A 71,735-nucleotide genomic window follows, 5' to 3' on the forward strand; every position below is an offset into this window, starting at 1 on the left:
CCTCTTGTCTGCTGGGGACATGTTGGAATATCAGACCCCTGGAGCTTTTTTGAGGCCCCTCTGCCATACTGCTTTCTGTTCCCGCATTCAGGATAACAAACACGACTCTGCTTGGCTTTCAACACCCTTTACAGACCTGCTCCAGCTCATGCCTTCCGCCTGTCTCCCTCCCTCTTTGCCACATACAGCAGGACGTCATTACCCAGGCCTTTCCACACCTCTGGCCTCTGCATATGCTGGTTTCTGCTTAGAAATCCTCCCATACTCCTCTCTCCTCGTGTGAACTCCTATTCAACCTTTAAAACCCACTTCAATGTTGCATGCTTTGCGAAGGCTTTCCTGCCCAGGTGCCAGCAGAGGACTGCTCCCTTGTTCTACTCTCTGAACACAACTCAGGAACTGTGCCTATCCGAGCACAACTATTTTTTTTTGCATATTTGTGTTCTGGACATTGTGTCAAAGCCAAAGACAAAATTTGCCATATCTACCAGTGGCACTAGGAGCTCAGCACCCACGGCTAACAAGGGACCAGTTAGGAGTTGTGCTTTGAAGGCTTGCCTGTGGGGCTGGGGTGAGCGGAGGGTTGGTCTGACACTGTCAACAATAGTAAGTGAAAAGCCCAAGTGAGGGATGGGGAAATGCCAGGACCTGACAGAGAACAGGCTGGAAAGGTGAGTGCCCTCCGCTGTGCCCTGACACGCCCCCTTGTGGGGAGAGAGAGCCATGCCGTGGCTCAGGTGGGAGGCCACCACAGGGTCAGGCCTGGGAGGAAGAACCAGCACCTCTGGGTCACGGAAGACTTGAAGTCAGCCGTGGGGAATAGGCTAGGGAGAGGAAGGGAATATGCCAGCCGAGAAAACCCAGCCCACACTGGACTGCAGTTGCCCACGCCGAGCAGGGGAAAGGAGGGAAGGACGCTAAACCCACAAGACCGTGGGCACTGAGCTTCGCCTGCATGGACTCATTTAATCCTTGTCGTGAAGTGCCTCCCAGAGGAGGAAGCTGAGGCTCAGAGAGGGTGAGCCGGCTGCCAAGTTCTCATCGCAACGTAGCTGAGGGAGAATGGAACCTCACACTTGGCCCCAGGCCATGCCCAAGTACCTCTGTATGCCAGTGCTCTGTACCAGTGTTGGGGGTGGGGAGACAGTGGGATCATCCTGGTCTGCAGAGGTCTTGGACCTTTGCCCTCCTATGACATGGCTAGAAGGAGGGGCACAGGGAAAACTCAGAGGATTTGGAGTCAGATGAGGATTTTTATTTCTTCTTCAGATTTGTATCACTGTACGTGGAGTGGGTTGGGGGTGGAGAATTCCCTCTCTTTAGAAAAATCAACCTGTTCGGCTTCAGAACCCATCCAGACAGTTCGTGCAGACAAGAGGGCTGGGTCTTCCAGCCCCCTCCGAGAAGCTCCCTGCTCCTTGCTGTCTGTCCCTGACCCACTCCAGGGGCCACCTTCCTGCTGGAGCAATGGCCCTTGCTTGACTGTGTGGATTCTTCAACCAGAGGCCCCTATAGCCGCAGGCAGAGGAAGGTGCCTGGGAGAAGTGAACCGTTTCCAAAGGGCCATTCTTCCTTTCCTGTCGCCTGGAATGCCTTTTACAACCTTTTGTGTCCCTTTTGTGTTCCTTATGACTTCACAAAACTATAATCTCAATTCTCAATGCAATTCTGAGCAATAATGGACTCGTACTAATCCAGGAATTGACTTAAGCCTCATGAATTTCCCACTGTGGGCTTGGAACATACACACACACAACTGATGGCTGTCTGTCAACCTGTTCTCTGGGCCTCCAGAAAAAGTTCGCCTCCAGACCTTTGCGCATACTGCTCTAGGGTCTTTCTGGACACTTCTTTTCCTTGCTCTCCCATTCAGTCTTCTAGACTCAACCCAGGTATCCCCTCCTCCCCAAGCCTCGCAAAATCTCCTGCACTGGACCAGGAATTTCTCATAGTGTCCACACTGGCTGGAGAGCTTCTCATGATCCTCCACACTGGACCAGGAATTTCCCACAATCCCCACACTGTAGTAGGAGCTTCCTATGATCTCCCATACTGGATAGAGAGCCTTCTATGACTCCCCAGCCCCATGCTGAATGGATGGCCTCCCATGGACTCTCCTGTCACACTTGCCACTGACACAAGCTTTTCCTTTTTTTTTTTTTTTTTTTTAACGTCACTATGGAAATCACTGTGCTCCTTCAGGGAAGGTCTGTATCTTATTCTATGTTTTCTTAGTGCCTCGCATCTAATAGCGCTCAGTACATTTTGGCTGAATAAATGAACCAGTGTTAAGCGGTTTCAGGGCCCAGGTTAATGATCAAACCTATAAAGCCCTCCCGGATGCTTCCTCCCCCCCCTCCCCCATGGAAAAAACAACAGGGAATGGCTTTTATTTTCTATGTTCCTACAGCACAGGGATGTGGGTTCTCACTGCAGCTCTGATATTCATTTAACTGTGAAACTTTGAGCAAATCATCTTACTTCTGTAAGCCTTAGTTTCCTCATCTAAAAAAATGGGGATCTTTTTTTTTTTAACAGACCTAGGGAAAATATTTTTTTTAGCATAATTTATTGTCAAATTGGCTAACATACAACATGTAAAGTGTGCTCTTAGCTTTTGGAGTAGATTCCTGTGGTTCATTGCTTCCATACAACACCCAGTGCTCATCCCAACAAGTGCCCTCCTCAATGCCCATCACCCATTTTCTCCTCTCCCCCTCTCCCCTATCCACCCTCAGTTTGTTCTCTGTATTTAAGAGCCTCTTATCGTTTGCCTCCCTCTCTGTTAACTATTTTCTCCCCTTCCCTTCCCCCATGGTCTTCTGTTAAGTTTCTCAAGTTCCACATATGAGTGAAAATATATGATATCTGTCTCTGACTGACTTATTTCACTCAGCATAATACCTTCCAGTTCCATCCACATTGCTGCAAATGGCATGATTTCATTCTTATTGCCAAGTAGTATTCCATTGTATATATAAACCACATCTTCTTATCCATTCATCAGTTGATGGACATTTGGGCTCTTTCCATAATTTGGCTATTGTTGAAAGCACTGCTGTAAACATTGGGGTACATGTGCCCCTATGAATCAGCACTCCTGTATCCTTTGGATAAATTCCTAGTAGTGCTATTGCTGGGCCATAGGGTAATTCCATTTTTAATTTTTTGAGGAACCTCCACACTTTTCCAGAGTGGCTGCACCAGTTTGCATTCCCACCAACAGTGCAAGAGGGTTCCCGTTTCTCCACATCCTCACCAACATCTGTTGTTGCCTGAGTTGTTCATTTTTGCCACTCTTCACCGGTGTGAGGTGGTATCTCATTGTAGTTTTGATGTGTGTTTCCCTGATGATGAGTGACGTTGAGCATGTTTTCATGTGTCTGTTGGCCATCTGTATGTCTTCTTTGGAAAAGTGTCTATTCATGTCTTCTGCCCATTTCTTCACTGCATTATTTGTTTTTTGGGTGTTCGAGTTTGGTAAGTTCCTTATAGATTTTGGGAACTAACCCTTTATCTGATAACGTCATTTGCAAATATCTTTTCCCATTCCATTGGCTGCCTTTTAGTTTCGTTGGTTGTCTCTTTGCAGTGCAGAAGTTTTTTTATCTTGATGAGGTCCCAGTAGTTCATTTTTGCTTTTAATTCCCTTGTCTTTGGGGATGTGTCGAGCAAGAAATTGCCACGGCCGAGGTCAAAGAGGTTGTTGCCTGCTTTCTCCTCTAGGGTTTTGATGGTTTCCTGTCTCACATTTAGGTCTTTCATCCAAAAAATGGGGATCTTTATACTTGCTCTTCCACAATCCTATAAGCAAGACCTTACCATGTATGATAGCAACTAGTGTCTGGCGTGCAGTTGTTGCTTACTGAAAGCATATCCATGTATATAGCCGACCACACTGTCACTGTCTGTTTACCATGCCTCCCCTTAGAGCAGAATTCTTCATGGCTCTGCCCCTGCTCCAGACCAGGCTAGAGCTTGTTGATGGTTTTGGTGACCTTTCTGTTCCCACAGATCTGCTGGGTAGTTAATATTCATTGAGTCTCTAAGACAAAGCCCAGCACTAGGCACCTCCATGGGCCAGCAGAGAAAATGATTAATGAGGCAGGACCCAAGACCTCCAAAAGGATCACCATCTGGGAAGGAGGCTCAGGCAAGTTCTCCGAGATGACAAGGGCCATTGGCATCTGCCCATGAAGAGCCAACTGCAAGATTCCAAAGGAAACTTGGGACTTAGGATGTGGAAGGGGCTCTTCCCCAGGGCTGTCCACAGGCTATGGAGGTAGGAACAGTTTCTTAAGGCCCGGGTCTTAGGGAGGGAACAGAGAGGGAAGGGTGGGTGCTGGAAGAGAGGAGTCCTTGGGCAGGAAGAGGCTCCTACCTCTCCAAGAACGGACTCTTGATTGGCTCCCACTTATAAGCTATAGATGGTCAGAACCCAGCCTCATAGATTCCTACCTCTTCCAGCCTATGACATAGATACAGCCACCTTCTTGGGGCTTGACACACATTGCTAGGTGTTTACCATTGCTGGTCCACCTGGGAGGGCTGTCCTGGGCTAGATCCTTCAATGACAGACCTCCAACGGGTTGCCTGGTGTCTCCATATTCATGTATTGATTCACTTCTTCATTCATTTATTCACATAATATTTATTGAGCACTAAGAGCCAGGCCAAGTACTAGACTGAGGATGAAGACTAAGGGCCCAAGCCCTTCCTCAAAGAGTTCTGTGACAGAGCTTTACGAGGCCAGGACAAGTCTGATAGCAGGTGCATAATCAGCATAAAGGTGGGGCATACAAGGTAGTTGGCAAGAAATCAATGGAGGCTTCCTGGAGCAGGGGACATATGAGCTGGGCTACAAAGGTTTGGTGGTTCACACAGCAGGAGATGGGAGGAAAAGACAATCCCGACTGAGAGACTACCTCTTGCAAAGGCACAGGTGCAAGAAAGGACCAGGAAAATTTCGGAATGATGAGATGGTTAGTGTGGCTTGAGCCTCAGTCTAAGAGGTGGGAGGTGAAGTTAGGACTAGGCCAAGTTTAGGCTCTTAAGTGCCATAATGGAGGCTCACACTTGACCTCAAGGGCAGTGGGTGTCAAATGGGTTCAATGGGCAGGCCCCCAAGTGTACATCATGAAATCCGTAAGTATTTACTGAACACCTACTGGGTGCCAGGCACAGAAGGAAACTGAACAGATCTACACTTAGACTTTAAAAGCTACATGTTAATAAAGCTACACTTTATTGGGGCTTCTGCATATGATTGTATTACAGGGAAAAAAAAGAGATTTCTTGACTCAAGAAACACAAACAACGACAGTCTTCAGCCTATTGCTTCACTGTGAACCCACTGCAGGTTTTGTTTTTTCTTGGTGGCTGGTTGGGGGGCGGGTGTGTAGCGTCATTTCTTTATTTTGTTTTAAGCAACGGAGACAGATACGGTCAGATCTATTTTCAAAAAGAGAAAGATAATTACGTGGTTTCTCATATGGTGTTTGCAGCCACCATACAGGAAGCATGAAGCCCACTAACCAGAGGGCTGTTTCTCTGGGCCCTGAGCGCAAGGCTGGCTCTCTCTACCGTACTGGGTGCTCCCAAGGATAAGGCAACAGTGGCAGATAATGTGGCTTCTCCCTCAGTTCCAGGAGCCAAAAAGAAATGTCAGTTCCTCCTGGGAAGAACATGACCTCCTTTGATGCTGGACGAACGAAGCCAAAGCAATCAAAATACCCTCCCAACCTTTTCTCGGGAAAGAGACAACTCTGAGGATAGCCTGGTGGAGTGAAAGAGCCCAGTCTTTTAAATAATGCAGACTTGGGTTCAAATTCTGGTTTGGCTGTGTGATCTTGGACAAACACACTTAAATTTTCTGAGCTTGAGTGTCCTCATCTGTAATGATAATAGTTATCATTTACACTTACCTTACTCGCCAGTTATTAAGATGTATTACAAAGCCATAGCAAAGAAGCAGGCACAAGACAAGGCAGAAAAATGGAAGAAAACATAACATCCTGAAACAGATCTAGGAATACTTTAGAGTTTGACATATGAAAGAAGTGACATCGAGAATCAATGGAGGGGCACCTGGGTGGCTCAGTTGGTTGAACTTTCAGTTCTTGATTTCTGCTCAGGTCATGATCCCAGGGTCATAGAATCGAACCCTGCACTGGGGTTTGGGATTCTCTCTTTCTCTTTCTCTCCCTCTGACCCTCTCCCCTGCTGGTGCACTTACTCTCGCTCTCTCCCAAAAATAAAATATTAAAATAAAAAATTTTTTAAAAGATCAGAGGAAAAGGATGGAATCTTTAATAAATAGGGTTGGGGGAAATTGGCTTCTAACCAGACAAAAATAAAATCACCTTTTTATGTGTGTGTGTCTTCAGTTATCTTCAGTTGGCTAAAGACCTAAATGTGAAAGGTAAAACTGTACAGACTTATAAAAGTTCTTTACGGACCTGGTTGAGAAGGAGGCACCATCATGGGAGGTCACCTCCACCACAACAAGGACCGAAACATTTGGCACAAGGAGCCCAAGAGTCAGGACATCCACCTAAGACTGTTGGTAAATCTGTACAGATCTTTGGCTGGACAAACAGCTCTACCTTCAACCAACTTTTGCTAAAGAGGTTGTTCATGAGTTGCACCAATTGGTGGCCTCTGTCCCTTTCCTCGATGACCAAGAAGATGAAGCTTTCTGCCAGGAGGACAAAACAGCTATGCTGGTAGAGACCATAACAGATGACATGTGCATCCAGGTGGCCCCCAAATGGAAGGTGTGCACACTGCACGTGAGCCATATCCTCAGGGCCAGGAGCAAGATTTTCACCTTCAACAAGTTGGCACTGGACTGCTTCCAGGGCTGTGGCCCCATCTTGTTCTCTGATCCTCAAAAAGACCCAGTGGTGTACAGGCATATCAACAAGGCCCTGTGAACCACACGCAGCCCCACCAAACCCTATCAGTGCTGCAAGGGCTGGAGGTCCACGTGCACCAGAGGCCATCTGGTCCACCATCACTACAAAAACTAACTTCAGATCCTGCCTTGTTATTGTAAAGATTTGGGGGTGGCTCAGTCGGTTGAGTGTCCAATTCTTGATTTCCGCTCAGGTCATGATCCAAGGGTCATGGGATTGAGACCTACATCAGGCTTCGTGCTGGGTGTGGAGCCTGCTTGGGATTCTTTCTCCTTCTCTCTCCCTCTGCCCCTCTCCCATGCTTGCACTCTTTCTCTAAAGTAAAAAAGTAAATAAATAAATAAATAAATAAATAAATAAATAAATAAGATTTTGGATGCTGGGAAAAAACTAATAAAAGGAATATGAACAGCTCTCTTTGCCACATCTACTGCAAGAGATGAAGAATGAAGACCATTCTCAGCAATCAGACTGTTGATGTTGCAGAGAATGTCAACATCACTCTGAAGGGACACACTGTTATTGGGAAGGGCCCCAGAGGAACCCTGCAGAGGGACTGAAATCACATCAATATAGAACTCACTCTCCCCAGAAAGAAAAAGAAGAGGCTCCGAGTTGACAAGTGGTGGGGAAACAAAAGAACTGGCTACCATTTGCACCATCTGTAGTCACGTACAGAACATGGTCAAGGGCATTACGCTAGGCTTCCATTACAAAATGAGGTCTGTGAACGCTCACTTCCCCCATCAACGTTGTTATTCAGCAGAATGGTTCTCTTGCAGAAATCCAAAATATCTAGGGTTTGGATGAGGCCAGGTGTTTCTCGTTCAGTATCCCAAGCCCAGTAAGAGGAGTTGATTGAGGGAAATGATGTTGAACTTGTATCACACTCAGCTGTTTTGACTCAATAAGTCACAACAGTTGAAACAAGAATATCAGAAATGTTTTGGATGATATCTATGTTTCTGAGAAACGAATGGTGCAGGAGGCTAATGAATAAGATCTAAGTTGTTCCGCTACAAAAACAGCAAGATGCCGGATGATTTTTCAGACTTATTTGTGATATTTTAAAGACACAATAAAAGCTGTATTGATTTGAGGGAGGGGGGAGCAGGGAGTGGAAAGGAATACAACATTCTTTTAGCCTCAGGGAAGGTAAGGATTTCTTAAAGAAGATTCCAAACGGGGAAGAGGAGGTTGAGGTGGGCCCTGCGGGTAGGGAAGTACATGTTGCTTTGCAGGTAGAGGCCTCCATATTGTCTTGAGGGGAGGCGAAGACTGGACCATGCTTCTGGTTCAGAAGGTTCAGAGGAGTCTGGGAAATTGAAACATTCAGAGGCATCCACCCCGATGTCCCTATCCCATTGCCGGGATCCCAAGCCTTGAGCTTGGCCTTGGCCTAACAGACTTGCTTTGGTTGGGTAGTCAACTGCCTTTGAAGTTTGGACACTGAGACTATTTCAGGCTTGTCTTGAATTCATTCCCCTTTCCTTCTGTGGAGTATGGAAGTTTCCTTGGATGCAATTAAAGAGGCCCTGTGGCTTCCATTTCTAGCTTTCTGTTACCTGCTTCTATGCCTCGGCTGTTCATTATCTTTCTGTAGGAGCCTCCATAGTGCTTACCATGGCCATCTAATATTGTGATCTTTAGAGCCACTATTACTCCCCCCACTGACCCCCAAGTCTCAAATGCCTGATGCACTCACTGCCTGCTAACACACTCCACCTGCAGGTGCACCATCCAGTTCAGCACTGGGACAAGTTTTAACAGTTGGAAGCCACCTTGCACCAGGACCTGCCTGTGCTTCACCCCCGCCAGTGATGGGGTCCTCCTTGCCAGCCGAGAGGGATTAGCACAGCTCCCAAGCCCCCATCGAACCACCTGCTTTCTTGAACCACTCCCAGCAAGCACCAACTACTGCAGGTAAGGTTCTTACAAGCAAACAACGAAATGGGTTTCAGGGTTGGGGGGCAAGATGTGGATCAGGAAATCAATGCCTGTGAGGGATTGAGCAAGGGAAATCAACTGTGACCAGGCCTGACACAGCCTGGGCCGGCCCACGGGGAGGCCTGCAGCGAACCTCCTCCCCAGGGCAGAGCTATCCCGCATCTGGGTGAAGTGACAGGGTCTTTATACGACACGCCTCGCCCCATCACTCTGCTCTGGAAAGGGCATGACCTCAGGCAGGGCTGCCCTGGCAAGTGCTTCCATGAAGGGGGCTCTGGAAGCTGTCCCCATGTCTACCACAACCCGGGAGAGCAGTCATTGAGTATTTACAGTGTCAGATGAGGCTAAATGTCATACATACTCAAAGGCAGGGACCATCATTATCCCCATGTTTGCGTGCAAGATGAAGAAACTGAGGCACAGAGTGCTTAAATGACTTAGGGTTGCACAGCATGTGACGGAATTGAGATTCCATCTAGAGATGTAAAAAAAAAAAAAAAAGTTGAATAAGGGGCGCCTGGGGGGTTCAGTCGGTTAAGCATCTGACCTCAGGCTCAGGTCACAATCTCACGGTTTGTGAGTTCTAGCCCCACATCGGGCTCTCTGCTGTCAGCACAGAGCCTGCTTCGGATCCTCTGTCTCCCTCTCTCTTCCCCTCCCCTGCTTATGTACTCTCTCTCTCTCTCTCTCTCAAAAATAAGTAAACATTTAAATGTTAATGAAATTCTTTGGGAAGTTTAAACTTTCAGGAAAAGGTAATGCGGAGATCCCTGTGCACCCTTCGCCCAGTGTCCCCAGCTGTTAACATATTGCACAAGCATGGTACATTTGCCACAACTGAGAAAATAACGCTGGGTTATGCTACTATTAACTAAACCACAGACTTTACGTGGCTTTCCACTGATATCCTTTTACTGTTCCAAGATCAAATCCAAGATACTACCTTGCATTTAGCATCCCACAGATTTAGACTCTTAGGTGTAAACTTTTGACCTGTCTGCCTCACTGCCTGCCGTTCCCAAAAGCTTCTGTGGCTGGGAGGCCCTCGGGTGCCATTCACTGCCCCAGGTGTGTGTGGGCAGCCCCAGAATGTGGCATGCCGACTGGCTCACTGTTTTCTCTGTGTCTCCTCTCTGCTGGCATGTGGAGAAAACTCCCACTGGGTCCAACTCAGTAATGTGCTTGTTTTGATTTCGCCCATCAGACATTTCCTGGTGCTTTCCTGTGTGTCTGGGGGCGGGGTGCTGTCTCGGGGCACCCAGAGTGTCTTCAGGCTTGGCCCTGCCCGCTAGCTTACCTCTCCTCTCTGACCTGCCCACCACCCAGGTTCCCTGGCCCTGCAGGTTTGCTGTGAAGAAAAGAGTTCAGTAGGGGATTCCTGTTCTTGCCCCCACACCACTCAGCTGCCTCATTGATCCCTGCTGTGTGTCCGCTCTGGGTCCCAAGCCCCACGGGCAGCTGTCCACTGAAAACTGTGGCTCTCTGAGCACATGATCTATATACTATGGAATGAGAGAGCCCAAGCTTTACTGGCTGGAACGCAGAAAAGATCCGGATTATTGCTCTCCGTTCCCACCTTTGCCACTTTCCAGTTACTTGTGAGACTTTTGCATTATTCCACGTCCAGTTTTCTCATGGAACCAGTGAGAACAGCATCTTGCTTAGTGGTTAAAAGAAGGCACGCGGAAGCCAGATGATTTTGGTCTCTGCTGTTTATCTGCTATGTGACCACCATCATGTTATTTAACCTCCCATTGCCTCCGTTTCCTCATCTGTAACATGGGGAGACTAACACCTACTTTTTAGGGCTCTTGTGAAGATGAAGGGAATCAATAAAGACAAAGCATCCAGGACTGTATCTGGCATGGACGAGCTCTCAACTAGCATTAATTATCATATGATTACCATGGATGTTTAGAGAGATTCAAATGAGATCATTATTGTAAAGGTGCATTGTAAATGGCGAAGTATGCTAAAAATGGTTAGCGTTATTATTTTTTAAAACTACTTTATTATCTTGGGGGACACAAGTAATCCACAGGCAACTATTGTCTGTCTGGGTTGATTACCATGGTCAAGTATGGCTGGAAAAGGGATGAGTTCATGAAGTCTACGTTCCTTTATGGAGCCCCTATTAAGTGTGACCTATAATTTTAGGCATGTGTACTTCTATTTTCTCATTTAATCATCCCAACCAAACTGGGCTGGCTATTTTTATCCACATTTAATGGCTGTCTACCCAAAGCCTCAAGTATGTTCCATCCATCCAGAGGCAGGAATCAGCCTATTTATTTGAAAGCCTCTCATGTGCAGATACTCCTAGATGCTGGGGAGTAAACACCGGCGGCCCCTGCCTTAAACGAACCTACGTTCCAGGGGCAGAGTCCATGACTGTTGGCCTGTCTGCTCTCAGATCCTTCCCTACCTTCCCTTGCTCTGTTGTGTGTCACAGAGGGGCTGCCCTGGAGAGGCAACTTTCCGTGCTTGTCCAATCCGAGTGACCCTCAGGCCTCTGGCAGTTGATCTCAGACTGTTCTCCCCTGAAACTGTGTGAGGGTGCACTTCACTGGAGAAAAAATGAGTCTCGATGACATCACTCACACCCTGAATCCAGCTGGGTCTGAAGCGAAGCCTCTTCCTGGCCTATCGGTCTCCTTTTGGCCACACAGTGGCCTGAAACAGGCCTTGCTGATGGCCCCTCTCCTGAGACTGCAGTGGGGATTAGTGAGAAATCCCATCTGGAGAAGAAAGCCCGATGATCACACCAAAGCACCCAACAGAAGCCAGCTCCGATGATTGGCTTAAGGGAAAGTACGCCCTACTGTTACTGCTGCCATTGCTGTTGTTGTCAGCTGTGCCTGGGTGCAGCCTGGCTTGCAGCTGTGGCCCAGGCAGCCTTCCAGCTGCAGGGATGGGGTAGACCACGGGCGGGGACTCCCCTAGGGCCATTTGTTTGGAAGCCGCCTCTCAGTGTGCGCTCTCCGTGGCTTCCCTGCGCGCGTGTAATACGGTAATTGCAGCCTTCCCAGCTGTCGGCCATGCAGACAGCCCAGAAAATGAGGTTGGCTCAGTAAATATTGAACCAAATTATGCAAATGAGCTCCACAAGAGACTCAGCTGCAGAGACAGGGTCTGATTGGTGAGCCCAGCTTGCAGGGGACCCCTCCTCTTCCTGGGACTGCTCTATCAGCCAAAACAGCCACCTGGGGCCCCGCCAGAGAGACTGGAGCTGGGATGGGGCCCAGGGTCACTCCTGCCTGTTCCTGAGGCCCATCTGGGATGAGGGTTGAACAGCTTTGCAGGTGAGGTTAATGGGGAGTGGTATAATGGCAGGGGGTGGGGCTGGCAATGATATTTAGTTCCCGCCACGCATTCACCTCTCCCCAAAAAAGGCTGCTTGGCGAATAAGTCTCTGAGGGCACATGGGGGTAAGATGCTGGGGTCTCAATGCTCTGTGTGCCCAGCTGCAGAGGGAGTGATGGGATCCGCCTTCTCCAGAGCAAAACATTTCAGTGGCTCTTCCCTACTGGCCAGCCAAGGTGCTCAAACCCCATGGTGGCTGAGGAAATGAAGATTCTAGAAACATGGCTTAGGGAGCGGGATGGGGCAAGTAAAACTCTAAAGCTCTTCTGTGGCCCTGGCAGGGCATCCCTGTGGCTTAGCAGGGATGAAAATGTATCTGGCATGTCTGGCGAGAGTGGATGTTGGGGAGAAGGGGGGTTCATGTACGTAAGGGCATCTGGCTGAGGGAGCCCGACAAGTCACAGCAAGAGTGTCGTCGGTGAGAGCGGGGATGGGATAGATCCCACTCTTTCCCCAGAGGAGATGGGATGCAGGCTGCCCATGTTGTACAGAGATACGAACAGCCGCCCCTTGAGACCAGATGCCCCAGCGAAGCATGAGGTGTGGGAAGCAATCTCTTTCCGGTTCCTTCAGGGACAATGGTGAAGTTTAAAGTGATGATGGCAGGGACGGTGCCACTTTGGAAACCCCAGCATGTGATGCTCCGTGTCGTATAAGATGATCCCCTGGGGGTGGGCCTGGGTGCTCCCAAGAGGTCCCTGCCTCAGTGACAAAACATGGTCAAAGGCAACGTGGGCATCACAGGTCACTGAAGGAGCTGGAGTGGAAGAATGTGGGGGAAGTGTTTGTGAGTTACATGAGTCAGCCCAGGATCGTGTGTCCAGAATAAGCACGAGACTCCCAGTGGGTGGAAAGGGCTCAGCTCCTGCATCAGCAAGTAAGGGCATTATATTAGCTTCCCATTTCTGCTGCGACAAATCACTGAAAAATCAGTGGCTTAAAATAACAAAGATTTATTGTCATACAGATCTGGAAGTCAGAGGGTCTCATGGGGCTAAAATCAAGGTGTCACAGAGCTGCGCTCCTTTCTGGAGAGTGCAAAGGAGAATCCTTTTTTCCTTGCTTTTTCCATCTTCTAGAAGCCACCCAAATGCCTTGGCTTGTGGCCACATTATTCAGGCCTCTGTTTCCATTTTCACAAATCCTTCAGCTCTGATACTCCTGTCTCCCTCTTATCAAGACCCTCATGATTACATTGGGCCTTCCTGGATTATCCCCTAATGTTCTGACCAGTGATTGGCCATCTTAATTCCATCCCCAACCTTAATTCCCATTTGCCGTGTAACCTAACATAGTCACAGGTTCTGCGGATTGGGAGGTGGACCTCTTTGGGGGGACCATTATTCTGTCTGCCATAGGCATAGACTAAAAACACTGTATTTTCAGGATAACCCCAAGACCACCTGCAGGTTGGCAAGGCCTGGGGATACTAGGTTATGCTTAGGAATATTTTTACCTGCATGAGAATAACCTAATGAACGTGGCAAAAACAAAGCAAGTGCTGTCGACATGGTCTATATGTAAAATTAGAAACCATGGTAGCGGCTGGGTGGCTGAGTCGGTTAAGTGTCCGACTTCAGTTCAGGTCATGATCTCACGGTTCTGTGCTGACAGCTCAGAGCCTGGAGCCTGCTTGGGATCCTGTGTCTCCCTCTCTCTCTCTCTCTGCCCTTCCCCTGTGCGTGCTCTCTCTGTCAAAAATAAACAATAAAAAAAAAAAAATCATAAGCACTTTGTTGTTATGTTCTAAATACCATCTCTTGTTCAATATAAACTTTAGAGAATTTCCCTCCTCTGGTTTTAGGAAGAAATTTACACATTTGTATTGCCGTGTTACACACAGACCAAGCAGAGGCAGTTTTTGGTTAGTTTCCTTGTTTTTGGTTGTTTTAGTGTGATCTTTCTCCTCAATAATCAAAACCTTTCTGATTTTACAGCTGAATGTTCCTAAGTATTCCTACTGCTAAATTCAGAAGAGATCATCTTTATCTGGAATTATCCTAGCAGTGGGAAGAGTAGACCGGAAAATCTAGGGAAATCAGAAAGATCCATAAGGAAACTTGCAATTGGGAAGAGAAACAGATGAGTTCTTCCAACAACAACAAAAATTCTGTTCTTGCCAATCAGTTGTGGGGTAGCTGGGGGCCCCCGGGAAGTTCTATTTCTTTTCCATCTTGCCTAAAATAAAATAGTCTTAGACGTAGAGGTCTGGTTTGATCCCCATCCTGGACCCAGTAGGCCACAAGCTAATTTTTTTCTCCTTTTTACCCCCCTGGTATGGGTCTGGTTCCTCTTTACTTCTCCAGGCTTATCTCTCTCCACACCCCCTCCAGCCACCTGTGAGGTCCAAGCACATGGGAAGAGCCATCATTCTGAGAAAATGCCAGCACCCTCACACCTACTGGCCTTGGCAGCCTCTCCCTTGTTTTTTTGACTCATCACCCTTTGAGTTCCAGCTCAAAATATCAGCCATTCTGTGCAAAACACTGCACCGTGCTCAAAGATTGGCGAGTAGGCCTCTGTCTGCCAAGCACAAGGAAGGAGAACTGGAGCTAATGAGTCAGTTTTTAAAATCCTCAGAGAAAGCCTTTACTGCTCACATCCCACCAAGGCCTGTGATGAGAGCGCTGTGTACATGGTCTCGTTTTCTCGCTGTGCCTCACATGGACCTTATGAGTCAAATCTTATCATCTCTGCTTTTTGGCTGGCCAACATTTAGAGAAATTGGGAACATGTCCTGAGCTATGGAGCTGGCAAGTGTCAAAGCCAGGCCCCGACCCCAGTCTGCTAATCCCCAAATCCATGACCTTAACCTCTATATAGTACTGCCTGTGCACCAGAGCCAGAAGCAAAGGGCATAGGCAGTCCATAGAGGTGGCCAGTACAGTAGATCGAGCAGGGAACTGGCCTGAGAAAACTTTGGTTTCAGTCCTAATGGGGCCACTTGCATGCTGTGGAGTCCTGAGGGGGTCCCTTGGCCTCTCTGAGCCTCAGTTTCCTCATGCCTGTCTCATAAGCTTGTTGTGAGGATCAGATGGAAGAAGCCCATGAAAGCCTAGGTGATCTTTCTCAACTGAGCATCAGGGGATTATCAAGGGGCATTGGGAAAGGCTTCTTGGCAGAGGTAGGCAAACAGATGCAGGAACAGACGGCCTCTATCCTGAGCCCTCAGGGCAAACACCAGGCAGATAGAAGACACAAGGGGCCCAGCTGCACAAGCACCGGCTTTCTCCAGAAGCTCCAGATGCTGCAAAACGTAGGTGGGACAGTCCTTGGCTTGGTCACATCCCACTGCTCAGGGAGTCAGCTCTGCTCTTGTGGTAGGAAAAAAAGAAAAACAAGAAGACTCGGAGGAGAAAAATCCAGGCCTGCTAAAGTGATGAATCAGTGGGAGAGATGAGCACTCACTCCAGACCCGGACTTATGATCGGCTACCTTTCATGGAGCCACACCGTGAGCTCATTCGATGAGAAAAAAACCCGGCCCAGTGGGCCTGGGGTCTGATAGACTGGGGGTCCCCATCCAGGTTGTGCTTAATGTCTGAAACTTGGAGTCTCAGCTTCCTCATTTGTAACATAGAATGATAACTGTTCTACTACCTACTTTACTCTGGGTGGATGAGTAAATGGAATAAAGAAAATTTAAATTCTTTTTTTTAACGTTTATTTATTTTGAGAGAGAGAGAGCGAGGGAGAGGCAGAGAGAGAGAGGGAGAGAGAATCCCAAGCAGGCTCCATGCAGCCAGCGCAGAGCCTGACGTGGGGCTCGAACTCACAAACCATGTGATGGTGACCTGAGCCCAAATCCAGAAGTGAACGCTTAACTGACTGAGCCACCCAGACACCCCAAGAAAATCAAAATTCTTAATAATGTAGAAAGTGCCCACTAATGGTACTTTTGTGGGGTGGGGAGCCACGCAGCTGGGAGACAGGAGTGTGAAGGGATCTTTTCACTGTGTACCCTTTGTACGTTTGGGGATTTTGAACCATGGGAAGGCGTTACTTATGGAAAAAGTAAACTTAGAAAAAAAAAAAACAAAGTCCGCAAGAAAGTCAAAACCAATAAATGCAACTATTAGTCACTGTCAGCAGCAGCATCCCCATCATTGTTATTTAAAAGGCTTTTCCCCGATAATCTTCCGAGTTTGTGCTTACCAGGTACTAAGGAGAGTAAGTCCTCAGTCTGGGCGATTCCTGGTCTCCCGCTGCACCACACGTGGGTTCAGATTTCTTCTGCATCTGCGGGGGTCAGACTCCTTGGGGAAAGTGGGTGGAGAAATGCCAACTTAACGTCACTTGCCACAGACCATGCAGGAGCCATCGAAGAGGAGCTGGAGCCCTTTCGGGTGACCTTGGAGGGATTTCCAGGAGTGCTGCTGACCGAGGAAAGCCAGATGCGAGGAAACCGGTGGCCTCATTTGACAAAACAAAGACCAATAGCAGATAGCTACAAACAGCAAAGCACAGGTTCGTACCAGACTGTGAACAAGGGCTGACTGCGGGGTGCGGATAGGGTCGGGGAATGAGAGCGGAAGGTTGGTGATTGATTAAAAAAGTGAATAATGCCCTCTCATTTATGAAATTTATACATTTATGAATTTGTGAAATGTATACGCATGTATGTATATAAATGCACAAGGAGGTGCAAGAGAAGGTGATAACCCACATTGATGGTGACTAGCTTAGGGTGGTGCCGTTTTAGGTGACTCTTTTTGTTCAGATATTTATATGAATACACTTGACCCTCGAACAACACAGGGGTTAAGGGGCACCAAGCCCTGCACAGTCAAAATCTACATCTCACTTTTGACTCCCCCAAAATGAACTACTAACAGCCTGCAGTTGACTGGAAGCCTTACCAGTAATATAAACAGTTGATTAACATGTATTTTGTATATTGTATGTATTATATACTGCCTTCATACAATGAAGAAGTGAGAGGGAAGAAAATCTTACTAACAAAATCACAAGGAGGGGCACCTGGGGGGCTCAAATGGTTGAGCGTCTCTTGATTTTCAGCTCAGGTCATGATCCTAGGGTTGTGGGATCAAGCGCCACCTAAGCGTGGAGACTGCTTAAGATTCTCTCTCTCTCTCTCTCTCTCTCTCTTCCCACCCCCACGTGTGCACTCTCTCTCTCTCTTAAAAAAAAAATCACAAGGAAGAGAGGAAGAGAAAACACATTTGCAGTACTGTACTGTATTTATCAAAAAAATCCACATATAAGTGTGCCCATGCAGTTCAAACCTGCATTGTTCAAGGGTGAACTGTAGTCCTCATTATCAAAAATCGTTATGTATTATTTATGCAATCAGAAAAAAAAATCGAATTTCAATGTGAAAGATAAGCAAAACAAACTAAGCACCTGCTGTGTACCACTGTAACAGCTGGCATTACAAATAAGGTCAGATTTCTTTTAAAATTCAAATGGGATGATTCTAAGACTGTTTACAAAGGAGTCCTTCCCCCGCCCCCCTCCTTCCCCTACCTACTCTGGTAAATCCCAAAAGCCCAGAAGGGTGGTGTTGACCCCCGGGCCCCACCTGTGCCTGCCTCTCTGGCCACAGGGAAGACTGGCTGCTGAAGGTGGCCACCATGCCACCGTGAGCACTGCCCCCTGCCATCGCCCTCCCCCTCTGGATCCCCGCAGCACCTCCAAGTTCTCAGTGTAGGTTGAGGCGCTGTGTCTTCTGATTGCCACCGCAGATGCTCACCCTCCTGTTCCTCACAATGGTGGGTGTTCTCCCTTTAATGTCACCCTCGGGGAGCCTGGACCCGCTGCAGAAATGAGTGCCAGGGGACAGTGCTTTAGTGCCAGCACTCTTCTAGTTCGCACGCACGTGCACACGCAGACATGCACACACACGGCTACTTCCTGCCGGCCACCCTGCAATGCCACGGCATCGGTGCTCCCAGGCCAGCCTGTCCTGCGTCCTAGGAGGAGTGCCCACCCTCCGTCCTCAGCGCCAGTCCTGTGGCTGTTGTGCTTGTTGCTTGGGGTTGAACCTGGAATCCACCTTGGGACCTGCGCCCCTAGGGGCTGGAGGCCCCACAGCTCTGGCGGAGCCACAGTGATGAGGGGACAGAAGGCTGGGAGTGCTGTCAGGGAGGATGCCACAGTCCCTCTCCAGACCAGGGGTCAGGGGGCTGCACCCTCCTCCTTCCAGCTTCCTCCCCACAGACGGCAGTCTCGTAGACAAGAATGAAGTCACCCTGCCCTCCTTGGCTCGCTGTCCCTCCAGACTGCACCGGGACACAGTGCTGTCCTCTCCCTCGTGGGCCCAGTAGCCAGGCCTGTCCTGGAGCCTGACAGTTGTCTCGGGCCGGGTGGGGAAAGGGTTATGATTAGAATTGTGGTTACAGTTGCAGTTAAGGTCATGGTTCAGGCTCACCTGGGTGGAAGGGGAGAAGGAGTGAGCAGATCCAAATTACAGCCTCCAGTCCAGCTTTACAGCAAAAAAAACTGGCATTTTGATCCTTTAGCTGACTCTTCTGAAGTGGCTTAGCTCTCATGGAACGGAGGCATGTGACTAGTTAGCCAGAACCCAATAAGGAACCACAACTTGACATGAGAACCCTCTTCGTGGTTGCTCCGTGTCTCACCGTCAGGTTCCCTAGAGAAAGTCCCTGCTTTGTCTGGTACCAAGGGCCACTTCATCATTTGCCCCAGGATAAATGGCAGCCGGGATACCTGCTGCTTTGTCACTTTGACCCCGCAAATAGGGAAATCAAGTAATGTGACGGTTGACATTTCCCAAGCTGTTTGTTGTGTAGTCATATTCCTGTAGATTGAACAACTAAATTGATCTTCAGTCAGCTGGTTGCCCTACCCTTTTAGGGAAGGGAGTGCTTTGCTTATGGTGCCTGATTTAGCCTTTCAGCAGCCCTACAGAGTCACCATCATTTCTCCATTACAAGTGACAGAATGGAGTCTGAGAGGTAACACACCTTTGGTTAGGGCAGAGTCTCAGCCCAAGTCTTTATGAGCCACCTCAGACGTAGGGGCACCAGCCCAGTCAAAAAAAGACTCAGAGATCTGAGTTTCAGCTCCATGGGGCCCCTCTTCTAAGTTTTAATAATTATACCATCTCCGTTTGGTTCCTTGTTTCCTCTAGAAATTGTAGCAGATCAAAACACAATGAGATACCACCTCACGCGTGGTGGAATGGCTGTCATCAAAAATGTGAGACATAACAAGTGTTGGTGAGGATGTGGAGGAAAGGGAAGGCTTGGGCACTGTGGGTGGGGAGGTGAAGTGGTGCAGCCACAGTGGAAAACAGTATGGAAGTTCCTCAAGAAATTAAAAACAGAACCACCATAGGATCCAGCAATTCCACTACTGGGTGTATATATTCAAAGGAAATGAAAACAAGATATCAAAAACTTATTTGAACTCTCACATTTATTGCAGCATTTTCATAGTAGCCAAGATATAGAAATAACCTAAATGTCTATTAATGGATGAATGGATAAATAAGATACACACACACACACACACACACACACACACACACACACAAACAGAATACTATTCGGCCATGAGAAAGAAGGATATTCTGCCATTTTGGACAGTATGAATGGATCTTGAGGACATTGTGTTAAGTCAGAAATAAGTCAGATGTAGAAAGACAAATACGATATGATATTACTTTTTCAAAGACAGGAAGAGTAACAGCATCTTTGTGTGCCAATGGGAATGACTATGTAGAGCAGAGGGGGGAAGCGTTGCTAGAATACTATTCCTATGGTGCATGAATGAGAGACTACACATCAGTCATTCTTCACCCTCAATCCTTGGTGTTGGATGGTTGGATTGTTTTCATTTATTCAGTGTTGTGGAGCCATGTGTCTCTTTTGTGGATATCTCCACCCTGATAGGAAGGATTCTGGGAACTGGGAAGACAGTTTGAAGAGATGAAAGACAATGCAAATTTCCTGTTGTACTTGCTTGAGCACCTGGACACACAATCTTCAGCTCCTTAGGCACCTCTGTCCTGGTTTGCCAAGTTCTTGGTTAACAATTGGTGAGATCCTCTGTAGCTCCCAGAAAGCGGCATCACTGGGGCCCCAAGTTTCACATCCTACTTCTAATTACTGGTGTTCTCTTTCTGCCACCATCAAGACTGAGGATGATATGACCAGGAAAAAGAGTGAGATGCCAAGAAGGTAGGAGGAAAACTTGAGAGGAAGGTGTGGAGACCCAGAGAAGTGAGCCTCGTGAAGAATGGGGTGATTAACATGAGACTCACAGAGAGGCCAAGGGAGATAAGCACTGGAACGCACCCACTGGGTTTGGCAAAAGGAGGCTATTGACCTTTGTCAGAGTGGTTTCAGTGGAGAGGTTGGGAGCAAACCAGATTGCTGTGGGTTGAGGATGTGTGGAGGCGAGGAAGTAGAGACCAAGTGTGAGGGATATTTGCTCAAGTTATTTGGCAGTGAAGCAAAGGCAAGAGATGTGATGATGACCCGAGGGCAAGTTGGGGTGAAGGGAAAGTTGTTTCAGGCTGGGAGATATTTGGTGGGTTAAGGTGCAGGAACGAGATACCCGGAAGAAGGATTGGAGATCAAAGACAGAAAGGGAGGGGAGTCTGTGGAACAGAGTTTTGAAGGAGATGGAAGGGATTCTGAGTACAACCCAAGGAGAAGAAGGAAAATAAGCAAAAATACAACGATGATTTGAGAAGAAGTTGGGTGTTCAGTTGGTGTACAAGTTTGTGTAGGAGACAAAATTCTGTAGGATGAGGGCCTCTGGGAAATGCGAAATGAGGCAAAATATTTTTGAAGGGCTAGATCAGCAAGCAGGCAAGAACTAAGTAGAGGATTTGGGAGCGACATCATGGGCCCACTTACTCCACCAGCATGAATTTAGAGAATTTAGAGTGATGTTCCCTGCTCCCCCAGATAGGAGGCAAGTAAATGTGACCAAAGGACAAGGGGCAGTAACATGACATCTCCAGATCAGGAATAATCGACACTATAAGTAAGGATTCTGTCAAGTATTACAGATGCATTCCTACCCACCCAGTGATAACATCTAAGAATCAGGCTTACCATCCTTGCTCTCTCTGGCCCATTGCAATGTGGTGGGATGACAGAAACTCAACTTCCTCTTTCTATCAAAGAAAAAAAAAAATGGAGAATCAGAGAGGAACTATTTAGAAAAGTTCCAGGGGTTCCTGGGTGGCTCAGTTGTTTGAGCCTCCAACTCTTGATCCCAGGGTTATGGGATCAGGTCATGATCCTAGGGTCATGGGATTGAGCCCTGCATCGGACTCCAGGCTGAGTGTGGAGCCTGCTTGGAATTTTCTGTCTCTATGTCTGTCTCTCTCTCTCTCTCTACCTCTGCCCCTGTCCCCCATTCGTACGCTCTCCCTCTCTCTCTCTCTCAAATGAAAAGGAAGCAAAGAAAAGAAAAGGAAAAGAAAAGAAAAGAAAAGAAAAGAAAAGAAAAGAAAAGAGAAAAGAAAAAGAAAACTTCCAGACAGCTCAGTCAGAAAGGAAATCAGCTAATGTGGGGCTCTCTGTAGTAAAAACAGGATAAAGAAGCTTCTTTGAGCATAATAATGCTAGGGCTGTGGTGTTATGAGGAAAAGGGTTGATATTTTTCTCCTAGAAGAAATATGTATTCATCCTATGAGAGGAGACTGTTCCCTTTGGAAGAAGGCTAATGGCTTCAGTGGTAAGGGCTGTTGCCCTCGGCTGGTTCAGAAGGAACGAGCTGCAGAGCTCAAACTGAAATTAGAGCACACCAAGCCTCCACACCCCCTCCTCATCCCAATCCATGGGAGTGATTGGAAAACAGGTAGGGCAGCATTTCCCATAACAACTAGTGAAACAGGGTTCCAGAGTTTGCGAGATGCAAAAACTGAGTCAGAGCTCGGAGGTGGGGACAGTGGGTTGAGGAAGTGGCTTAAGGAGAGTACGTGGGAGGAATAGGACAATGAGAGATGGGGGAGTCAGAGAAAGATGGGGGGTGAGTCTGTATTGATGTGGATGGCAGAGTGGCTTCCCAGGCTGAGAAGTCATGCGGAGACTCCTGCCTAGAGGTCCCCAGTGTGTGACTTACTCCTCTGATGTCACCTTCTTGAAATGCTTCATATTATTTTGAACAAGGGGTCTTACATTTTCATTTTGCACTGGGACCTGCAGGTGATACGGCTGACCTTGTGGGAAAGTTTTTAAGAACCTAAACACGGTGATTGAAGTCATTGCTATCACTTTGGGTTGATGTTTGATGTGTTAGTATTAAGGCCAGTTGTATACTGCCAGGCAGAAAACACCACAAATCAGCCAACATCTCCAAGACAAGAGCCCCTCAGCCTTCGTATTCCTCCTCACAATAATAGGGGATGACACTTTACCCACACCTGCTACCGCCATCATGACATAAAAAGGAATGGCTCAACTACACCCTGGCAGACAAGATAATGCCCTCATCCTTAATCCCCATGAGATGGCATTGTGTGGTTGCCATTACCAGAGATCTGTGTACCTCTTGGCTCCTTTGAAGTAAGCCAAGTACCTCTTGGCTCCTTCAGTTTCTCTTACTGCTCTCTGTCCTTCATTCAGCAACCATCTACTGGTAGTTATTAGATGACACATGGAGTGTTCCATCTCCAATCCACCCAACAAGACCTCAGCATGTCTTAGCTACCCTTCAAAATAAAGGATTTGAGCTCTGCGCTGACAGCATGGAGGCTGCTTGGGATTCTCTCTCTCTCCCTCTCTCTTGCCCCTCTCCTGCTCATGCTCTCTCTTTCTCTCTCAAAATAAATAAATAAACTTAAAAAAAAATAATAAAGGAGCCCAGTAGAGAAAGGCCTGGAATGAACAGGAAGGAAGGAGTGGCCACTTTCTCCACCCACTTTTCAAGTCAAATTCAAATTCAAAATCCTCTCTTCTCCTGTTGCAAGTTCACAATTTGAAAAGTAGCAATTTATCTTGCAGTATGAGGGGAGACTGGTTGGCTCAGTTGGTTAAGCATTTGGCTTAGGCCATGCTTAGGCCGACTTTGGCTCAGGCCATGATCTCATGGTTCATGAGTTTGAGCCCCGCAATCGGGCTCTGTGCTGACAGCTCGGAGCCTGGAGCCTGCTTCGGGTTCTGTGTCTCCCTCTCTCTCTCTGTCCCTTCCCCCCTGTGCTCTCTCTCTCTCAAAAGTAAATATGTAAACATTAAAAAAAAAGTCTATCTTGCAGTACGAATTTAAAACCTTATCATAAATTTCCAAGGGTGCCTGGTTGGCTCAGTTGGTGGTTCAGTCAGTTAAGTGTCAGACCCTTGATTTTGGCTCAAGTCACAATCTCAGGGTTTGTGAGTTCGAGCCCCATGTCAGGCTTTGTGTTGACAGTGTGGAGCCTGCTTGGGATTCTCTCTCTCCCTCTCTCTCTGCACTCCACCGCCCCCCCCTTCGCTCGTGCACTCTGTCTCTCTCTCAAAATAAACATTTTTTTTTGTTTGTTTTTGTTTTTGTTTTTTTTTTTCAATATATGAAATTTATTGTCAAATTGGTTTCCATACAACACCCAGTGCTCATCCCAAAAGGTGTCCTCCTCAATACCCATCACCCACCCCCCATCAACCCTCAGTTTGTTCTCAGTTTTTAACAGTCTCTTATGCTTTGGCTCTCTCCCACTCTAACCTCTTTCTTTTTTCCTTCCCCTCCCCCATGGGTTTCTGTTAAGTTTCTCAGGATCCACATAAGAGTGAAACCATATGGTATCTGTCTTTCTCTGTATGGCTTATTTCACTTAGCATCACACTCTCCAGTTCCATCCACATTGCTACAAAGGGCCATATTTCGTTCTTTCTCATTGCCCTCTGGTACTCCATTGTGTATATAAACCACAATTTCTTTATCCATTCATCAGTTGATGGACACTTAGGCTCTTTCCATACTTTGGCTATTGTTGAGAGTGTTGCTATAAACATTGGGGTACAAGTGCCCCTATGCATCAGTACTCCTGTATCCCTTGGGTAAATTCCTAGCAGTGCTATTGCTGGGTCATAGGGTAGGTCTATTTTTAATTTTCTGAGGAACCTCCACACTGTTTTCCAGAGTGGCTGTACCAATTTGCATTCCCACCAACAGTGCAAGAGGGTTCCCGTTTCTCCACATCCTCTCCAGCATCTATAGTCTCCTGATTTGCTCATTTTGGCCACTCTGACTGGCGTGAGATGATATCTGAGTGTGGTTTTGATTTGTATTTCCCTGATGAGGAGTGACGTTGAGCATCTTTTCATGTGCCTGTTGGCCATCCGGATGTCTTCTTTAGAGAAGTGTCTATTCATGTTTTCTGCCCATTTCTTCAGTGGGTTATTTGTTTTTTGGGTGTGGAGTTTGGTGAGCTCTTTATAGATTTTGGATACTAGCCCTTTGTCCGATATGTCATTTGCAAATATCTTTTCCCATTCCGTTGGTTGCCTTTTAGTTTTGTTGGTTGTTTCCTTTGCTGTGCAGAAGCTTTTTATCTTCATTAGGTCCCAGTAATTCATTTTTGCTTTTAATTCCCTTGCCTTTGGGGATGTGTCGAGTAAGAGATTGCTACGGCTGAGGTCAGAGAGGTCTTTTCCTGCTTTCTCCTCTAGGGTTTTGATGGTTTCCTGTCTCACATTCAGGTCCTTTAACCATTTTGAGTTTATTTTTGTGAATGGTGTGAGAAAGTGGTCTAGTTTCAACCTTCTGCATGTTGCTGTCCAGTTCTCCCAGCACCATTTGTTAAAGAGGCTGTCTTTTTTCCATTGGATATTCTTTCCTGCTTTGTCAAAGAGTAGTTGGCCATACGTTTGTGGATCTAGTTCTGGGGTTTCTATTCTATTCCATTGGTCTATGTGTCTGTTTTTGTGCCAATAAATAAACATTTTTAAAACAAATTTCCACACTGGAGTCTAGAGAGAAGTAGGCCTTCTAGGCACTGGTGCAGGAGGGAGGTACAAAAACAAGTGAGATAATCACTCAACATAGTTGAAGACAGAAGGAATCCTTGTCTGAACGTCCATTTCTAGCACGTTCTCCATGGGAACACGTGGAATGAAAATGACTTTCCCCCTTTACACTGCATTTCCACTTCTCTCCTCAACCACTGGCAACAGCTTTGTGTATATTCTCCTAGACACCCTCTCTTCACATGTCATATGTGTGTGCATATATCTTACACCTAATTTTTATACTGTATAATGTAAATTTTTCTCTCTCAACCATGTTTAAGTGTGCGGTTCTGTGGCATTAAGTACATTCCTATTGTTGTGCAACTATCATCACTGTCCATCTCCAGGACTCTTCCCATCCTGCAGATTGAAACCTTATATCCATTAAACAATAGCTCCCACTCCTCCCTCCCCCAGGCCCTGGTGAGCACAGCTCTACTTTCTGTCTTGATGATTTTGACCTTTCCAAGGACCTGCTATGTCTCAGTTCATTTGAGCTACTATAATGTGACACCATAGACTGGGGAGCTTATAAGCACTAGAAATTCATGTCTCATAGTTCTGGAAGTTGGCAGTCCAAGAGCAAGACGCCAGGAGACTAGGTACCTAGAGACGGCCTGCTTCCTGGCTTATGGACGGCTCTCTTCTCCCTGTGTCCTCACATGGTGGAAGGGGCAAGGGAACTCTCTGGGGTCTCTTTTATAAGGGCATTAATCCCTCATTCATGAGGACTCTACCCTTATGACCTAATCCAAAGGCCCCACCTCCAAACACCGTCACATTTGGGGGTTGAGTTTCAACATATGAATTTAGGAGAGACACAAACATCAGCCTATAGTATCATATAAATGGAATCCCATGGTATTTGTCTTTTTGTGACTGGTTTGTTTCACTTAGCATAATGTCTTGGAGGTTTTTTCTGTGTAGGACACGTCAGAATTCCTTTCCTTTGTAAGACTGCATAGTAGTCCATTGTATGTCTATACCACATTTTGCTTAACTATTCACATAGAACTTTTTTTTTTTTTTAACTTCACACACTTCATCCAAAAAACAACAACCTTACGAGGGAGGTACCATTATTGCCCCCATTTTACAGACAAATATCCAGAAATACAGATGAATATCCAATAACCAGAGAATGATGAAGTAACTTCCATAGTGAAGCATAATGGTAAGAGTTCCGTCTCTGGAAACAGAATGTCACTTCTTGGCTGTGTTACCTCGGGCAAATTACCTAGCCTCTCTGCTTTAGTCTCCTCTTCTCTTCTGCAGAATGCAAATACTAATAGTACCTATCTTATAAGATTATTGTGAGGATGAAACAAGACAAGCCATGATAATGTTTGAATAGCAGCTGGCACATCATGGACACTCAATATATGCCAACTATTATTAACATTATTTAAAAAAACATGCCGATCTGGAGTGGCTTGGAAAATGTTTATGACACAATAGCCAAAGCAAAAAAAAGAAAAAGAAAAAATCCACTAAATACTGTATCTCCTATGATTGCAATTCTGTGAAAACTCTGTTCATTTATGGAAAAAGGACTTGAGGGAAATACACATATGTGAAAAGAATTTCTCTGTTAGGGTTAGAGATTATGTATAGCTCTTAAAAAATTAATTCTTGGGGTGCGTGGGTGGCTCAGTCGGTTAAGCGTCCTACTCTGGATCTTGGCTCAGGTCATGATCTATGATTCGTGAGCTCAAGCCCCATGTCAGGTTTCATGCTTCAGGTTTTGTCTCTCACTCTCTCTGCCCCTTCCCCGCCTGCACTGTCTCTCTCTCAAAATAGATAAATAAACTTATAAATAAATAAAATTCATTCTCTGAAATCTTGTAATTTGCAACAACGTGGATGGAACTAGAGTGTATTATGCTAAGCGAAATTAGAGAAAGACAAATATCTTTTGACTTCACTCATATGTGGAATTTAAGATACAAAACAGATGAACATAGGGAAGGGAAGCAAAAATAATATAAAAACAGGGAGGGGGACAAAACATAAGAGACCCTTAAATATAGAGAACAAACAGAGTTGCTGGAGGGGTTAGAGGTGGGGGGATGGGCTAAATGGGCAAGGGGCATTAAGGAAGACACTTGCTGGGATGAGCACTGGGTGTTATATGTAGGGGATGAATCACTGGATTCTACTCCTGAAATCATTATTGCACTAAATGCTAACTAACTTGGATATAAATGAAAAAAAATAACATAAAATAAACAAATAAATAGAAGAGAAAAAATAAAATTCATTCTCTAAGGGGCGCCTGGGTGGCTCAATCGGTTAAGCTTCCGACTATTGATTTCGGCTCAGGTCATGATCTCATGGTTGGTGAGATGGAGCCCCGCTGAGAGCACGGAGCCTGCTTGGGATTCTCTCTCTCCCTCTCTCTCTGCCCCCCCCCAATAAATAAATAAACATTAAAAAAATAAAAATAGGGGCGCCTGGGTGGCGCAGTCGGTTAAGCGTCCGACTTCAGCCAGGTCACCATCTCGCGGTTCGTGAGTTCGAACCCCGCGTCAGGCTCTGGGCGGATGGCTCGGAGCCTGGAGCCTGTTTCCAATTCTGTGTCTCCCTCTCTCTCTGCCCCTCCCCCGTTCATGCTCTGTCTCTCTCTGTCCCAAAAATAAATAAAAAATGTTGAAAAAAAATTAAAAAAAATTAAAAAATAAAAATAAAAATAAATAAAACTCATTCTCTAATAAGAAAGGGAGAGAAGAAAGGAAGTAAATTCCAACTATGGACTTTGTCCTTGAAGATGCAAAGGAGGTTCTCAAGCACCCCCCCCCGCCCCCCCCCCCCCAAACATATGCCTGAGCCATGCTGGGCTAGCCCACCATGCTCTCTTCTCTCCAAAAGCTGCCTTGTGGCTTTGTCCTTCCGAATTACAAACATCAGTGATTTGTCTCCATGGTCATTCATTTACCTATTCATTTAATAGATATTTACAGAGAGCCTCCTGTGTGCTAGACACCATTGTGGGCACTATATATTTGATGGTGAACAAGACAGGGAAGGCCTTGGAGGCTGACTTATAATGAGGAACTTAAGACAGTAAGGCAACAAATTCATGAATAAAAAAGATCAGATAGTGCTATGCAGAGAACTAAAATACGGGATTGTGACAGTGGCTGATGGTGTGGCTACTTTTGATGGGTGGTCAAGGAAGGCTTCTCTGAGGAGGTGGCATTTCAGCTGATGGCCAGAAGGTACCAACCTGGGAATACCAGGAGAAGAATATTCTGGAGAGTGGACAGCATATTCAAAGGCCCTCGGACAGAAACCTGCTGGTGAGTGTGGGGGAGGAAGAAAAGCTAGTGTGATGGGTGAGGGTAAAGGCAGGGTGAGATGAGGCCAGATTGGGTCAGGCTTTGTGAGGGAGGGCAAGGATTTTGAATATTATTCAAAGCAAGATGGCAAGCCATTGAAAGGGTTTTATTTTTTAATTCTTTAAGTTTATTTATTAATTTTGAGAAAGAGCGAGCAGCAGAGGGGCAGAAAGAGAGGGAGAGAGAGAGAGAATCCGAAGCAGTGCCCCACTGTCAGCGTGGAACCTGATGTGGGGCTCGAGCCCACAAACCGTGACATCATGACATGAGCTGAAACCAAGAGTAGGACGTTTAACTGACTGGGCCATCCAGGTGCCCCAAAAGGTTTTTAAAAAAAATTTTTTTTCAACGTTTATTTATTTTTGGGACAGAGAGAGACAGAGCATGAACGGGGGAGGGGCAGAGAGAGAGGGAGACACAGAATCGGAAACAGGCTCCAGGCTCTGAGCCATCAGCCCAGAGCCCGAAGCGGGGCTTGAACTCACAGACCGCGAGATCGTGACCTGGCTGAAGTCGGACGCTTAACCAACTGCACCACCCAGGCGCCCCCAAAAGGTTTTTAAATAAGGAAGTCACTTGATCTCATTTATGTTTTTAGAAAGATCCTTTGGCTGCCATGTGGCAAACGGATTGCAGGGAGGGCACTGCAGTGACCCAGTCGAGGGCTGCTCACGGATTAAGGTGTTGGCATTGGAGGAGAGAAATGGATGTTGTGATATCTTTTGGAGGCAGAGGTTCTAGGACTTGCTGAAGGCCAGGGAAACAGAGGAATTAGAGAAAATTCCTAGGTTTTTGGCTTGGGTAATTGGATGCTAATAACTTTTATGGGGAAAATTGAAGAAGCAAATATTTCAGGGGGAAAAAAATCAATAATCCCATTAATGATCTTAGTAGAAATATCAAACAGAAAGTTCATTATGCGAGTCTGGGTTTCCAGAGAAATATCAGAGCAAGAATCACAGGTTTGGAAACCTCCATATGTGGATGGTATTTAAACCAGGAGATTGGCAGGATCACCCAGGCAGAGTGTAGATGGAGAAGAAAAAAAGCCGAGGACTGAGTCCTGAGTTTTTTGAAGCTGAGAAATTAAACAGAAAATGGAGAATCTGAAAAGGAGACTGAGGAGGACCAGCCAGTGAGGTAGGAGGAATATCAGCAAGTAAGATTGCCTAAAGCCAAGAGAAGAAAGTGTTTCAAGAAGGAGGGCACCAGTCAGCTGTGTCGAATGTTGCTAAAACATTAAGTAAGATGAGGAGTAAACACAAGGTACTGGCAGCAAGGAGGTCACTGAATTTCATTGCAGGCATAATGAACATTGGAAGCCATACCAGTTCGTGAGCCCGGTAGGAAAGGGTTTGAATTTTAGTTCCACCACCTACCAGCTGTGTGACTGGACATGTTATTTAATTTGCCTATAAATTTGGATGATGACAATTACCTGATGGGATTGTGTGAAGTGTAAATGAGGTAAAATACACAAAATTGCATAGCACTTAGTACATATTGGTTCCCATTTGGGGAGCAGCTGTGGAAAGGCGGGAAACTTAGGACAGCCCCAGGGCAGAGGTCTTGGTGTCCTCAGGTTCTGTTTTTGAAACGTTAGAAGTGCTTGTTTTCAAGTAAAAGAAAAGGGTTATTGACCAAGAAGCAGAAAGTTTGGGTGGCTGACTTTGTCAAAGAGGGAGATGAGGGCAGGTTTCTACCATTGCATCCCAGGCTGAGCTCTTAGCTTCTTGGCGTGGCCTCAGGCGTCTTCTCTAATGAAATTTGAGGTCATATGTTTTCATACCAGTTGGGGACCATCCTCACTCCTATTATGTTCTGGACTGAGCAGAATGGATTGAGGCTAAAGGTGACTGACTTGGTGTCTAAAACCTTGAATGGTATGTTCTGAGCAAAAGTGGTATTAGGGGTAATGCTCCTGTTACTTGGGCAAGTTTCCAGGACTTACAAAAAATTCCAAGGGGTGCCTGGATGGCTCAATCAATTAAGCATCCAACTTCAGCTCAGGTCATGATCTCACAGTTCAGGAGTTCAAGCCCCGCATCAGGCTTTATACCTGCATACCAGCATGGAACCCGTTTTGGATCCTCTGTCTCCCTCTCTCTCTGCTCCTCCCCTGCTCGCTCTCTCTCTCTCTCTCTCTCTCTCTCTCTCTCTCAAAAAGAAAGAAAAGAAAAAAGAAGTTCTAGACCCTGCAGTAAGAAGACCATGGTTCCCCTAGCCCTTGCATGGAGAGAAGTGGATCAGACATAGAAGCAGATCCCATTTCAGGGTATATTTGTGCTTTCTTCATGTAGAGAGGTAGCTGTGACTATGGAGTAGAAAATGTCCAGAACGAGTGGTCACTGAACAGCAGTGAGCAGGTGTTGGAGTTAGTGCTTATCCCAAATGGTCAGGTCTGGAGTCATCCAGTTCTTAGTCCCAGGAGTTACTGGGAAATGTCAGGGGCTGAGTAGCGAAACTGCCAAGAGATGTAAATGAGAATGAGTGCCAGGAAAGCAGGTAGTGCCTAGGATAGGGAAGGCATCCATTCTACACCCCCTTGGTCCATGACAGACACCACTAATCCATCCCAACTCATTCCCACTAAACCTGAATTCAGCCTCTAATCTAACCCAAACCTAAACACATTCTCAACATAGAGTTCTATGCCACCACTACCAGTACTTTGACCTTTGCCTACAAGACAGACCTAGTAAATATTCTCGAATTAGGACAAGTTTACTAATCTAACTGGCGCTCAAATAACTTTGTACAGCCTAAGTAGAGGAGTGAGTCTGGAGTGTAATAGTATCTTGTAGCACCTGACCATCATCTTCAATCCTTCATTATATGAGACTGATTTCAGGAGATGATGGAATTTTGGAATTGAACTTTCCTGGGCATCTAAGAGCAGTTCTTTTCAAATGTTATGATCTTGGTAAATGCAGACTCTGACTCAGTAAGTCTAGAGTGGGAGGTGAGATTGTGCATGGCTAACAAGCTCCCAGGTGGTGCCGATGCAATTGAATGAACTACGGTCTACACTTTGAGTAACAAGGGAATTGACCATGTTAAGCAATGACTCACCAGAGAGGAGAGGAAAATTTCAGACAAACAGGAACCTAATAGGGCTCACAGTGTTCTAGAGAAAACTTGGCAAGATCCTGCAGCCACCTGGACAAGCAATCCAGGATGAGGTAACTCTACCATGTAGACTCATGTTATGAAATATATGAGTAGCTTGAAGAGAATACATGCTCCAAACTTCCATTGCCTTGTGTGCAAGTTGCCACGCATGAGCGGAGAAAGGTGATGGCCACTGGGCACCTCACCTTGTCACTTGGGAAGAGAGGCAGTGAGCAGGCTTCCAGGAGATTCCTTGGACTTAGCTGGGATCAGGACAGGATAGGGGGAAACTGCAGTGTCCCAGGAGTAGAGAAAGTGGCCAGGGGCTATGCCCTTTACAATAGTAGATCCAGCTTTTTCAGGACCAGAGATAGTCCTGGAGCATAAGCAACTAACCTGAGATAACCTCTCTAACTCACTTCTTTACCTTCTCCCTCAGTTTCTACAGAGAATACTTGTTCAAGCAGCCTTCCTGTCAGAGGAGAGCTGAGTTAAAGATGGTTTGCTTATGGGATCTTTAAATGCATGTATTTCGTATTGAGTACAACCCTGGCTAGTCTCAAAGCATATTCAGATAGGTGACTGAAGGCTAAAGTAATTGGTTATGAAAGAGGGCACAGAAGAATATTGGGGAATGGCTACCACCACCAGACATAGGTCTTCTTGAGGGCCTCCATGCTAAATGTACCAGTGTGCCACACCAGGCAGCATAGTGTGATGGAAAAGGTACTGGTTTGAATTCGAATCTTAACTCCTCACTTAATACCTCTGGATGTTGGATAAGTTACTTCGTTTCTCTGAACCTTGTTTTCCTCATTGGCAAAATATTATCTCCTTGCAGGGCTAATGTCAGATAAATGAGGCAATGAATGGATACATGCTGAAGGCAAGACTTGCCTCATCCTAAGCACTCATGCATGGGAGTTCCCTTCCCAGCTCCACTTCTAAGAACACAGCCCCTGCTGCCCATGAGGAGCTTTGGCAAGGTTGTTGATTACCCCACCTTGTCTCTGCTGGACTGTCTTCCTCTTCCGTCCAACATGCCACTGGGAAACACATGCTTCTCTTCAATCATAAAATGAAAATGTGAGTGATTAATGAACCACTGTATTTGGACATATCTAGAATGACCATACATCACAGCACATCCAGAACAAGGATCCAGCTTATACCTGATGTCCTGTCCTGTTCAGCAATATAATACTCTCAAGGGTCCTGGTTTGGGTGATAAAGTATAAACTCTAAGGGGCTGTGCAAATACTAGGCAGTGTACATTGTATTTTTGGTTGGAAGTTACTGCTGCTAAGCCTACATTAAGGCTGGAAACACAAGAGTTGAAATGGTTCTTTTTACCTTCCTTATTTGACCTTATTTGACCCCCTTATTCCTACCTTTTCCCTTGGTCTGAGGGGAGGGACAAGAGGAAACCTGAGGAGTTTTGATGACTGGAGAGAGCCTCAGGAGCAGGAAAATCTCCCTGGCCAGGAGAGTACCCTCCCAGCTCCCCCTCCACCCATGCCCACCATCAGCCACCAGGCTCCCTTCCAGCCCCACCCAAGACCAGTGACTCACCCCCATCCAGGCCTAGACCTGTCTTCAAACAGTGCATGAAGCGTCTCTGCTCTCTCTCTGCCAGTGAGGGTGGCAGATATTGTCCTGAGAATGTTAAACCCACATGCACTCTGGGAAGCCAGATCCTGGCTGGGCCACCTGGATGGATTGTTCCAACATCTCTCTTCAATCCTCCTCCTCTCCTCCCCCTCCCCTTACTCCTCCTCTGCCTCCTCCTTCTCCTCCTCCTCCTCTTCCTCCTCCTTTTTTCTCTTTCTCTTTCTCTCTCTCTCTCTCTCTCTCTCTCTCTCTCTCTCTCGCCTCTTAAGGGAGCTAAAATGAAATTGAGCAATACTCTGGAATAACTGGGTCAAGTCAGCCATGTGTGGGGAGGAAGAGACAATTGACTGTGTAGGTGACTTCGGATCAGGCAGACGCACCATCAGCCAAACAGGAAAATCTGGAAAGTCTATGCACTGACTATCCAAGGACCCCTCACTTACTGGGTCAAGGCCAGCTCCGCTCAGAAAGCTAGAGAGCTTTTACCACCAAGCCCCTAACCATCAGCTTCATCTCCCTCCATGTTCAAAACATACCTTAGTCTTGAGCCACACTGGACTTTGCTGTATCTCCTGAGTATGTCAACTATTCATGCCTCTGTGCCTTTACCCATGCTGTTCCTTTTCCTTATGGTGCTCTCTCCCTTCTTTATAGCTCTGAAAACTCCTACTCCAGCATCTGTTTCTCTGAGATTTCCCCAGGCAGAGCTAGTTTCCTTCTCCTCCCTCCTCCCAAAGCACAGCACCTGTATTTCCATCAATGCTGTAGAGATCTGCCTCCCAGCTCATTAGATTGTTAGTTCCTCAAGAGAGGGAACTTGTCTTACTCATCTTTGTATTTCCAGAGCCCGTCACCATTTTTGGCTCATGTGAGGTACTTACTAAGTGTATGTCAAATTGGTGAATGAATGAATGAATGAATGAGTGAGTAATGGTAAGAGGGTTGGCTACGGGGTCAGGATTGGTGTCCCAGCTCTGCCAGCGGCCACTGTGTGATCTTGGCCAACTCACTTAACCTCTCCTAACCTCAGATGCCTCACCAATAAGATGGCAATAATAACACCCACACTACCTACCTCATAGGTCAGCAGTGAGGGCCCAGTGACATAAAGTATGGGAAAGCACCTTGTAAGCCAGAAAGGGAGATGAAGGCACTCCAACCCCATGAAGTCTGCTACATTAATTGGGCTTCAAAGCCCTCACTCCTGGGTGAGGTGTGCACTGGGAACAGAGGCCTCTAGTCTCTGAACTCTCCAAGAAACTGTCAACAGAAGTATCTTTCAGTGCAAGCACAGAGACAGATGGATGTGCTTATATGGAAATGTGTTTTTAACAAATATAACATGAGAATGGAATTCTTTTTTCCCCACATCAAGCCTTGATAGCTAATTAATTCCACCTGGAGGAGAGAGCCAGGGTTTGGGCAAGGAAGAGTCCTTATTCCTTGTTTGGGAAAGAAGTTACGGTAGCTATCTCATGAGGATCTGGGGAAAGGCAACGGATAAACCAAGTCATTTCATTTGAAGGATCTCAAAGATTATTTAGTCTGACCTCATCGTTTTACAGGCAACCCAGAGAGGGGACATGATTAGCGTAAGACACTGGGAATTGTCAAAACTGGGCATGACCTCCACTGCTTTTTCTCCGACATAGCCAATTCTGCTGACCCCAGACTGGGATGACATTTCTTAGCCAGAGTCTGTTGATGGTTGTTAGACCAGCCTGTAGACAATGTTAATGATCCAAGGAAATACTCTTCATAGCAGACTTCATTTTTTTCATGGCAAATATTGTGCCCAAAAGAATGCTTTCAAATTGATGACCCTTGTTACCCTCTTGCCTTCTCTCTAATAATCTCCGTTTTGTCAGGTCTCACATAGTTTTGAAATATTTATCCCTTTAATATGCCTTTGATGTGTGGAGTGCCTGACTAGATGCCAATGGCTGTGCTTTGGGACAGTGACACAGGGTCCAACAGGGGGTGCTGTGGATTGGTCCCCAGGTGACCTGGATTTCCACTCCCTGACCCTGACACTGTGGCACCTTAACAAGACATTTCCATCCTTTGAACCTTTGTTTTCAAATCCATGAAATAAGGCTGAATTCCTTCCTGATTTCAGATCTATGAGATGAACATGGATTCTTGATGCTCACCTGATAAGAACAGGATGTTGCATTCAGATTTATTTTCTTAACTCAGGTGTCATCCCTAGTCAGGCTAGGAGCACATGGTAGGGTGGGGTCCAAAATGGTGTTCCTCAAAATATTTGAGCAGGATGTTAGGTAAAATTTCAGCTGCGGCTGGTAGTTGAGTCTGGGTAGCAATTATCTCTTCTCTGTCTTGCTCTCTAGGACACTGAGGGATAAGAACTCTTGGCCTTAGCCACAGTCACAAATTTTTTGTTTGTTTACCATTACTAAATTATTAATTATTTGAGCTAATGTTCTTGACTTTGTTCCTACCTTCTCTCCTGGCCATCTCTTCAACCCCTATAGCTTCGACTACCACCTAGATGCTGAGGATTTCTCAAACTATTCTCTTGATCCAGGGCAGAACCATATACTCTTTCCTTTGGGCATCATCCCTAAGCTTTAGACTATACATTGAATATCTCCTCCTGAGTGTCCTGCAGTCCCACCACATTCAGCATCTCCTCCATTCCCTTGTTGCTGCTCTCTGCCTTCCCCATCTTAGTAACGATGCCATATTCAACCAGCTGGCCAAGAAGAGCCCTGTAAATCATTTTGATGCCTCCCTTGTCTTGCCTATCCCAGGTAACTCCTTCCCTAACCCAGCTCACATTCTTCTTTTCCTATTTCCACCACACTTGCCCTGGTTCCTGCCTTATCATCTGTCACCTGGACCACTGTATCAATCTCTTAATCTACCTTCCTGCTTCTTCCTTAGAACCTTGTCTTCCAAACTATCCTTCACACTGCAGCTGTGAGTGCTTTTTATCCCTGATATAATTTGAATCACCCAGGATGCTTCAACACACTGATCCTTGGTTCCACCCCCAGAAACTCTAATGTCATTGGTGTGGGCTGTGACCCAGTATGAAGAGTCTTAAATATTCCTCAGCTGATTTTAAAATAAAGTGAAGGTTGAGGGCTACTGTGCTAAAATAATTTTCTTAAACAACTTACAGGGTGAAGTATGAATCCTATAACTGGCATTACTTAACCATTCCCAACCAGCCTTCCTCATCTATTGCCTTATCTGCCCAGGTGATTCCAGGATGTGGGCAAGGATTCCAGGATATTAGCTACAGCATGGAGGGATCCAGGTAAGGGATGATAAGCAAAAATTGAGAGCAGGATGAAAATGATGAATTCTACTAACCCTTTTGTCCTTTCTCAAACCCAGATGCATAATTAGTAAAAATGTTCTTGGATACAAAATCTAATCCATCTTCCTCCAGTTCCTTTTCATTGTACGTCCTTCCAGCATGAGAGTGAATTTGGCTAAGCAAGCAAAGGAACCTAACTGTTCTCCTAGTGAACAGGAGGGTGGGAAGGGACAGACTAATACCAGAGAGGCCTCTAGCAAACTATTGTACATATCTGCTAAGTCCCAAAGATGATATAAAACAGTTCTTTGCTTTCCCTTGGAGTAGCCCCTGCCCTTCTTAACCCACCTAAGCTAGACATCGAGCTTGTCTCTCTGTTTGCCTATCTGTTCTTTACATCAAACAGTCCTCTTGGTTTTTTGTCTGTTTGTTAATGTCTTTCCCCCCCCCCCCCCCCCCACCCCTAGGGTTCTGCGTCTCCTTTTCTTGGCTCTAACTCATGCTCAGCCAATTGGGTACATCTGGTTTCCCCTTGACTGAGCTGGTAGAAGTGAGGTTTAGGGACCCTTGGAATCCAATTCTGTAGGACTACACTGTCCATGTCCTTTCCACTGTACCAAGCATCTTTTAGTAACTTTTGTTTTCTGATAAATCCAGACTCTTCTGAGAGCAATCTAATCTAAACAGTATGAGGTCAGAAAGCAGATGTGACCTCAAGAATGAGCATTTCCAAAGGCTTGTGTTTTCCAGATTAACGTTTTGCAATGAGGGGTCACAGTTCTCATGGGATTTCTTAGAGGAGCACTCTGGAGTTGGCATTGGGGGAGGGGGGTAGAAAGTTCAGGGTTAGGAATCAGTAAAACTTCAAGAGTCCTGAATAACAGGTCAGGTTGGACTGAAAAAGTCATTTTTCTTGTCAATAACTGAGAACAATATATTTGCTTTTGTTTGGTTTACTGTGAAGATCCTATGAAAGAATGTCTGAGGAAGTGCTTTCATGGATGGCTGAGCAGAACTCCGACTGAATAAAGTATTGTTATTCTGCATGCAAATGCAAACAATTGATGCCTGGAAGTGAATCATGGAATAGAGGCATTAAATTGAAATGGCAAAACCAACCAGGTGTTGGATTCGTCAAGTGGTTCATATGGTTTTCTAACAAGGGATCATAATTTGTCTTGGGACATTCAAAAACTCCAATGAAACAACACTATGCAGGATGTAACATATTGAAGATTAAGACGTATGGGCATGATACCCAGATTTACAATACACTGGCTGTTTTGCAATTGAAAATCAAAAACCAGATTTGGGGAAGAAATGTTTCTCTAACATCTAAGAAGCACACCAAGGCCAGAATCCAAGGAAGAAGGTCCACTGGGGGCTTCTAGAGTGTAATCCAGGTTAGCAAAGCTACATGTCCACAGGGTAAGACAATAATGAAGGGTGAGTGGACTGAGCTTCTGAAGGGCCATTACAGGGAGCAATAGCTACTCCACGTCTGCCCATGGTGGCCTTGTAGGAATCAGACTGAGTGCACCAGATTTTCTGATTTTTCAGGAAAAGCTGGAAATGTAGGCTTCTGTTTGTGCATGTACATGAAATTTCCATTTTTAAGTGCTGTCGGTGGAACAAGTTTAAAATACTGGGTGGGCCAAACCAAACAGATGAGCTGATTGGACTTGGCCACAAGGCCACCCACCTATAACTTCTGCTCTGGGCCAGCTGGCCACCAGTTAGAACTACCTTGCAGAGGCTTTAGAAATCTCACTGCTTGGGCCTTACCCTGAACCAATTAAATCAGAATTTCTGAGAGTGAGACTTAAGTATGTATGTAAGTTAAAGCTAGCCAAGTGATTCCAGTTTTCAGCCAAGTTTGAGAACCAGTGCTTCAGAGCCTTGATACTCAAAATCTAGTCCTCATCCTGAAAACTGTGACACTGAAGAAAGTATTGAAGAAGACACAAATACATGGAAAGATACTTCATGTTCATGGGTCAGAATAATTAATGTTATTAAAATATCCACACTACCCAAATCTATAGAGTCAATGCAATTCCAATAAAAAATCTAATGACACTTTGCACAGAAATAGAACAAACAATCCTAAAATTTGTATGGAGCCACAAAAGACCCTGAATAGCAAAGCCATCTTGAGAAAGAAGAACAAAGTGGAGGTATCACACTTTCTATTTCCAGACTATACTACAAAGCTACTGTCATCAAAATACTATGGTACTAGGGCCCTTGGGTGGCTCTGAGGTGCCTGGGTGGCTCAGCTGGTTGAACATCTGACTTTGGCTTGGGTCATGATCTCAGGGTTTGTGAATCTGAGCCCCACGTCAGGCTGTCTGCTGTTAGCACAGAGCCTGCTTTGGATCCTCTGCCCTCCTCTCTCTCTCTCTCTGCCCCTCCCCTGCTTGCTCTTCCTCTCTCCCCCTCAAAAAAAATAAAAATTTTAAATAAAAATAATAAATAAGTATAGTACTGGCATAAAAATAGACACATAGACCAAGGGAACTGAATCAAGAGCCCAGAAAAATCCCCACACATATACAGTCAACGAACATTCAACAAGGGGGCCAAGAATACTCAATGGGGGAAAGGACAGTCTCTTTAGTAAATAATATTTAGAAAACTAGATATCCACGTGCAAAAGAATGAAACTGGACCTCCATCTTACACCATTTACAAAAATTAACTTGAGATGGGTTAAAGACTTGCGACCTGAGACTATGAAACTCCTAGAAGAAAACATACAACACAAAGTTCCTTGACATGGGTCTTGGCAATGATTGTCTGGATATGACAACAAAAGCAGAAGCAACAAAAATATACAAGTGGGACTACATCAAACTAAAAAACTTCTACCAAAAAAAAAAAAATTTCAACAAAATGAAGAAGTAACCAATGGAATGGAAGAACATATTTGCAAATTATGTATCTAGTAAGGGGTTAATATCCAAAATATATAAAGAACTTACAAATGCAACAGCAAAATGAAACCACAAAAACAAACATAATCTGATCAAAATGGGCAAAGGACCTGAATAGACATTTTTCTAAAAATACATACAAATGACCAACATGTACATGAAAAGATGCTCAACATCATGAATCATAAGGGAAATGCAAATAAAAACCAAAATGAGCTTTCACCTTACGCCTGTTAGAATGGCTAGCATCAGAAAGACAAGAAATAAAAAATGCTGGCGAGGATATGGGGCAAGGGAACCCTCGTGCTCTGTTGGTGGGAATAAATTGGTGTAAATTGGAAAACAGTGTGGAGATTCCTCAAAAAATTAAGAATATAGCTACTGTGTGATCCAACAATCGCACTTCTGGGGATGTATCTGAAAGAAAGAAAATCAGGATCTCAAAGAGAAATCTGCAACCCCATGTTCATGGCAGCATTTACCATAGCCAAGACGTGGAAACAACCTAAGTGTTTGTCAATGGATGAATTGATAAGTATGCGCGCACACACACACACACACACACACACAGAAGAATATTATTCAGCCATAAAAAGAAAGAAAATACTACCATTTGCAACATGGATGAACCTTGAGGCATTATGCTAAGTGAAATAAGTCAGAGAAAGACAAATGTATTATCTCATTTATATATGGAATAAGAAAAAAAGTAACTATGTGAGGTACTAGGTATGTTAACTAACCTTATTGTGGTAATCATTTCACAATATATATGTATATCAAATCATCACATCAAGTTTCAAAAATTAGCTAGACTAAACTAAATCTTGGGGTGCACATGTGAGGGGTAACACTATTAAAAAATACATGTCTTCCACTGGGAGGCTACTCCTATTGACTGACTCTACCCACCTGCACCTTCTGGTAACGTTTTTTGCCACCTGGAAGGCTCTTCCTTTGCACTAACTTGTGACGTATTTGTTTGCCTCCAGTAGGTTGCATAATCCTGTGGCAGCCATGGATTCTCCAAAAGGGTTTGAATCTCACAAGAAGGCAAGGGTGAAAGGGATCCTTGTAAGTGCTGGATTTCTTGAGATTCAAATGCCACTCTGAACCCCACTTCTTGACTTCTCCCTGCAGAGCAAATGGGGCCCTAACTCCTGAGCTAAGCATTCAAGGCCTTGGCAATCTAATGTCATCTTGCTTTGCAAAATTCAGCTCCTGTTACTCCCCATCACATTATGACTTGACTTCAAGGTTGTAAGTTCAAGCCCCACCTTGGGTACAGAGATCACTTAAACATAAAATCTTTAAAACTTATGATAAAATAATATTTGCATTCCTCTAAAGCATATAACACAGACCCCTGAACATAACAGGCATTCACTAAAAAAAAAAAAATTGTGGAAAAAAAAAGAGAGACTTCAAAAATTTTATGGCACCTTAAAAAAAATTTTTTTTAATGTTTATTTATTTGTGTGAGAGAGAGAGAAAGATGGTGAGGAAGGGAGAGAGAAACAGGGAGACACAGAATCTGAAGCAGGCTCCAGGCTCTGAGCTGTCAACACAGAGCCCGATGCGGGGCTCGAACTCACAAACCGTGAGATCATGACCTGAGCTGAAGTCAGATACTTAACCAACTGAGCCACCCAGGAGACCCCAAAAATTTTTTGGCACTTTTAAACCCATCTTTGTTCTAGAGCAGACACGGCCAAACATCACTAGTCTTGCTTCCTTAGCTAGTCAATTAGAAGTGGTTGCTTGAAGTGCTGTGTGGAGATAAAGCCACATCTGGCCTTGGGGGAAAAGAGTACATGATTGATTAGTAATGTCTGTCATGAGTGAAGGATTGGCAATGGCAACAAGCACAAAGTGGATTTGACATTCCTGTTCTAGGTGCCTGGCTGAACAGATTATGATTCCTTTGGAATATATGCACAAAGCAAAGTAGAATTTCAGGATCAGCAAAGATAGACATTCCACCCCCTCCTCCCCCAAGGAAAATGTAGCTTCTTTGTTGCTCTATGAATCCTTTGTAAGGTTCACACTCCTAATTGGTAATGGAACAATTTACATTGTAGCCCCAGCTTATAAACTCAGTTCTGCCCATCAGATTTTATCTAATCTATTTGTATCAGTATGAATTCAGCTGTAGAAGGAAATACCCTCACTATTTCAAGTAAAAAGCAATATGATACAGAGAATTCAGTGCTGTAAAAAGAATTGACAGGGTTGAAGGGCAAACTCTGGGCTGAGTCTCGGGAAATGGAACAGCACCACAGAACAGAACTGGGCTTCCAGTAGAGATGCTATTTCTCCCACAACCAGGAAGGGTGGTAATGTTCATCCATCTTATTTTTTATTTAAGCTTTATTTATTTTTGAGAGAGAGAGCGCAAGAACGTGAGAGGGACCCCAAAAAAAGGGGGACAGAGGATCCGAAGTGGGTTCCGTGCTGACAGCAGAGAGCTGGATGCAGGGCTGTAACTCATGAGCCATGAGATCAGGACCTGAGCTGAAGTCGGACACTCAACCGACTGAGCCACCCAGGCGCCCCTTCATTCATTCGTCTTCAAGAACATCATCTCAACCACTGTTCATGGCGCCAGGTAAGCTCACTCTTTGCATGTTCTCTCTCCCCAGATTGCTTCCCTGCTCCTCCCATCAGAGTCTGTGCCCTAGAGGGCCTTATTCTCATCCTTTCCCAGCCACGGGGCAGCAGGGGAGCGGGAGGGTCAGGGCCCGCAGAAAGGAGAGGATATTGCTTGCCTGTCTGGCTTCCGTCCCCATTGTCCTGACCCAGGTGGTGATGCTGCAGGGCTCCCTTGTGGCCGGGTGCTATCAGGGCGAGGGGTGGAGCGAGCCCTTGGCCTTCATCTCCTTTCACTCATTATCAGAGGACTTTGCTGATGAAATGGCCTTGGCATAGGTGGTGAGTGTGGTTTTCTTAACCAGCGCTCAGTGTCAGAAGACTCAGATGTGTCAGGACATGGCCACAGAAGCAGCTGCATCTGTCTTCGACACCACCCAGTTTCCAGCCTGCCCCCTTCCCCGCGTGTGTTCCATCGTCCGGCATTGCAGTGACTCCCGACACGTCACGTATGCAGACTCCAGCCAGTGAGTGGGTTCCGCCTTCACCCGCCAGGACTTGAGTAGCACGAGAGGTGGGCATCCACCCCAAGCCCACCTCACCAGCACAGGGGCCTCGGAAACCTCCAGAGGAAGCACGGGAGCCCATCCTTTTGCACAAGCACATTCCCAAACTTCCGGGGTTAGGAGCCCAGCCTCCCCTGGGAGAAAGGAGACAGGAAGACGTAGATACCGAGAAGCTTTCGTCACTACAGAGTCCGCATTTCTCCTTTAAAACGGAAAGAAAATGTGAATATCAGCGGGTGCTAAGACCACAAAAAGAAACACCAGATACTGCGTGCCTCCCATAGTCTTAACAAACACCGCTGATAACCTTGTCAGAAGGATGAAGCTTGATCCCGCGTCTGGACCCAGCTGCAAATTTCCAGGAACTACAAATAAAGAAGTACAACAAGAATGTGCAATCAGCACAACTGACCGTGGAAACTCTGTAGGTCAAAAAGGCTGGTTCATCCACTCATGGGTTGCAATGAAATAAAGGAGCTGGAGGAGAAACCTATAGATTAGAACATACTGAAAAGACTCAATGAAGGTTTAAAGTGAGCTAGATTAAACTCAATCTTGAATCGCACCTGTGGATGGTAACACTAAAAAACAAAAACAAAAACAAATACCAACACCAAATACCTGGGAGTGGTATGAAAGCATGAAATTTTTTACGGGGGTCTGTAGGGAGTGTTGCAACAAAGTTCTTTCCTTGACCCAGGCCGGGTTCATCTTATTATAATTCATTAGACCATAATTTGGTTTGTGTGGCTTCCTGTCTTTGTGGGTTTTGTTACAATAAAAATATTTTTGAAAAATAAAAAATTAGAAAGCAGATAGGGAACTTGTTTCAGAGGGGGGGGGGGCCCTGCAGGTGGCAGAACACTGCACCAGAGTGAGTCATGGGTTGAATACTGTCCCCCGCTGTCTCTGAAAAACCCCTGCAGCCGCTCGTGCCTGCGTTCCTCACCTCTGTAATAATGCACCAACATGGCTAACCCCACCATCCTTTATGTTCTGTGGATTCTGTGTCAGGTTGAACCCTTCGACTGCTTCAGGTTTCAAGCTGACAAGACCCTGGACGATTGCTAAAGTTCAAAACACATTTTGTAAACAAATATGTTATGATCTGGTAAAAGAACACGTTTAATATGGCAGACACTGCCAGGAGCCTACCCCACGTCCATCTGGTCTCCTCGTCTTCTTACTAACAGACCCCTAACTATGAGGGGTAGGAATGTGCCAGCTAAAACAAACTCTATTTCCCATGTTTTCTTGTAGGAGAGATGGCCCATGAGGCCAGTAGGTAGGGCTTCCAGAGAACTGTTTGTTTTCCTGATAAAAAAAACTGGCTCAACCAGCTTATGATTTTTACCTTTTATCCTTCCTCCACATTTCCCCTGAAACAGGACAAAGGTCTAGATGAGCCTGTGAAAGAGGGCTGTGTGCTAAGTATGGCCGAGCAGGATGATGGAAAAGTCTGAGTTCCTGGGGCCCCACTACTCGCTGCTCATCCCTGGCTGCTATGCTTCTAGACTTCCTGGTATGTTAAAAAATGAAACCTCTTGGTTGGTAAACCTCTGTGATTGATTTCTGTTACCTGCAGCCAATAGCCTGCTATAGAACTGAGTGCTTCTATCTGCCACAGTAGGGATTTCTCTGAAAACTAAAACTGACATTGCAATTGTCACCTCTCTACCGTTAGGGCATCTGAGAGCCAGTTTTGAGATGATCTTTGCTCTGGCTCAGAAGTAGAATGGCACCGGTGTAGGTAAGTAGGTCTCCCTTGGTTTTGGGGACTGATGGTAAGGAGCAAATGTTTCAGAAAAACAGAGATGCAGGCAGGAGATTCTGAGGCTTTCAACGGAGTTCATTAAGAACATGCTGAAGTGAATGCAGAAGAGCTTTGTAGGTGGCAGAGCACTGTGCACCTGGATGGGCTGGTTACCATGATCTTCAACTCTTTCTTACATGGTACAAATAGAGACCTCACAGATGTAAAGAACCACAATGGGAAGAATACTAAATTGTGTTTTATTTATTTTTATTTTTTAAAGTTTATTTATTTATTTTGAGAGAGTGTGTGTGTAAGCAGGAGAGGGGCAGAAAGAGAGGGAGAGAGAGAGAACCCCAAGAAGTCTCCCCACTGTCAGTGTAGAGCCCGATGTGGGGCTTGAACCCACGAATTGTGAGATCATGACCTGAGCCGAAACCAAGAGTCAGACGCACAACTGACTGAGTCACTCGGGGGCCCCGGAAGAGCACTAAATTTTAAACGAGGACGAGTAGTCAAGGCCTGGCCCTACCACCTACTGGCCGCATGACCTTGGACAGGTCATTCAGCTTCTATGTCTCAGTTTATTCATTAGCAAAATGAAGAGGTTAATGCCTGCCTCGCGGGACCATTGGGAGGCCTGGATCGATGACATCCGTGAAGCTGCTACCACAGCATGTATTGCACTTAGTAGGTGCTCCACAAACGTAGGCCTTGCTCTTTTCTCACACGCAATACTGTCTCATTAAGTAACAGTTCAAATTATATCTAAATTGTCATCCCAAGACTGAACAGAACTTTAACTGTCCTCTGGTCCAGCTGCCATCTAAGGCCAAAATCTCGGCTGCGATATCCCCTTCGGATGGAGAGCCAGCCTCTCTTTGCACACTCTTTGGAGTAGGGAGCTTCCTCCCAGGAACCAGACAGTAGCCTTTTCTGAGCTGGTTGAGCGCTGTTCCCTGAATTCTGAGCTATTTACAGTCTCTCCTCCCTGGCCTGGCTTCCTGGATGTCAGTCACTCTGACAAACTTAGTACTTTTTCCCTTGCACCAGGCGATCCATCCCCACTGGTCAAAACTGGGTCCCGAGTAGCCACTCCCCATGGCGCCCACTCCCTAGAGGTCAGACGCTGGCAACCAGCCCACAGACCGCTGACTCTGGTCTGCATGTATGGAAGTTTTTTTGACCTCAAAATGTTGTGTTGTTGGTTTTTTTTAATACATGGAATTAGTGACAACATTTAAAAATCAGAAGGTTTTTTCACATTTTAAAAGTTTATTATTTTGAGAGAGAGAGAGAGAGAGAGAGGGAGTGAGCACAAGCAGGGATGGGCAGAGAGGGAGAGGGACACAGAATCTGAAGCAGGCTCCAGGCTCCAAGCTGTCAGCACAGAGCCTGACGTGGCATTTGAATCCACGAATCGTGAGATCATGACCTGAGCGAAAGTCAGACACTTAACCAGCTGAGCCATCGAGGCGCCCCAGAAGGTCTCACATTTTAAAAACCCAGGCTCTTACAGAAAATCTGTCAATAGCAAGTCTTCATTCCCATATGCCAAGAGTTGGCTGGAGCTGAGTAGAAGCTACGTCAGACGTGGGGGGTATCGTGGTCTGCTGTTCTCCGTGTTCCTCACTTCTCTGACACTCATCTGGCTTGCCTCATTTATATTTAATCCCTGGTCTCTCTGGGCCTTCGGGCTTGCCTCCTGTGCTCCATTCAGTGGGGCCTTTCTTGGATGTAAACAGTTCATTTTCAGCCAGGACCAAGGTAAAACACACTCCCAGTAGGCAACTTGACTTTCTTCATCATGTTTGAGTGCCACTTTTGAACGTTTATCCTAAAGAAGCACTTTCACGTGTGTCCTAGGGAGCATGATTAAATATTTCATTTCTTATACTAATGAATAGCTGAATGAAATAAATGCCATGTCATAGAGTACTAGCAGTGATAAAATCAATAACAGTCATAAGATAGCACTAGATGTTCAGACTTTTAGAAATCTCGAATAGATGTTAAGTGGAAAGAGTAAGTTGCAAGATAATATAAAAATATGATGCAATTTATGTTTACAGTACAAATAACATATTTACAAATAGATATATGTCTGTAAACAGATAGGAAAGACTCACGAAGGCAATGCATCAAACTTATCACAGTCATTACTGCTGAAATAAGACTGGCTTTGAGAACAATAGTCTAAGAAGACATTGGCTTTATTAGTATTGTTTTATTTTTTATTCTTTAAAAACATTTTAATGTTTATTTAATTTTTTGAGAGAGAGAGACAGAGCACAAGTAGGGGAGGGGCAGAGAGAGAGGGAGACACAGAATCGGAAGCAGGCTCCAGGCTCCGAGCTGTCAGCACAGAGCCCGATGCGGGGCTCAAACTCATGAACCGTGAGATCATGACCTGAGCCAAAGTCGGATGCTCAACTAACTGAGCTACCCAGGTGGCCCTAATTTTTTTTTTTCAAGTAAGAGTGTACTTATGTATAGTTTGGGCTCTTAAAATCAAATTAAAAGTACAGTCCCTGCTCTGTGCAGAAGCATGTTCCTAAGATCAAGACTGAATGTGGAGCAATCAATCACCCTGAATCACATACTGCTTGCAAGCTCAGTTAGTATGCCATGGGCTTCTAAGGATTCCATACCTATGGGTTTTTGTGGTAGAGTTCCAATTTTAAACGTGCTGTCTTCCTATAAATACACTCATTCTTGCCAGTCTTAGTCTTCTGATTTTAGGTTTGGAAAACACAGTCACTGTATGCCTCATACAAATTGCTGTTTCGAAGCAACTACATATCGAGGATACATCCAATTTACCAAAACTATACCCTGGGAGCCTCCAGGTCCCCCAACAGGGCTCTGTAATGTATTACTTCTGACCAGCATAAATTCTTGTGGGCTCAGAGCAGGAGGGAAATTCATCCAAGGGTTCCATCTCAGCTCCAAAGGGGGTAATGGCAGCCCAGATGAAAATAGCTCTCAGGGCATTGCTCTGCAGGCTGTGCCGCCTGCCGGCCTTCCCATTTCTTCGGAGGCTGAGCTCTGAACCTCTGGCCGCTGCCAGCGCCTCCACCTCTAGACAGATGGCCTGGCTCCGAGTGGGGCAGGCCCAGGATGGTGCTGGCTGGGGCATTTCCACATCCGGCAGGAGCCTCTGATCCAAGCCGTCCAAGGCAAGACCGAGGCTTGGTCTCTGAGGTTAATTGGCAGAAGACAGAAGTGATGCTCGTAAACTTGCAGACTCTCTGGGCCAGGGGTGACCTGCTATCTCAAGGATGGCCTGGGTCCCTGGCAGGCTGGGACAAGCCCAGTGGAGAAGTGGCTCAGTCAAAGCAGAAGGATCGGATTTTGATCGAGTCAAGAGGGGCGATATAAACACAAATCAAAAGCACAAGGAAATATGACTTCACACCCATTAGGATGGCTATTATAAACAACAACAAACAAACCAAACTAAACCAGAAAATAACAAGTGTTGACGAGAGTGTGGAGAAATTGGATGCCTCGTGCACTGCCGGTGGAAATATAAAATGGTACAGCCTCTGTGGAAAACAGTATGGTGGGTCCTCAAAAAATTACACGCAGAGTTACCATATGACCCAGAAATTCCGCCTCTGGCCATATTTCCAAATGAATTGAAAGCAGAGAATCAAACAGGCATTTACATACCAGCGTTTTGCATACCATGTCCATAGCAAGAGCCAAAAGGTAGAAGCAACGTATCTGTCCATCGAGAGATAATAGATCAACAAAATGTGGTCTCTACATGCGGTGGAATATTATATAGCCTTAAAAAAAGAAACGAAATTTGGAACCTGCCACAACCTGGATGACCCTTGAAGCCATAATGCTGAGTGAAACAAACCAGACACAGAAGGATAGATAACGTTTGGGGTCCCTTAAATAGTTACATTCAGAAAGACAGAAAGTATGGCTGGTAATGGGTACTAAGTTTCAGTTTGGGAAAATGCAAAAGTTCTGGAGATGAATATTGTGATGGTTACACAACCGTATGAATGCACTTAATGCCACTATACACTTAAAAATGGTTACATGGTAAAATTTACGTCATACATTTTACTGTAACTTGTTTGAAAAGAAAAAAGGGAGTGAGGTGTTACTCAGGGCAGAGACGGCCACTGTGGTGGCCTAGTGATGTGGCGGAGGGAACCAGAATCACCCAAAAGACCCTGGGCTTTCATCTGGTGCTGTCCTAGCTTCAGCCACGTTTTAATGGACAGGCTTGTGTGAACAAAGTTTTACAGCAGGCATTAAAGCTGGTTCTGTGCCACTCTGGCTCAAACGTCATCATAAATCCAGAGGGGATCAAAGTTAATGATACCTTTAGTTGGGCTGAGTGCAGTTCTTTGTTCTTGCTCTAGTGGCTGGAATTCGCGTTCAACTTGACAGGTGGATGCTGTGCTCATTTCCCCTTAGAAGGTCCTGCTTTTCTCTTGTGCTTTTCCCCCAATTCTTAGGGGACAACCACATGTTAAATCCACGTGCCCATGTTAATGCAGAGGTGGAATTGCATACGGCTGGCAGGCCTGCTGTGGGGGCATGGGGGAGGCTGGCTGGGTGGCAGGGACATGAGAGCCAAGGCCCTTGGGGGGTTTGAAGGAAGGAGTGTGACGGTAGAGGCCTGTCGTGTGGCTCTGTGAGAGGGGCATGTGGGTTGAGACCGCTGTGTGGCTCAGAAGAGTGGGGTGTGAGGGCCAAAGTGGTGGGGAGGGGGAGTGATGTGTGTTTATGAGGGCTCTCACCCAGAAACTCCCACACCAACTCTGGGAGATAGGCATGATGATCGGCCATCCCCATAAGTCAGATACGAAAGTCAGTTTGGGGCGCCTGGGAGGCTCCGTCCGTTAAGCGTCCAACACTTGTTTTTGGCTCAGGGTCACGATCTCATGGTTTTGTGAGTTCGAGCCCTGCGCCAGTCTCTGCACTGGCAGCACAGAGCCTGCTTGGCATTCTCTCTCTCTGCCCCTCCCCTACTCGTGCTGTCTCTGTCTCTTTCAAAATAAATAAATACACTTAAAACAAAACAAAGTCAGCTTAGAGAGAGGAAGGAATTCATCTAAATTGCTGCAATGAGTTAGTGGTGAACCTGGGATCAGAACCATGTTTCCTTGGCTCAGGTTCAAGGTAGTAAGTACCTGTTCTTAAGTATATAAAAATTGAGGGTCCCAAGCAGCTTATCGATCCTCACTGACACGTTACATTGTAAATTTGCAAGTATAGGAATTCTGACCACAGCCAGAGTTATCCTTGACAGGAACAGTGTGGCTAGAATTCTAAGACCTGCCCATGATCTCCTCCCTCTGGAGTTCTACCCTGCAGAACCCCCACTTCTTGAGTACGGTAGGACCTGTGACTGGCTGCCAGCCAAGAGAATATGGTAAAGGTGATAGGCTAGCCCTCCTTCATCACTTTGTATTGTGTGCCAAAGGGGACAGGAGCCTGCAGATATAATTAAGGTCCCTAGTAAGTTGACTCTGAGTTAATCAAAAAGGATCATTTCCTAGTTGGGCTTGGCCTCATCAGATAAGCCCTTGAAAAGGGGCCCAGATCTTCCCTGACGTCAGAGACTCCAACCACCTTTATTATGATCCCACTGACAGGAAATGCCCTGCGTAGGTAAACTCATAGAGGCAGAAAATAGATGAGTGGTTGTCAGAGACTGAAGAAAAGGGATGGGGGAGTGACTACAAATTAGTGCAGGGTTTCTTTTAGGGCTGACGAAAATATTCTGGAAGTAGATAGTGGTGAGAGTTGCATAACTCTGAATGTGTTAAAAACCACTGAACTGGATACTTTAAAGAGGTAACTTTGATAATATATGAATTAATCTCATTAAAAAAAATAAAATCTAAAAATATATTTTAAAAAATCAATACAGAGGATTTACAATATAGTAGCTATATAAACATTGCCTGATGCCAAGCTAGTGATCTCTTCGATGTCATTTCCTGTCTTTTAACAGTTTTTAAAAGATTTCCTGTGGCTTCAGGCTGCCTTTCCAATTAAATTGGTTAATTTCATAAAAGGTAACAACATATGGAATACAATTAAAAAATTTTTTAACGTTTATTTATTATTGAGAGACAGAGAGACATAGAGCGTGAGCAGGGGAGGGGTAGAGATAAGGGGAGACACAGAATCTGAAGTAGGTTCCAGGCTCTGAGCTGTCAGCACAGAGCCCGACATGGGGCTCGAACCCACAAACTGTGAGATCATGACCTGAGCTGAAGTCATCACCTAACCAACTGAGCCACCCAGGCGCCCCTGGAATACAATTTTTTAAGTACAAAAAAGTCGGTAATGAAAGATGATGTACCTTTCACCTCTGCATAGTACCTACACTAGTCTCCTTTCTGTATCCTTTTCCTCTTGCTTTAAAACATTTTTTTAATCTTGGGGCACCTGCGTGGCTCAGTCGGTTAAGCGTTTGACTTCTGCTCTGGTAATGATCTTGCAGTTTGTGGGTTCAAGCCCCGCATCAGGCTCTGTGCTGACAGCTCAGAGCCTGGAGCCTGCTTCGGATCCTGTGTCTCCCCCTCTCTCCCTGCCCTCCCCCTACTCACGCTCTGTCTCTCTCAGTGTCTCAAAAATAAGTAAAAATGTTTTAAAAAATTAAAAAAAAATTTAATCTTGAGGATAATCTTATATCAGCACATTTAACCCCCTCCTTTGTTTTTGAACAGCTGCATTTTATTCCAGTGTACAAATGCCCATACTCTTATTTAGCAAGTTCTCTCTGTGGAGATTTGTTGTCTCCAGGCTTTTACTGTTATAACCTATGTTGTAATGAATACTTATGTACATAATTGTTTCATACATGTTTGAGTGTATCTATGGGGTAAATTCCTACAAGTGGAGTTTTTAGGTTAAAAGGCTATGCATTTTTAATTTTGATAGATGTTGTCAAAGAAAGCCTCTATGGAGTTTGGGGCAATTTACACTCCCTACAACAATGCAAAAGAGTGCCTCTTGCCCCATAGCTTTGCCAACAGGGGTATGATCAAATGCTTTAGTTCTCATGAATCTCACTGTGTCTTATAATTCTTTTCTTTTCTTTCTTTTTTTTTTTTTAAAGTAGGTTTTATGCCCAGCACAGAGCCCAACACGGGGCTTGAACTCATGACCCTGAGATCAAGACCTGAGCTGAGATCAAGAGTTAGACGCTAAACTGAACCACACAGGCACCTCACCTTGTAGTTTTAATTAGCATTTCTTATGGGTAAGGGTGAGCATCTTTTCATAAACTTCTAAGCACATGTTCCTTTTCTGTGGATTGTCTATCCAAGTCCATTGTCTATCCAAGTTTTTTGCCTACTTTTCTATTGAATTGTTGATCTTATTCCTTATTACATTTAAAAAACTTTTACATTATATATATATATATATATTTCTAAAATGAGCCATTTATGGATTTATGTGTTAAAATAATTTTTCCGATGTACAACTTGGGTTCTAATTTTGTTATGATAACCTTTGCCATGGAGGGGAAAAATTAGTTTTCATGGAATTGGATCTATCAAACCTCCTTTAAAAAAAAATGATATTTTGATTTTGTGAGCCTGTACCTTCCTAACTCTGAGATTTATAAAAAATGTTATCAGGGCACCTGGGTGGCTCAGCTGGTTAAGCGTCCAACTTTGGCTTAGGTCATGATCTTGTATTCACAAGTTCAAGCCCTGCATCCGGCTCTGTGCTGACAGCTCAGGGCCTGGAGCCTGCTTTGGATTCTGTGTCTTCCTCTTTCTCTGCCCCTCCCCCACTCATACTCTGTCTCTCTCTCTCTCTCAAAGATAAACACAAACATTAAAAAATTTTGTGGGGGGTGGCACCTGGGTGGCTCAGTTGCTTGAGCATCTGACTTCAGCTCAGGTCATGATCTCACAGTTTGTGGGTTCAAGCCTCAAGTCAGGCTTTGTGCTGACAGCTCAGAGCCTGCAGCCTGCTTCAGATTCTGTGTCTCCCTCTCTCTCTGCCCCTCCCCTGCTCACGCTCTGTCTCTTTGTCTCTCAAAATGAATAAACGTTAAAAAAATTTTTTTAACAATTTTTTAAATGTTATCTTGGGGTGTCTGAGTGGCTCAGTCAGTTAAGTGTCTGATTTCAGCTCAGGTCATGATCTCACAGTTCATGGCTTCGAGCCCCACATTGGGCTCTGCACTGACAGTGTGGAGTCTGCTTGGGATTCTCTCTCTTCCTCTCTCTCTCTCTCTATGCCCATGTCTGGCTCTCTCTCTCTCTCTCTCAAAATAAATAAATAAGCTTTAAAAAAAAAGAAAAAGAAAAAGAAAAAAAATCTTATTTCATAGTTTATTCTAGAACATTTGTGGGTTTTTTTCCTAGCTTTTAAGCTTATTATTTTTTATACGTTTCACAAGACATATAACATCAAGTTTGTCCAACCTCTGTATGTACTCATGTGTTCCTTCAGGTGTTTCCAGAAACCTCTCTTTTGGGATTTTCCATTCTGCACCAATCTGGTCTTACCTCTTCAAACCCATCATTATCTGGGACTTCTTCCTCTGCTTCCCCAGGTTGACTGTTCTGTTCATGGATTCCCATGTCTTTTTTTGTTTCTCCTCCGTTTTGCTATTCCATTTCCTTTTTGTCCCCTCACCGTGCTTGTAGAATGTGGACACTTCCGAGTTTTGTGAATTGGGGCAGGTTATCTGAACTCCTCGACCCTCAGCTTTCTCATCTGTGAGGAAAACACCTTCCCCACAAGATGAATTGAGATGACGGAACGGAGAGTGCTTTGGACTGTGGCCGGCATGTTGCAGCAGATCCAGAGTGGTGGCCTGTCCAGCGACAGACACGCTGCTCAAGCACATGCTCTCCTTTCTGCCCACCCCCCTCCAGGTCCCCCCTTCCTCAGGCTGTGACTCTTCCCATCTCTCACTCTCCAAGAAGGATTATCTAGTCACTCACACCAAAACATTCAAGGTGTCTCCAGGAATCAGAACAGTTCCTGAAGTTAAAAAAATATATATTTCTTGTGGAAAATCTCAAAAATACACAAAACCAGAAAGAATGGTATAATAAACCTTCACCGACCCAGCTATAGCATGTATCACTTCAGGGACAAATTTATTTCATCTCTGCCTCCACTCATTCCCTATGCACGGCTCCCCATACCTACAGGATCATTTCGAACAAAATCTCAAATCATTTCACTGATAACTATTTCAGTAGATATCTCCAAAAGATAAGAATAAACACACACACACACACACACACACACACACTGAAAGAGCAGACTAGTGACTATGTCCCCGACATGGCCGCAGAAAGAAGTTCCTGCTCAAAACTCAGAACACGCCTCCTCCCCTTGAGTAACTTATGTTTTCTAAGAAAGCAGGCTACCGATTGATGCCTTCTTCCGAAGTCTGAGGTGGGAGGAAGGGGAGTGTGAGAGGCGTGGAAAGTGTGAGTAGAAGAGGGAGGGCTTCTCTCAGGTAGGGGCCAGAGGCAGGAGCCCTCAACCCTGTCCAGGCTTAGAATGACCTGGGAGCATTTTACCCCTCCCCAAACCAATTAATCAGAGTCTCTGGGGATGGTGTTTGGTGCTAGGTATTTATATAGCACAGCAAGGCTGACAGCCAATGGTTAATAGGTGACCAGTGAGAAACGTTCTGTATACACTGAGGCCAAACATGTTAGAGACCCTCAGACCCAGTGGTTCTTAAACTTCAGGTGCATCAGAATCTCCTGGAAGACTTGTTCAAACACAGATTCCTGAGCCCCACCCCCAGAGTTTCTGATTCAGTGGGTCTGTAACCACCAGACCCAACATTTGCATTTTTAACAAGATCCAGGTGATGCTGATAATTGCTGATCTGGGACCACACCTTGGCAGCCATTGTTCTATCCTTCCCCAGCCAATCAGCTGAGGCCACGACCCTTCCCCAGCCAATCGGCTAAGGCCATGATCCCTATAAAACCTTTGTGCTTTTGAAACCCACTCTCTCTCTCTCCGGTATCTCACTGCTGCGTCGGTGCAGGTAGGGGATTGAGCTCGAGCTAGCTCGAGTAAAGACTCTTTGCTTTTGCATCGGACTCGGCTCCCTGGTGGTCTTTGGGGATCACGAATTCTGGGCATAACAACACAATACCATAATCACACCTAAAAATTAAAAATAATTTTATTATTTTTTATTGATAGTGTGCACCTTTTCCTGTTTGTATCATTATCATTTTAAATGGTTGGTTTATTCCAATCAGGATGCAAACAAAATCCACACATAGCAGTTAGTTGCTATGCCTTTTCCAGTCTAAAATTTCCTTCTGCATCTTTTGCTTCCTCTTGCAATTTGTTTGTTGTTTTTCCCTTGCAAGTATTGTCCTATTATCTAGAGTCAGCCACATTCTGGAGATTGTTGATTGCAACCCCAAGATGTCACTAAACTCAGAGGCTGGTTCCTTGTTGCCTTTGGTCCAGCATGGACATCCAGTGCTCAGGCAGGAGGGGCCAATCGGCTCAAGGAAATGGGCAATGCTGTTGTCTTTTCTGCCCCTCTTTGCATCAGCGCCCTGACCAGGTTTGCCACCAAAGTGGGCTGGCCATCCTCGGCACATGGGACTCCAGAGAGCAGAGTGACCAGTGAGTAGGCACAGTGTGGGGAAGAAGGTTTTAAATCAAGTTGAGGAAAGGGCACCTGGGCCGCTCAGTCAGTTAAGCGTCCAACTTTGGCTCAGGTCATGATCTTGAGGTATGAGAGTTTGAGCCCCGAGTTGGGCTCTCCACTCTCAGCACAGAGCCTGCTTTGGACCCTCTGTCTCCCTCTCTCTCTGCCCCACCACAGCTCCCATGCTCATGAGCTGCCTCTCTTTCTCTAAAAATAAATAAACATTTAAAAAAGAAAGAAAAGTGTAAGTCAACTTGAGGAAAAGTTTCTTATAGCTTCCACTCAGCAATGAAATTTGAACAAGCACAGTAATAAAAATCCATGTGTCAGATGACTTTACAATTTACATATGTTGTGTTATTCAACCCATGTGATGCTACAGTCTAGGTATTATGAAACCCTTTTATAAAGGAAAAACCAAGCTTAGAGAAGGAAAGCAGCATGGTCAGTATCACAGACTGAGTGGTGGAGCCAGAAGTTTCCTGCCCTCTGAAGACACCCGGCCGAGCCTAAACTGTCGATTGGCAGAGGTGTCCACAAGAGGAAATGCAGACGCCAGATTGTGGAACTCCCTTCCTACATCACTCTGATGCTAGACCTTTTCATCCATTCACCCATCCATCCGCCTATGCATCCATCCATCCATCCATCCATCCATCCATCACCCTTTTCTTTGGCCATCCACCAGCCATTCACTAGGCACTGAGCCAAGTGCTAGAAACATAGAGCTGAATCAGACTCAGCTTTTGTCTTTTGAGGAGGTCAGGACCAATGTACATACAATCAGGGAGGCAAAAGATGCTGGTATTGGGCCCTCCTGCCAGGCTCTTCTCACAGACATGAGCTAGGGAAGCAAGTGCCAGAAAGCCTCTCCAAGGCAGTGGCTCCTGAGATGTCTGTTGAGACATTGATCAGAATTAGCCAGGCAAGGTGGAGAAGTGAAGGGTGGGGAAGGAAAGGAGAGGGCATGCGTTCGGAGCAGGGCAACTGCAGGTGCCAAGGCCTGGAATCTTGGGAAAGTGAGTGTGTGGGAGGAACAGCGTTTCCGAATGGCTGCGGCAGAGGGTGTGAAGGGGAGGGATGGCTTTAGACCTCGGAGGCCCCAGGCACTGTTATTTTCCATGGCCCTACCCCCACATCATATCGTGCATATGAAAATTCACCCACATCGCATATTAAATATGAGTAATATATAGCAGTGTAACAGTGGAGGCCAGCTACAAAGACAGTTGACAGAATATTACCTGTTGTAGACATTTCATTTTGCATGTATTAGACTGGGCAGCCTTCTTGTTTTTAAAATATTTGGAAAATATACACCCATAAAGAAAGAGACAGTCTGGAAAGAAATCTTTTTTGTAGCTACAAGTCCAATACCTAATTGATAAATCAGTCCTGGAGAGTGGGTCCCTGAAAGAAATACACCTAGAAACGCCTATGAGCTGTCATCCCAGTAGGTCTTGGTTGCTCTGGGGGAGCTTGGTCTAAGAAGCCTTGAGGGCTTTAATCAGGGGCTGGTTGGAAAAAAAAAAAAATCAGGGGCTGGTTGACAGACTAGGAAGGCGTTAGAGGGAGAATATGGAGGCAGGGAGCCCAGAAAGGAGGCCCTGCAGGGGCTAGATTAGAGAGAGGCGAGATTACCAAGAACAGTTTACCTCTGCTCCCAGTAGGCATGCATTTGCAGGTTTAATGTGTTGTGGGGGTTTTTTTTGTTTGTTTTTTGCTTTTTGTTTTCTGGTTTCTCCAGCAGGGACCTGGGGCCTGGGGCCCAGGATTCAAGGTTGAACACCTGGTGGCAGAGGGAAGTAAGCCCTGCCTCCTCCAGAGGGCGTCACAGGACAGCTTTTCCAGGGTGGGGGCCAGTGTGCTCACCACTGCCTCAGACAGGGGTTGACAACAGCAATTTGGCTGGGCTGGAAGCCAGAACCTGGGGAGGTCCCTGGAAGGAGCCAGTCGGGCCAGGAGAGGAGGGGTCATCCTTCCAGAGCCAGGCTGAGACACAAGCTTGACAGAAGAAAAGACCCCAAGGCTTCCCGAGCCTGGCAGCTTCTAGCACGGGCATGACAATCAGAAACTAACCAGACCGCCTCATCTTACCTGAGAGGAAGCCCAGGCCAGGGAGTGGTGGAGGCTGCCCAGGGCCCTGGAGTGTCTTACAGCCAGGCCAGGACTGGAGGCCACCTCTGTCCTGGCACTTGCCCACCTTTGATTATATATGTGGCTCAGTGCATTGCAGTGGCCAGCCACAGTGCAAACAGTACTAATAAATATTAAGCCCTCGTTGCACACCAGGCACCGTGCTAAGCATTTTACATGTGTCACCTACTCTCATCTCCCGCCTGCCCTGGGGGCTGGATAATGTCACCTCCATTTCTCCCACAAGGAAAGGATACCCTGAAGGTTAGGGCCTTGTCTTGCCTGAAGTCACACAGCTGTGCTTACCAGAGCCGGTGACCCCCAAATGGTCTCTCTGACTCAGCCCCGGCACTCAGTTTTAATTCTGAGAGGACAACAGCGATGCCACCTTACTATACTTTCTAAGAATATGTAATTGTATGTGGTGACATGACATTCTAGAGCTGGAAAATGGATTCATATACTATTTATATTTTCAGTAGGGATGTTCTAGTTAGTTGACCCTTAGCCAGGAAGTTAAGGACACCTCCTGCCCCAAGCATTCTGGCTAGTTGGTTGATGGAGACCTTGCCAGCCAAGTGACTTTGGAGTTCACAACAGGGTGAACTGCCCTTGGCGGGTGCCTAAGTCCAAACACCCAAATGCTCACCTTTGGGCAAGAGGAGCCCCTAGAGATCAGGACTTTGAGGGCACAAGGGCTCCAAGAAGGCAGTGACCGGGCCAGAGTCACAGGACCGATTGGGCAGAATTGAGACCAGAACATTTTGTGTCTAAAGACTGAACTCCTAACCTCGAAGCTCAGTTGCAAACCCACAAAAGGAAGGACTGTTACAGTAATGCAAATTCACATTTGCTTTCCCATTTCCCAGGACAAGTAAGCAGAAAAGGCAAAACAAAGGCTCTGTGAGAATGTCTGTGTGAAGCACACAGACTAGTATTTCGACTTGGGCCATCCTGAAGCCAAACAAAGGCATTTGAAGGATTCCCGCGCCCACATCATAGGGGCCTCTCAATATTCATTCCACAAATATTGACTGTGAGCACCACAGTGACCAGGATGTTCAAGGTCTCAGCTTTCAAGGAGTTTATGCTCTAAAGATGAGAGAGACTGGGGTGGGGTGGGGTGGGGGTCACTGAACAGGATAGATAAAAGCGTATTAAGTGCTATGAAGACAGTAAAACTGGATCATCTGATGAAGGGAGGTGGAGGGGACCATTTGGCAAAACTGGGAAACTGGAATTGAAATTGGAATATAGAAAGAAAAAGAGTCATGTTGAGAGAGAAAGACAAGTATAAAGGCTCTGGGGCCAGAAAGAAGCTTGGTGTGTTGGGCTTGCAATAGAAATACAATGTGAGCACAGTGTGTAACTTCAAATTTTCTAGTAGCTACTTAAAAAAAATTTTTTTTATTATTATGTTTATTTATTTATTTTTTTAAATTTTTTTTTTCAACGTTTATTTATTTTTGGGACAGAGAGAGACAGAGCATGAACGGGGGAGGGGCAGAGAGAGAGGGAGACACAGAATCGGAAACAGGCTCCAGGCTCCGAGCCATCAGCCCAGAGCCTGACGCGGGGCTCAAACTCAGGGACCGCGAGATCGTGACCTGGTTGAAGTTGGACGCTTAACCGACTGCGCCACCCAGGCGCCCCTATGTTTATTTATTTTGAGAGAGACAGAGTATGAGCAGGGGAGGGGCGGAAACAGAGGGAGACACAGAACCCATATCAGGCTTCAGACTCTGAGCTATCAGTGCAGAGCCCCTTAGAGCCCAACGTGGGGCTCGAACCCACAAGCTGTGAGATCACGACCTGAGTCGAAGTTGGATGCTCCACCGACTGAGCCACCCAGGCACCCCTTTAGTGGCTAATTTTTAAAACATGATAAGAAACAGGTAAAATTAATTTTAATATATGTTATTTAACTCAATATGCAAAACATTTTATTAATAAGATATTTACATTCTCTTTCTCATACTAAATCTCTGAAATCTGGTGTGGATTATGAGCACAGATCAGGTGCCCAATGCCATATGCACCTTCCGGCTAGTATTGGACAGGCCAGTGCCTGGTGATAGGAGCCTCATTAGGGCTTTAAGCCTGGGATCAGAGTTGAGGGGCTCTAAGGATTCTGAATATCCCAGGACTAATCCTCAGAATCCCTGCCAAAGGCCCCATTCCGGCTCTTCGGAGAGCTGCCTCCGAAGCTGGTGCAGGTCGGTGCACACAGAGGGGAAAGCCCCCAGCTTTCCTCTCCTGGGAGGCTCCTTCTCTGCCCGCCCCCCTCCCCCCCCCCATCTGGTCTTGGGGAAGCCAACACCTGCATGCATGGGAAACCAACACGGCTGGCCCTGGGCCTGGAGCCACCTCCCGGGCCCGCTTGGCCAGGCCTCATTCCAGATGCCAGTGTCCGCCCAGGTAAGGTGGGGCTTCTCTGCCAGCCGCCCGGCCACGCCTCTTGGACTCGGTTTTGGTTTTCGGGTACAGACAGGTCTACATTCCTCTGAAGAAGCCTTCTTTCTCCCTCCCGGGCCTCATCAAAGCGGGCGAAATCAACAAGAACAGTAAGCCAGGACATCGACCTGCAGTTCCTGCGAGCGCCACGAGGGGCGCAAGCAGATAAGGCCGGTACTAGCTGTTCCCCAGGCCCCTGGCCACCTGGACTTCCCTGCTTCCAAACCTGGGCCCCACACTGGTTAGCCCAGCTGAGACCCCACTTTCCACCACGATGTTCCTTCCGCCAGTCTCACCCGTAACCTAGCCGGACTGTGCCCGCAGTGGTTGTCTGGGTTGGTTAATTTTCTAGGTCTTGGGCCTCTGCCAAGATGGTGGCTAGGATGCCACTGAGAACAGGCCAGCCTTAGGAAGGAGAGTAGATGTGCGTCAGGAGGCCCGTATGTTTGGTGTGGTGATAGGTGGAGACAAACAACGGTGAATCCAAAGTCTGTGCATTCCGAGCTGGAGCCAGGAACAAAAAAGATTCCACTGTTCGGATGTTTTCACCCCCGAGGCTGAAATAACAGCAGAGGCCTGACTACCCACGTGGTGTCTGTGGCCAGAATAGGACCCACATAATAATGGCTTAGATCAAGGAAGAGCCTTTCCCATTCCATGGTGCAATATCGTCATAATGGCAACAACAGCACTCTCCAAGCTGACGTAGGTACACAATGAAAGCCTTGCTTCTGCCCTCTCTGCATTTCTGTGCACTCCAGTGGCATTCCTGAAACATGGTAGGGGAACTCCCTGACTACTGAGAAGTGCTAGGCCTTAGAGGGACCTGGACTTGGCTGATCCCTAGAAGACTGCTTCATTACCTCTGGGGTACCCTCCCTCAGCCAGAGAGGGCTGTTTGGGGTAGGCTTTCCTGTTGGGCAGTGGTCCTTCTCATACTTCCAGAAAGACTTGGATTACGTGTAACCGTGCTTTTGTGAGGACGCACTCGACTCTAGGAGTAGCTTCCTTCAAACGGCTCTAATAAATAGACAAAGGCCAGCTCACAGAGGAGCTTACAATTGGACATTTCCAAGGTAGAAGATGAGACCCAATGACTGTACATATCTGGAGAGGCTCCGGTTAGCAAGATGAAAAGAAAGCAAGTCTTGTGCTGAGAAGAACACACGGGGTCACGAACGGGAAAGTCAAAGAAGACAGTTTGGAAGGGGCCTGCAGAGACTTTAGGGTTTGGACAGAGGGGAGGAGGACAGGGGCTGCCTCAAGTTCAGTGCCTTGGTTCCTCAGCGGGGCCAGAGCATGCATTCAAGAGCGTCTGCATGTACTCTGAGTGTATTTAGTCTTCAAGGTAACCCTCTGAGTCAAGTACAAATCCAGAATCTTAATTCCAAATTCCAGAGAGCCCGCCCAGAATGAAAACACTTTTGTAACATATTTGACGGTAAAAGTTAATTTGAAATAACAGGAGGCTTCACCTCACTCAGTGTGAATATTTATACTTTGGCTGCAAAAATAGCCATGTGTTCAGTTTTGGGGGGTGTCCTCTCAGACTCCAGTGGGGTGTTATGTTACACACAGTATGGGTGCTTGTTACCTTTCTGAAATCTGAAACATTCTCAGTGTTAAATTCGTAAAACTTAAAACACTAATTCTTAAGTGTCCGAATTCTCAGACACCTGGCCTGGAGGGTTTTGCGGTAGGAGATCGTGACCCCGGATTATTCCCATTTTACAAATGAGAATGCTGAAGCAAATTGTCTTAGGCCGCAGAGGTGCCAAAGCAGCTGGAGGGGTCCAGCCCTGGTCCAGGTTCAAGAAGGAGACTGGGATCCCATGAGACTGAGCAGAGGCTGAACCTGGCTGACAGTGACATGGCATGCTGGACGAGAAGATTGTGTGGCTCATATCCGGCCCTGATGAAAAGGCCGACCAACGGAGAATAGATCCGGAAGGCAAAAGGAACCAATGCTATCTCTTGAATGCTAGGACCTAAGCTTTGGGCGGTCTGACATCTGAACCCAGGGTCCCACAGCTCCTTAGCAAGTTATTCTATTTCTCTGTGCATTAGTTTCTTCTCCTGTGACATGGTGAGCATAGTAATGTCCGCCTCCAAGAGCTGGTGTACATATTGAACAAAATATGTTGGAAAGCACTTAGCGTGGTGTCTGGGACCTAGTAAGCATTCAACAAACATTGGCTGTGGACTACAATTCTCAAAGTGGGGCAAGCCTACCTCTTGGAGACTTCCAAATCTCAGTGTGGGTGTGATGGAAAATTTTTGGATCGCCAGTTTTGCTGGCTTTCAAGTAACCCGAATCATTATTTTGTTCCCCATTAAAACTGTTATACAGTGAGAATACTCGACACCGCCAGACTGTACATTCGAAAATGGTTAAGATGGTAAATTTTATGTTACGTGTATTTCACCAAAATTGAAAAATACAATTAAAAGAAAACTGGCACAGGTACGTTAAGGAACGGAATGCAAAAGTACGTGAGTAAAGGAAATGAGATTTCAAGGACTTTCTAGCCATTTGTGGGGAGGGTTGGGGTGGGGGTCAAAATTGAATGTGAGGAAAGCAAAGAGGCAGAAGTCACGAATCACAGTTTGACAGGCATGAGAAACTCTCCTAGAGGCCTTGTGGGCCCGTGCACCTGAACTTGGTCCAGGGTTACAGAGTTTGATGCACTTTGTAAAGACAGGCAAATCTCAGTTCTACACGTCTTCAGGACATGAATATTCATTGCACATTCATCAGACATGTTTCAGGTTCTCTGCTGGGTGCTGGGGCAGGCACAGACTGAAGTGTGAGGTTGCTGGCCTCCAGGCTTTCCTGGCCAATGGTGGGAATAAAAATGTGAAGAGGTGACAGTAAAAACCACAGAATTTGCTAAGTGCTATGAGGTGCATTCAGAGTTTTACGGACACTTCGAGGGGCTTTGAAGAAGGAAACACTCCCTCTGCAAAGGGCAGCAGAGTTGGGAAGGGCCTCATAAAAAGGCAACACAGGGGCACCTGGGTGGCTCAGTCGGTTAAGTGCCCGACTTTGGCTCCGGTCATGATTTCATGGTTCATGGGTTCGAGCCCCACGTTGGGCTCTGTGCTGGCAGTGTGGAGCTTGCTTGGGATTCTCAATCTCTCTCTCTCTCTCTCTCTCTCTCTCTCTCTCTCTCTCTCTCCCATTCTCTCTGCCCCTCCCCCACTCATATTTTCTCTCTCTCTCAAAATAAATAAACTTAAAAAAAAAAAAAAAGCTTAAAAAAAAAAAAAGGTAATACCTGAGCTTGGTTGAGTACGTTTTCACTAGACAAAGAAACAGTGGTTCCCAAACTGAAGCATGGGTTCAAATTCCCTGGAGGACTGACTTGTCAAAACTCAGAATGCTGGTCCCCATGCCCAGCATATCTGATTCAGGAGGTCAAGGGTAAGGCCCAAGAATTGGCATTCCTAACAAGCCCCCTGGAGGTGTAGCCACTGTGGTCCAGGGACCACGCTTTGAGAACCACTGAGCTAGATCAAGAAGAGGAGAAAGAGCGTGGCAGGAGGCAAGGGAACCCACGCAGGGACTCGAGGGGTGAAAAGTAACAGATGTTTAGAGAGGGAAGAGCAAATCTGTGAGGCTCAGGCATGGGGGGCTGCCAGGTGCAAATGATGATGGACTCGTGTGCCAAGCCTCCGCGTTTGGACTCGATCCTGGAAGTGAAGGGCAGCCAAAGGAGGTTCTTGCAGAGGGAAGAACATGAAGAGGTTGGCACTTCAGCAAGATCACTTGGGAGGGCAGGTGGAGTGGGGAGGAGGGAAAGGAGGCAGAGGGACTAGTTTACAGGCTGTTACAACGAGCCTGTCAGATCCCGTGAGCCTTGGTCTTACTGGCACCCAGGGTCCCGGCAGCAGAAAGTCCTCAGAAACCCCGACAAGCAGCAGTTCGTGTAAAAACAGCACCACGGACAAGCTCTCGCCGAGTGGCGAGCATCGTCTCATCAAATCCTCCTGACAGCCTGTGGTCAGGTGCCACAGTGGAAACTGAGTTCAGAAGCCTGCCTAAGGGTAGGGCAGAACCAGACTCAAACCCGAAGGTGAAGCCCCTTCTCTTTCTACCACTCCACTTTTCCCCACGTCTGCATTTTTTAGGAGCCTGCCTCGGTCCTCCAGGGGCTTCGCGGCTGTGTGTCTTGCGAGCGTGTTGTGTTGTCAGTGCTGGACACTGTGATGTAGTTGCCTGCCAATCCCCTCCTGTCCCTGTTGCAACAAGGTAGGTCCTTACGGGGATGAAGCGCGCCAGGGAGGGAGGAATCTGCTGAGCATTGGGTTTTTTTCTACTGGGGCAATAAATCAGGCACTGGGAGACAAGGGTGTCACCCTGTGCCTCAGGTCCACGGACATACCTCGGAATAATTCTCTGAAGCTCCCGGTTTAGTGGGTGAAAGCATTGAACCGGCCCTGCCAACACCCAGGGACAATGGGAACAGTGAGGAGAGCTCACCTGCCAGGTAGAAAGTGATCTTTTTCGCTCATGGATTTAACTCAGGAACAGGCACAGAGGGAGAGGCGGAAGAATGAAAGAGGAAAGGATGGCCGAGAGGGAAGGACTCCCTCACCTGGAGTCAGAAAAGCCGGGTTCAGGAGTCCCAGCAGCCACTTGCCGGCTGTGCGACCTGGGGCAAGTCCCTTCCCCTCTCTGGGCTTCAGTTCCTTCAACCAGGAAAATTTTGTAGATAGAGGAGATGATCGCTAAGCTCCCTTCCCGCTTTGACATTCTATGCTTTTTCTTTTCAATATACCCGAGTGTGACTTCTCCAGAAAAATGTCAAACGTGTCAAAGGGCAAGTTTCTGTGTTTGCCAGGTATCTTTTGTCACTCTTCAGCTGGTCTTGTCTGCATTCACGTCCAGGGGATTTTCTACGATGTATGCATTTTCTAATTTCTCCAGCTATATTTCCTTGTTTGCATTGGTTCGCTGTTGCAGAAACAGGGCACTGTTTTTTTAAGCAAATATGCAGTCCCATGCCAACAGGAATATCCTGTTTACAAGAGCCTCCTTTTACAAGGTACCAGCTGTTTGAAAACATTTGTGTATTGCCACATCAGAATAATCTCCTGATAAGCAATTATTTTTTTTCTAGTAACATAATTTTCTTTAATGTCATCATACAGTAGGGTAGAGCTCCTTAAAAATTCAATTCCAATGTGATGACCATTGTAACCGGGTTTCTTCCTCTTCTTCTCTATTGATCTGCTGGGCCTGCCACACAAATTACTGCAAACTAAGTGTCCTGTACAACAGAAATTGACCATCTCATGGTTCTGGAGTCTAGAAGTCTGAGACCAAGGTGTCGGCAAGACTGGTTCCTTCTGAGGGCTTTGAGGGAGAATCTGTTCCATGTCTCCCGCCTCGCTTCTGGTGGTTTGCTAGTAATCTCTGACATTCTTTGGCTGGAAGAAGCGTCTCCCCTCTCTGCCTTCATCTTCACACGGCGCTGGCCCTGTCTGTGAGTGAGTCTGTGTCCAAATTCCCCCACTTTATAAAAACGCTGGTCATGTTGGATTAGGGGCCCACCCTCCTCTAGTATGACCTTATTTAACTTAGACTTGCAACGATGGAGACAGTCATTGACCGTAACTGACCCAGAGCTGCTCTGAAATCCTTCACTGTGTTTGTGCTGGCCGCACTTCTCACGGGCTGCTCCCAGCCATTGACTGAGTGTAGCAGGCGTACCAAGGCAGCCCTGTTCCTGGCAGATGCCAGACTCCTCCGTGAGGTGACACTGGCTCAAGGTCTCCCCAACAACCTTGCTGAACCTTCCTGAGATTGGATGGCGGTCTGGGATGCTTCTGCCCAGCTTCCTTCCTTGTCTTCCTCACTTGGGGTCAGACTTGCAGCCACCCTTGTTCTGCCTCTTGAGATGACTCTACAGACGCACCCTGTTCCCCTTCCCACCCGAACTGGCCGGGGCCCCCCCCCCCCCCCCCCCCCCCCCCCCCCCCCACCGCCAAGCCCCACGCTGCTCCCTCCTGGTTTTCCCTCCTAATAAAATCCCTCCATGTTTAATCCCATCTCCCATTGGTAGAGGGCCTGGACTGACCCTAGAGGTGACTTAGTGTCTTCAAGACCACAATGAGGGGCGCCTGGGTGGCTCAGTCGGTTGAGTGTCCTACTCTTGATTTCGGCTCAGGTCGCGATCTCACAGTTCATGGCTTCGAGCCCTGCATCGGGCTCTGTGCTGACAGCGCAGAGCCTGCTTGGGATTCTCTCTGTCACTCCCCATCTCGTGCTCTTTCTCTCCCTCTCAAAAGAAATAAATAAACTTTAAAAAAAAAAAGTAAAAAATAAAAAGACCACAGTGAGATACCACCCCACACCCATCAAGATGGCTACTATAACAAACAAAAACAAAAGTGTTTATGAGGATCTGAAGAAATTAGAACACTTGTACACTGTTAGTAAGAATGTAAAGTGGTATGGCCATTATGAAAAACAGTATGGTGGTCCTTCAAAAGAATGAAACATAGGTTTGCCATATGATCCAGCAATCCCAGTTCTGGGTATATACCTCAAAGAATTGAAATCCAGGCTCAAATAGATACGGTGCACCCATGTTCATAGCATCGCTCTTCATGGTAGCCCAAACATGAGAGCAACCTAAGTACCCAACAGTGGATGAGCGGATAAGCAATATGTGGACTATCTATACAATGGGATATTATTCAGCCTTTAGGAAGGAAGCGAATTCTGACATATGGTACCATGTCGATGAACCTGTGGGCATCATGCTAAGTGAAGGAAGCCAGCCACAAAAAAGAAAAAGCCTATGTGATTTCACATGTCTGAGGCACCTAGAGTAGTGACACTCCTAGGAACAGAAAGTGGAAGAGTGGTTACGAGGGGCTGGGAGGAAGGGGACATGGGAAGGTCGTGTTTAATGGGTGTAGAGTTCGGTACGAAAAGACAGGGAGTTCTGGAGACGGGTGGTGGTGATGGCTGCATGATAATGTGAATGTACTCAATGCCACTGAGTTGTACACTTAAAACTGGTCAAGATGGTAACTTTTATGTTATGTGTATTTTATCACAGTTAAAAACAAAAAAAAAAACAAAAACAAAAAATCCTTGCTTCTTAGAGAGTGAAAGCTGGAAGTTGGGAGCTAAGGCACAGCTTAGTTCGGCACAGAGACCTGAGCTTGAGGTCAAAGGACCCAGGCTTTTCTTGGTCAAGCTGTAGGGTCAGGGTCTCACTGCCCCGTGGACCAAGGCCTTGTGGAGTATGAATGCAGGCTGCTGGCCCGGCCGTCTGAGTCCTCTCAGCAGACTGCTGACCCTCTTCTGGGGGCCCCCTGCCACTCCCCCTCCACCACTGAACAGTCCGGCTTGTTAGAAAGTTCTGCTGGATGTGGAACCTAGGTGTGCCTCCTCCATCCTTGGTCTGCTCTTTGAGGGCCCCTTCCCAGCTGTGTTCTCCAGTACTTCCTCAGCCTGGCCTTACCCTACAGGGAGGCACAGGGAGGTCAGAATTCTGAGAGGAGGCACTTTGTACCTCCCCTCCCCTACACCTGTCTGTGGTCAGAAAGCCCCCAAACACCAAATCCTCTTGACAAGTATTTGGAGTACCTGGATGAAAAGGCCAGGGAAGCCTTGGGCAGAGTGTTTAATCTTTAAAAGACCTAAATGGTCGGAAGGCTTCTGGTTACCAGATTATTTACCACTTTAAAACCTGAAGTCTCTTAATCTTTTTTTTTTTTTTCTTTTACATAGTCTCTATGCCCAATGTGGGGCTTGAACTCACGACCTCGAGATCGAGAGTTGCACGCTGTATCAACTGAGCCAGCCAGGCGCCCCTAAAGTCTCCTAATCTTTTCACTGTTGGGATAGTCCTGATTCACACTCATTTCAAGGAGCTTTATGATTCACCAGACAGCTGGTCGTGAATTGGAAAACATGTTTATAGCGTTGGCTTATTGCTTCATAAACTCCTTTTTTTTTTTTTTTTTTTTTTTTTAGGTGAGAGAAAGACAGAAAGCAACAGTGACTCCAGCAAGGAGGTTCCCCCCTGAATGAACCATTGTGACTGTTTAAAGCCATCCTTTTGCCCTGGCTAAACCAGGAAGGCACTAGATGCAAAAATAGCCAGGTTTTTCTGTCTGGAAGTCTTTCGTTTTTAAAGACAGAAAATATAGACTTGAGCACCAGCCAAAGGAGTTTGGCCAAATATTCAATAGGCAGAAAAGGAGAAAACACTTTCTGATTTTAATACTTTCTTTTTAGCCTCTCATCTTCAAACTATAGTTATGGAAAGTCATTAGGGGCTTACACTTGTTGTTAAGGTTCAAATCCTAACTTGACCATTTACCTCGGGCAAGCTATATAATCTCTGTGTGCCTCAGTTTCTTATTCTGTAAATTGGGAATAAAAACAGTGACTCCTTCATAAGCGACTCCTTTATGAGGGCGTGAGGATTAACCACAGGCTAGAAATTACTGCACGTTTTCTATGTGCCAGGCATTGTGCTAAGTCTTTTATATTTGTTGACTCACTTAATCCTCAAGCCCAGGATGATCTAATTCCAAAGCGTATGATCCTAAGGACAACATGCTACCACATTGTGTTAATTGAGGAATGCACGTAAAAAAAAAGTTAGCCTTGCCTCCTTAAACATTCAGTAGTCATGGCATTTCCCCTCTGTTTTAGGGATGTGGATCTGAGGTTCAGAGACGGAAAACTTTCTAAAATCACAACATTCACGAGAAAGTAGAGCTGGGGCTTAACAGTGGATGTTTCCTCCCTGAACCCAGGCAAAGAGTACAGCAGAGGAGACTGGCTGCCAGGCAGGGAGGTGGGGTTTGACCTGAACTTTGAGAGAAGAGAGGAGATGGAGGAGGGGCACAAAAGGTGCTAGGGGCATGGTCAAAGTCCTAGAGCAGAGGAAGTGCAGGGCACATCAGCATTCTGGGAATGGCGCATAGAGTGGGCATGGCCGGGGTGGTCGGAGCAAGGCTGGAGGGTACCCTGGGCCTGGTCTCAGACAGCTCTGAATTTCCGGCCGTGAATATACTTCACCAGCTCCTGAACATTTCGAAACTTTACAACCCAGCATCTGCTTTGTGATATATACCCGAGACGAAGCCCTAATCGTGTGCACTAGAAAATACATGCAGAGTGTTCATGGCAGCATTGTAAATAATGGCAGACAGCTAGAAACAAGCATACAGTCCATCAGCAGGTGAATGAATGGATGGGTGGTGGTATATTTATACAATAGAATGCTATTCACAGGTGAGCATGAACGAAGTACGGCCACATGCAATAGCATGGAACTAATGAACAAAGGAAGCAAGGTGCCTAAGATTTGGTTGAGTGTTATTCCTCCTTATGAAGCTCAAAACAAGTGAAACAAAACAAAGCAAAATTTCTGTATACATTTGGAGCGAAGACATTAAATAGTAAACGGAATAACCAACAGAAAGTTCAGGAAAGTGGCTCTAAGAGATGGTCTGCGAGGGTCTGCCGGGGGATGAGTTAGCAGAGGCTGTGCCCCAGTGAACGCATTAGGACTGGAAACGTGCCAGTTCTAGAGGTGGTTTAAGGTGTTCATTTTTAAGTTATGTTTCATAATTGACATATATACTATATATATCTTCCTAATACTGTTTGTGTTTTTTTAATGTTTATTTATTTTGAGAGAGCAAGTATAAGCAGGGGAGGGGCAGGGAGAGAGAGGATCCTAAGCAGGCTCTGTGCTGTCAACGCAGAGCCCAATGTGGGGCTCAAACTCATGAACCAGGAGATCATGATCTGAGCTGAAATCAAGAATCGGATGCTTAGCCGACTGACCGCCCCAGTGCCCGAATACTATTAGTGTTTTTAACAAGAAAAGGCAGAGGTGCATAATGGAAATGCTCAGATAAGTTGAATCAGTGAGCTCTAAATCAGAGCCACTTGTAATCTTTGAGAATGCAAGGTTTCAGGGCACATGATGTTCTCTGCCACGGTTCTTCTAGAAATCTGCAATGCTCTTCCAATCTTTCATTCATTCAGCAAACATTCTCCAAGTCCCTACACTGTGCCAGGGATTTGGAGCAAACGCACTGGTCCTTGGTCTAGAGGAGCCCAAAGTTGGGAGGGTATGAACTGGAGGGACCCACAAAGTTGTGGCATCAGGTCCTGGCTTGTCCGGACCCCAGACGGTGGCCGTGGAAGCCATGCCAGGCAGGAAAGGAGCAGATTTCATCACAGGCATGGATGTCATCCTCTGAGCAGGGCTCACTGTCACCCTCAGCTCAGGCAGAGGCCGTCTGGGCATCAGGCATCACATCGCACTGTTCCCCCCCTTTGTCGCCTGACTTGCTGGGGTGTAGCCAGTGTGCACCCTCCTGTTCTTCTCCGGCCCCCAGGCCCTGCACAGGACTTGGTCAGGCAGTGTTTGCTGGCCCTCACTGTGCGTTGATGTCATACTTGGATTTATCAGCAGCTTCGGTTGTTGTGCCATTGTCTGCTCGACACTGGGGCAACGCTGGGAAGTACCAGACGCCGCAGCCCCAGGCCTCCTGGGGGCTCAGGATGAAACTGTGCCTCTCTATGCCAATCTGTTCCTCCTTGCAAACAATTTAAAAACGCCTCTGAAAAATAAAGACATTATATTTTCCTGGGGAATCATGTAGAGGATGATTAGTAAAGTAGTATTCCATTTCTTTCATCTTAAATTTTTTCTTAATGTTTATTTTTGAGAGACAGAGACACAGAGTGCAAACGGGGGTGGGGGGCAGAGAGAGAAGGAGACACAGAATCCGAAGCAGACTCCAGGCTCCGAGCTGTCAACACAGAGCGGGGCTCAAACCCACAAACCGTGAGATCATGACCCGAGCTACGTGGGACGCTCAACCGTCTGAGCCACCCAGGCGCCCCTCATTTCTTTCATCTTAAAACAGCCTCTTTCTCATCTCTCTTGCAGTGGACCTTGACTCCCCAGGATCTGGGGCCACATCTGGGAATTCCTGTAGTCCCCCAAGTGTCGTGAGTCCCAGTGGTCATCACTCAGCATGGTAGGTCTCCTTCACACGCGGGTCTCCCTGATGAAATAGACTGTTGTCAAGGGTGGAGACACATCCTTTAACCCCACGTCTTAGAGGAGCTACTCAAGCAAGTGCTGGTAAATGTCAGAAGGGAAGAAACTGTTTCTGGATTTTGCTCGTCTACGTCTCCTCTCAGACTTCGCCCTTCTGAGCTGTCGTGTCCTAGTTGCCTTCTCCGAGCTGCTTGCGTTTGCTGGATCTTGGAGAGGCCTCAAAACCACATTCTGTAAGCAGGGTGTGTGCACGCATGCATGTATAGATGCACGAACATGCAATCCGGTTATTCTAGTTACACAGCATCACACTGAAAAAACCCCAGAGCACCAGGCTGTCCTCATTTATGAGCTTAAAAATAACAACCCCTTCCATTCATTCAAAAGTGTTTATGCTTTGCAAAATGCTTCCACAGCCACACACTCAGATCAAAACTCACGGAAACCTTGGGAGGTGGGTATTCCTCCCCCATCCCATTTTAGGGCTGGGGACACTGAAGCTCAGAGGGGGAAAAACTGATCTGGCTAAACGCAAACCGAAGCAGGTCCCCCAGGCTGGAGTTCAGAGACTCTCGGGCACACGGCAACAGGCTGTATACACGTGGTTGGGGTGCAAGGCCACACGGTACTCGGTCCTTATTCGGATGATCGCGGAGATGAAGTCGAAATGCTCCTAAGCCCCGGCTTGTGGCTGAGGTTCTGGTCAGGAGCTCGTTTCCGGCTGAGCTGGGGACAGGAGCCCCACAGTAAAAAGCAGTGCCTTGTCTCTGCTCTTCAACAATTGCCCAGAGCCCGCTCCACTCAGTCGGGGGCTGTGCTAGGTAGGCAGTGTTACTTGAGACACAACTTAGCTGTATGTCCTGCCTCCCGGAGTTCACAGAGGAAACATTTGACCCAGCCTGGGCTAGAAGCGGGATGGGGGTCAGAAAAGCTTCTGGAGGAACGGAAGCCTCTGTGGGGTTTTCCAGCCTGAATAGGCCGGACCTGGGTGAGGGGTGCACTGGGTGAGGAGGCAGGGAGGCAAGCGGGGGACACAGGAAGGAGGACAGGCAGGGGAAAGTGTAAAGAGACACTTCAGGGCCGCCTGGGTGGCTC

General features: G+C 46.3%; 2 long non-coding RNA genes and 1 pseudogene across 3 annotated transcripts; 2 read left to right on the plus strand and 1 right to left on the minus strand.

Moving 5' to 3' along the window:
- Positions 1 to 6,222: 6,222 nt before the first annotated feature.
- On the plus strand, positions 6,223 to 7,100 carry LOC121034795 (60S ribosomal protein L18-like; annotated as a pseudogene).
- Positions 7,101 to 12,979: 5,879 nt separating this feature from the next.
- Positions 12,980 to 33,417, minus strand: LOC121034796 (uncharacterized). 2 transcript variants are annotated; one of them, XR_005792618.1, is made up of 6 exons: positions 33,174 to 33,417; positions 32,605 to 32,666; positions 21,277 to 21,338; positions 17,879 to 18,003; positions 16,382 to 16,482; positions 12,980 to 13,092 (listed from the first exon to the last, which is right to left on the minus strand). It is a non-coding gene; the product is annotated as an uncharacterized LOC121034796 (long non-coding RNA). The 2 variants fall into 2 exon arrangements; XR_005792619.1 differs by lacking the exon at positions 32,605 to 32,666.
- A 29,377-nt stretch (positions 33,418 to 62,794) lies between these two features.
- Positions 62,795 to 71,019, plus strand: LOC121034797 (uncharacterized). Its single transcript, XR_005792620.1, has 2 exons — positions 62,795 to 63,839; positions 70,504 to 71,019. It is a non-coding gene; the product is annotated as an uncharacterized LOC121034797 (long non-coding RNA).
- Positions 71,020 to 71,735: the final 716 nt, after the last annotated feature.

This window comes from Herpailurus yagouaroundi, unplaced genomic scaffold (genome assembly GCF_014898765.1).
Source record: "Herpailurus yagouaroundi ecotype Mexico unplaced genomic scaffold, PumYag 160, whole genome shotgun sequence".
NCBI classification, from domain to species: domain Eukaryota; kingdom Metazoa; phylum Chordata; class Mammalia; order Carnivora; family Felidae; genus Herpailurus; species Herpailurus yagouaroundi.